At 64.2% G+C, this 67892-nt stretch overlaps 5 protein-coding genes across 8 annotated transcripts in view; 2 read left to right on the top strand and 3 right to left on the bottom strand.

Annotated features, from left to right (window-relative positions):
* Nucleotides 1–2404: 2404 nt before the first annotated feature.
* CPT1B (carnitine palmitoyltransferase 1B) lies at nucleotides 2405–13523 on the bottom strand. Its single transcript, XM_084205896.1, has 19 exons — nucleotides 13398–13523; nucleotides 11981–12143; nucleotides 11771–11910; nucleotides 11165–11336; nucleotides 10363–10464; nucleotides 10145–10282; nucleotides 9667–9744; nucleotides 9466–9573; nucleotides 8784–8868; nucleotides 8509–8704; nucleotides 7591–7776; nucleotides 6925–7030; nucleotides 6049–6165; nucleotides 5555–5719; nucleotides 5120–5254; nucleotides 4191–4343; nucleotides 3253–3366; nucleotides 2916–3008; nucleotides 2405–2578 (listed from the first exon to the last, which is right to left on the bottom strand). Exons 2-19 carry the CDS (start codon nucleotides 12119–12121, stop codon nucleotides 2489–2491), a joined length of 2319 nt encoding a protein of 772 aa, XP_084062022.1. The 5' UTR covers nucleotides 12122–12143; nucleotides 13398–13523; the 3' UTR covers nucleotides 2405–2488.
* Nucleotides 13524–15243: 1720 nt separating this feature from the next.
* Nucleotides 15244–23861, bottom strand: CHKB (choline kinase beta). 4 transcript variants are annotated; one of them, XM_084206893.1, is made up of 11 exons: nucleotides 23686–23861; nucleotides 22444–22552; nucleotides 20877–20990; nucleotides 20676–20809; nucleotides 18970–19074; nucleotides 18266–18324; nucleotides 18064–18148; nucleotides 17051–17159; nucleotides 16414–16520; nucleotides 15865–15897; nucleotides 15244–15530 (listed from the first exon to the last, which is right to left on the bottom strand). In XM_084206893.1, exons 1-11 carry the CDS (start codon nucleotides 23835–23837, stop codon nucleotides 15353–15355), a joined length of 1185 nt encoding a protein of 394 aa, XP_084063019.1. In that variant the 5' UTR covers nucleotides 23838–23861; the 3' UTR covers nucleotides 15244–15352. The 4 variants fall into 4 exon arrangements, with proteins under 4 accessions (XP_084063019.1, XP_084063017.1, XP_084063020.1 ...); XM_084206894.1 differs by having other exon boundaries at nucleotides 15362–15530; nucleotides 15865–15946; XM_084206891.1 differs by having other exon boundaries at nucleotides 18266–19074.
* A 131-nt stretch (nucleotides 23862–23992) lies between these two features.
* Nucleotides 23993–26364, top strand: LOC311154202 (uncharacterized protein; the record flags this gene model as incomplete). The annotated part of the gene is made up of 4 exons (XM_084206475.1): nucleotides 23993–24301; nucleotides 24387–24488; nucleotides 25304–25429; nucleotides 25511–26364. 4 exons carry the CDS (start codon nucleotides 23993–23995, stop codon nucleotides 25691–25693), a joined length of 720 nt encoding a protein of 239 aa, XP_084062601.1. The 3' UTR covers nucleotides 25694–26364.
* Nucleotides 26365–31421: 5057 nt separating this feature from the next.
* On the top strand, nucleotides 31422–56994 carry MAPK8IP2 (mitogen-activated protein kinase 8 interacting protein 2; the record flags this gene model as incomplete). Its single annotated transcript, XM_084206105.1, has 12 exons — nucleotides 31422–31486; nucleotides 37301–37406; nucleotides 37646–37888; nucleotides 39851–39953; nucleotides 40948–43149; nucleotides 43888–43963; nucleotides 45533–45705; nucleotides 51763–51872; nucleotides 53707–53826; nucleotides 54884–54954; nucleotides 55357–55455; nucleotides 56687–56994. 12 exons carry the CDS (start codon nucleotides 31422–31424, stop codon nucleotides 56757–56759), a joined length of 3441 nt encoding a protein of 1146 aa, XP_084062231.1. The 3' UTR covers nucleotides 56760–56994.
* A 7395-nt stretch (nucleotides 56995–64389) lies between these two features.
* The window catches only part of SHANK3 (SH3 and multiple ankyrin repeat domains 3), a 147771-nt gene continuing 144268 nt past the window's right edge, over nucleotides 64390–67892 (bottom strand). Inside the window, exon 23 of the mRNA XM_084206476.1 lies at nucleotides 64390–67740. Coding sequence (XP_084062602.1) covers nucleotides 67194–67740 — 547 coding nt within the window. The 3' untranslated portion in view covers nucleotides 64390–67193. The remainder of the gene's footprint in view (nucleotides 67741–67892) is intronic.

Below are 67892 nucleotides of genomic sequence, written 5' to 3' on the forward strand. Positions count from 1 at the left end.
CCCAGGAAGGTGGCGGGACCCATCCTCAGCCTTCCTGCAATGGGGGAGCTGCAGGGGCAGGGGGGCGGCCAGGGACCCACTGCTGCCCCAGCGCCCACCCCTGCAGCACCCACCCACCACCACCCCCAGGACCCCCAGTGCATTCACCCCAGGACCCCCCCCGGTGCCCCCAGCACCTCCCCCAGCACTCGCAGGACCCCCCCAGCAGCCCCAGCCCCCTGGCACCACCAGGACCCCTCCCCAGCACCTCCCCCAGCACCCCCAGGACACCTCCAGCACCCCCAGAATCTCCCCCCAACACCCCCAGGACCCCTTTCCAGCACCCCCAGCCCCCTGGCACCCCCATGACCCCTCTCCAGCCCCCCCAGCCCCCTGGCACCCGCAGGACCCCTCCCCAGCAGCTCCCCCCGGACCCCCGCAGCCGCCGGCACCTCACGCTCCCGCGGCGCCCCGGCTGAGCGGGACGGGGACACCCCGAGCCCTTTATGGGCCCGAGCGGGGGTGGGGTGCGGGGGGCCGGGCCGGGAGCACCCGCTCGTGGAGCCGCTGGCACCGCATCAAAGGCGCGGGTGACGCCGGCACCCCCCGGGCCGCTCCCCGGGGCACCCCCGGGCCGCGCTGGGGGCACCGCGGGGCCCGCTGGTGTCCCTGGGGCCACCGGGACAGCACCCGGGGGTCCCTGGCGGGCTCTGGGGTCACCCCTCGGGGAGTGGGGGTCACCCACCGGCGTGGGGGCTCGGGCTGGGCCAGGGGCACAGCTCCGTGTGACCCCCCAGCACGGGCACGGGCACGGAGGGGACACAGGAGGGGACAGGGGCCATCCCCGGGGGTGCCCCCCGCCCCCAGTGGGGACAGGGGGGTGAAGGTGCCGGGGGTGCCGGGCTGGGGTGCGGTCACATGAGCGATCTGATAAGGGATCTGATAAGGGAGGGGGAGCGGGCGCGGCTGCGGCGGACACGGACCAAGGGACACAGACCGAGGGACAGACAGAGGGACACGGAGCGAGAGACAGACTGAGGGACAGACAGAGAGACACGGACTGAGGGACACAGACAGAGGGACAGACAGAGGGACACGGACGGCCACTCGCGATCCGGGGTCCCCAAGGCACCAGGACAGTCCAGCGCCAGCTCCGAGCCCCCCCGGCCGTGGGGGCTCCGGGGAGGACACAGCCCCAGCGTGGGGACAGCGGGCACCCCAGTATAGGGCCGGGGTGCGGGGTGTCACCCCGATATGGGATCGGGATAATGGGTGTCACCCCGATATGGGCTCGGGGTGCGGGATGTGACCCCGATATGGGATCAGGGTGCGGGGTGTCACCCCGATATGGGATCAGGGTGCGGGATGTGACCCCGATATGGGATCAGGGTGCGGGATGTGACCCCGATATGGGATCAGGGTGCGGGGTGTCACCCCGATATGGGCTCGGGGTGCAGGACGCAGCCCCGGTGCCGGGGGTGACAGTGACCCCACGGGACGCTCCCCAGGCGGGGGGATGCCCGCGGAGGCGGGGTCTCTGTCCCCGTCTCCCAGAGGGGTCTTTGTCCCTGTTCCCGATCTGACCCCTCTCCCGGGGGATCTCTGTCCCTGTCCCCGGCATGGCCCTTCTCCAGGGATGTACCCCGTCCCTGTGCCCGCTCTGTCCCCTCTGACGGGTGGCCCCTGGTCCCCCGGCCCCTCTCCCCGGGTTGTCCTCGGTCCCTGTCCCCGTCCTGTCCCCTCTCCCGGGGTGTCCCCGGTCCCCGTGCCCGGGCTGGCCCCTCGCCCGCCGGTGGCTCCGGGCTGGCGGCGCCGGGCGGCTGCGGGCGGTGGCGGCGGGGAGGGGACGGTGCCAGCGCGGTGCCACCCGGGGCGCGGCGACCCCCATGCCGGACACGGGCCAGGGGCTCTGCGCAGGGCCCGTCCGTGCCGCCGTGCCCCGCTGCGCACCGCCGTCACCGGGACGGGGATGGGCACGGGGCCGGGGCGGATCCCCGGGACGGGGACGGGCACGGGGACGGGGACAGAGCACGGGGATGGGAGCGGATCCGGGCATGGGCGCCGAGCACCAGGACAGGCACGGATCACCGGGATGGGGACGGGCACGAGTACGGGTACGGGGATGGGCAGGGATCACCGGGATGAGCACGGATCAGCGGGATGGGCACGGATCACCGGGATGGGCACGGATCACCGGGATGGGCACGGGCACGGATCGCTGGGACAAGCACGGGCATGGCTACAGGCACGGGTCACCGGGATGGGGCTGGGTATGGATCACCGGGGTCACCGCCCCAGGGGTGGCCCTTGGGATGCCTTCACCAGCCCTGGCCAGGGCCCACCGGGCCCCCCCGAGGACACCCGGTGGATCCAGCCCTGGCACCCCACGGACGCCCCCGGGGTCCCACGCCGTGGCACAGCGGGGTCACACCAAGAGCCTTTATTGGGAGCGGGTCTAGGGCAGCGACCCCCGGCCCCCCCAAGCCCGGGAGCCCCGCGCCCTCCCCGGTCACTTCCCGGCCGCGGCGGGCGGTTTGTCGAAGAGCGCCGCGATGTCCAGCATGGCCTGGCGGATGTTGCGGCCGAAACGCTGCGAGTCCTGCGGGCAGCACCCCTCAGAGCCCGCCCGGACCCCGGGGGGGCACCCGGACCCACCCAGGGTGGGACCTGAACGCCCAAAGGGAGACCCGAACCCCCCATGCCCACCCTGGGGCACCCCGGAGCTGTGGGACCCCCAGCACCAGAGTGGGGGTGACTGGGATGTGGGGAGGGTCCCGGAGGAGGGGGCTGGGATGGGGTGGGGGTTCCATAGGAAGGGGGTCAGGATGCAGCAGGGTCAAGGTCAGGGTCAGGGGCTGTCCCAGACCCACAGGTGACCCCACGGAGAGCGACTGCAGCTCTGGGAGAGCCCCCACGCACCCCCATGCCCCCCTCACCGTCTCAGGGCTGGAGAATTTACTGGATATGTGGAAGGTGATGAGATTCTCCCCGGCGATGATGTAGGACACCCCATAACCATCGTCTGCCACCTGTGGGGGGGACAAGGGGCCATGGGGGCACCTGGGGGCACCTGGGACCCACCTGGGGCACCCGCCCGGCCTGTGGGCTTGGGCTGAAGCCACCCGGGTCACCCATGTGGGGCTGGGGGCTCCCGGTGTGGGGCACCCCCTGCCCGAGCTCCCGGGGGGGGACGCAGTACAGAGCCCACAGCCACCCCCGCACCCGTGTGCCCCCTCCCGGTGCCCCCTCCCGGTGCCCCCTCCCGGTGCTCACGGGGCCGAAGCCGCCGCCGGTGGAGACGTGGTCGGGGAATTTTTCGAGGTCGAACATCTTGAGCTGCTGCTGCGGGGTCTGGCTGGTGGAGAGGCGCCAGGGCTCCGACAGCACCTGTGGGGCCACTCGCTGCACCCCGGGGCACCCCGCTGCGCCCCGGGGCACCCCACTGTGCCCCATGGCACCCCGCTGCGCCCCGGGGCACCCCACTGCGCCCCGGGGCACCCCACTGCACCCCGGGGCACCCCACTGTGCCCCATGGCACCCCGCTGCGCCCCGGGGCACCCCAGCCCCAGAGCGGGACTCCCCGTGCAGTGACCCCAGGGTGGGTGGCAGTGCCCCCCGTACCCCGCTGTGCCCTCCCGTGCCCCCCGTGCCCCCCCGGTGCCACTCTGTGCCCGCCGTGTCCCACCGCGGCTCCGCCTGTGCTCCCCCCTGTCCCTGCCCGTCCCCCTCGTGTCACCCCGTGTCCCTCAGTGCCACGTGTGCTGCTCCACGAGTGCTCCCAGCTGTCCCGTGTCACCCCCGTGCTCCCCCCCTCGTGTCCCCGCCTGTCCCTCTAGTGTCCCTCAGTGCCACCCTCGTGTGCTGCTCCCACACTGCCCCCTCGTGTCCCTGTCCCGCGTCCCTGTCCCGTGTCCCCCCCCGTCCCTGTCCCGTGTCCCCCTCGTCTCCCCCCCGTGTCCCTGTCCCGTGTCCCCCCCTGTCCCTGTCCCGTGTCCCTGTCCCGTGTTCCCCCCGTGTCCCCTCGTGTCCCTCCCTGTTCCGTGTCCCTGTCCCGTGTCCCCTCGTGTCCCGTGTCCCTGTCCCGTGTCCCCCCGTGTCCCCCCGTGTCCCTGTCCCGTGTCCCCCCCGTGTCCCTGTCCCGTGTCTCTGTCCCGTGTCCCCTCGTGTCCCTCCCTGTCCCGTGTCCCTGTCCCGCGTCCCCCCGCGCGGACCTTGGCCAGGAAGGGGCTCTGCGTGTTCAGGTATCGCGACATCAGGTAGAGGCAGAAGAGGTGGCGGTCGATGCCGGCGCCGGTCATGGCGAGGCGATAGAGCTGCTGGTGCTTCTCGGCCGCCGCCTTGAACAGCTGCTGCCGCTCCGAGCGCTGGGGGCCGAGGTGGACCCCAAATTAACTAACACCCCAAACTGACTGACACCCCAAACTGACTGAGACCCCAAACTGACTGACACCCCAAACTGACTGACACCCCAAATTAACTGAGACCCCAAACCTGCACCCCAAATTAACTGACACCCCGAACTGACTGACACCCCAAATTGACTGAGACCCCAAATTAACTGACACCCCAAATTGACTGACACCCCAAATTAACTGACACCCCAAACCTGCACCCCAAATTAACTGACACCCCAAACTGACTGACACCCCAAACTGACTGACACCCCAAATTAACTGACACCCCAAATTAAACACCCCAGACCTGCACCCCAAACTGAACCCAAACCTGCACCCCAGCACAGCCCCAGATCCGCACCTTGAGCAGACACTGCCCCTCCAAGTGCTGGGGGATCTGGGGGGGCCTGGACTCCAAACAGAACCCCAGCACACCCCCAAACCTGCATCCGGAACTGAACTCAAACCTGCACCCCAAACCTGTCCCCCAAATGTGCACCTTGAGCACTCCTGCTGCCCCTCTGCGTGCTGGGGAGGGCTTGGGGGGCTGCAGCCCAAACTGCAGCCCCCGAGGGACAGGAACCTCTGCGAGGGATGGGACCCCCGGGAGGGATGGGACCCCCAGGAGGGATGGGACCCCCGGGAGGGACGGGGACCCCCAGGAGGGACGGGGACAGCCCCGAGTGGCGGGGAATGCCCGCAGGGTGAGGAGCACTCCGGGGCCGGCTCCGTGCCGGGGCACTCACGCTGCGCAGGTTGTCGGCCATGCTGCGCACGAAGGCCGTGGACTCGGAGGTGCAGGAGCGCACGGTCTCGGTGCGGCCCTCGCGGAACAGCCGCGTCATGGAGGCCTCGTAGGTCAGGCAGAAGGAGCCCTTGTCCTGCGGGGATGGCGGCGTGGGGACGCGGCATGGGCCTGGCTCGTCCTGCTGCCTGGCGCTGTCACACCCCGCCTCGTGCTGGCCACAGCCCCGCCCTGGGCCCTGTACACGCCCCGTCCTTCCCTGGTCGTGTGCCATCCCATCCCATCCTGCGCCATCCCACCCCATCCCATCCCATCCCATCCCATCCCATCCCATCCCATCCCATCCCATCCCATCCCATCCCATCCCATCCCATCCCACCCCATCCCATCCCGTTATCCCGTTATCCCCTCCCCAGGTCCCGTTCCCGGCCCTCACGCGGAAGTGTGCCAGCTGCAGGGCGATCTGGATGAAGGCGTCGGGGCTGGTGCGGCAGCGCTTGATGAGCCCCTTGCCGAAGGTGGAGAACGGGAAGCAGCAGAAATCCACGTCCTCGGCCAGCGCCTGCGCCACCTTCAGCGACGCCTCGATGGCCGCCACCCCCTGGGGACACGGCACGGCATGGCGCGGCACGGCACGGCATGGCACCCTCACCTGTACCTGTACCCAACCCGAGCCACCCCCAGCCTTGATGGCCGCCACCCCCTGAGGACATGGCCCGGCCTGGCACGGCATGGCATGGCACGGCACGGCACGGCACAGCACCCTCACCTGTGCCCACCCCCGAGCCACCCGCAGCAATCCCTCCATGGCCGCCACCCCCTGGGGACACGGCACGGCATGGCACGGCACAGCGTTCACCTGTGTGCTCACCCTGCCCTGTGGCTGTCCCCGCCCTGTCCCTGTCCCCCCGTGTCCCCCCTGTCACCCACCTCGGGGGGGATGTCCCACTGCAGGCGCTGGGGGGGGGCCAGCTGCCACCTGGGGTCCCCCTTGCAGTGCCCCCCCTCCGTGTAGCCCAGCTGGAACTTGTCCGTGCCCAGCATGAACTGGGGGGGACAGGGGGGGTTGAGGAGAGGGCAACAGCCCCCGGCCCCCCAAAACCCCCGGCCCCCCAAAACCCCCGGCCCCACAACCCCATAACTCCCAGAGCCCCCGTTCCAGGATCTGCCCAGGCCCCAAATCCCCGGGACCCTCCACCCCCCAACCCATGACCGCCCCAACCCCGAATTCCCAAGACCCCTGATCGCCCAATTCTGTGCCCCCAGACCCCCAATTCCTTGGCCCCCAACCCTTCAGCTCCCCAAACCCCCAAGCCACCTGACCCCCCAGTTCCATGACCTCCCACACCCCCCTGACCACCCCCAGCCTCCCCGAGCCCCTCTGTCCCCCAAACCTCCCACCACCCCAACTCCCTGAGTCCCCCAGCCCCCCAATTCCAAGCCCTCAGGACCCCCCCCCAGCCCCCCAGAATCCCGGCCCTCGCCCCACAGCCCCGGGCAGAACCCCCACACCTTCCCCCCATCCCTGCCCCCAAACGAGGGTCCTCAGCCTTGGGGGGCCTGGCAGGGGTCCCCAGCTGAGGGTCCCCAGTCTGGGGGTGCCTGGCGGGGGTCCCCAGCCCTTGGGGCACCCCATGGGGTCCCCAACTGAGGGTCCCCATCAGGGGGTCCCCAGCCCCGCATCCCCAGCCCTGGGGGTGCCCCACTGGGGGTGTCCCCGCCCCACCGGGGGTGTCCCCACCCGGGGGTGTCCCCGCCCCACCGGGGGTGTCCCCGCCCCACCGGGGGTGTCCCCAGGCCCGGTACCTCCCAGAGGTGCCCGATGATGGGGGCGTCGGCCCAGGAGTGCTCGGCGTTGGCCCCGATCTTGCCGTTCTTGTAGACCACCAGCGTGAAGGACTTGTCGAACCAGCTGGGGGCGGCACGGGGGGGTTGGGGGTGTTTGGGGGGCACTTGGGGGCAGAGGGTACCAGGAGGGAGAGGGCAGGGGGCAATGGAGGGGGGCGAGAGCAAGAGGGGGATTTGGGAGAAGGCAGGGGAGGGTGGGGAGTTTGAAGGGGCAGAGGGGGCGTTTGGGGGGTCTGGGAGGGTTTTGGGGTGCCCACAGGTGGTGGGAGCAGCAGGGTGGGGTGCTGGGGGTCTGCGTGGGGGTCTGGGAATGGGTCTGGGATTGTAGGATGGGGGTGCTGAGGGTACCGGGGGGAGGTTTGGGGTCCCAGCAGGATTTTGGGGCGCCCATCGGTCACAGCAGTGCAGCAGAGACTTGGGTGATGGGGTCTGGGGGGGCTGAGGATGATGGGGGGTTGTTCAAAGGGGTTGGGGGGGGTCCTGGGCGAGTTTTTGGGGGTGCTCACTAGTCACAGCAGTGTCCATGCAGGAGGGACTGGGCAGGGTGGGGATTTGGGGTGTCTGTGGGTGTCTGTGGGTACCGGGGGCAGGTTTTGGGCTCCGGGGGTGCTCTGGCTCACGCACCGGTCGTAGCAGCGGCCGTGCAGCAGGGACTTGGCGTAGGCGTCCATGCAGCCGGGCCGGGCGGGCTCCTGGCCGTGCTCCTCCTCGTCCAGCGTCAGGAAGAAGGCGGCGCGCTCGATGGCGTCCAGGGACGCCTTGTTGGGGCCGCGGCTGAAGAACCGCGCCCGCGCCTCGGCCCACGGCACCCTGGGCAGCGCCGGTCAGCGCGGGGCGCCCCGCACCCAGACCCCGCACCCCGACCCCGACCCCGAACCCCGACCCCGCACCCCGACCCCGCACCCCGCACCCCACCCCGGGTGGCCCCGCGGCCATCGAGGACCCCTCCGAGCCCCCCACCCCGGGGGTGTCCCCTGTCCCTGTGCGGGACCGGGGACAGGGGAAGGGGATGGGGACAGGACGCCCTGGTGGCACAGGGTTCCCAACGCTGCCCGCGTTCCCGGTGTCCCCGGTGTGCCCATCGTTCCCGGAGTTCCAGGAGCCCATTATGCCCAGCCCCCCCAGTATTCCCAGTATGGCCATTGCTCCCAGTGCTCCCAGTGTTCCTGGAGCTCCCAAGTGCCCGGTGTTTCCAGTATGCCCATTATTCCCGGAGTTCCCAGAGTTTCCAGGTGCCCAGTGTCCCCATTGTTCCCATTAGTCCCATTATTTCCTGTGTTCCCAGGTGCCCAGCATGCCCAATATCGCCCTTATTCCCAAAATTCCCGGAGTTCCTGGTATTTCCAGGTGCCCAGTGCCTCCAGTATCCCCAGTACCCCCATTACTCCCAGTGTTCCTGAGGTTCCCAATGTTCCCGGAGTTCCCAGGTGCCCAGCATCCCCATTATTCCCGTTATTCCCGCAGCTCCCAGATCCCCAGTACGCCCAACACCCCCGTTATTCCCGGGGCTCCCTCATTTCCGTCATTCCCAGCGCCGCGCACCTTTCCCCGGCGGTGAGCGCCGCCAGCCGCTCCTCCCCGGGCTGGGGGGGCGAGGGATCCTCCAGGATCCTCTGGAATTGCATCTCCAGGTCGGCGGGCGGCAGCACCTGCCCCCCGTAGTACAGCCACACCTTGTAGTAGCGGCCCTTGTGGTACACGGCCAGGTGTTTGCTGTCCGTCAGGTGCAGCAGCGTGTCTGGGGGGGCACGGGGGGGTCAGGGCGGCGGGGACCCCCGGCACGGCCCCCCCGGGCGGTGCCGCCCCCCGGCCCGTACCCGTCTCCTTTCCCGGGATGCGGGTGGTGTTGAACATCCGCTCCGACTGGTACGAGCACATGGGCACCACGCCCAGGGCCATCATCTGGGGGCGACACGGGTCAGGGGGGCTCGGGGGGGGGGCTGTGTCCCCAACTCTGCCGCTGCCACCCCCGCTCCGCGCCCCCCGCCAGCCTCGTGTGACACCGCCCCGCTTCTGTCCCACGGAGAGCTCCCTGCTCTCCCCGGATCCCCAAATCCAGGGAAGCTCCCTCACCCCCACGGGACCCCCCAAACCCCTCAGTTCCACCGGACTCCCAGCCCCCCCAGCCCCATGGGACCCTCTGGAGCCCCCAGACCCACGGGACCCTCTGGAGCCCCCAGACCCACGGGACCCTCCCAGTCCCTCCAGTCCCATGGTTCTCCCCCAGCCTTCCCAGTCCCCTTGGCCCCCCAGCCCCACGGGACACCCCCGGAGCCCCCAGCCCCTTTGGGCCCCCCCAGCCTTCCCAGTCCCTTTGGCCCCCCCAGCCCCACGGGACACCCCCGGAGCCCCCCAGCCCCTTTGGGCCCCGCCAGTCCCCCCTCACCGGGGGACCCCCCCCCAGTCCAGCTGCTGCCGGTACAACAGGACCACGCCGACCCCCTCTCCCCGGGGTCCCCCAGCCCCGTGGGACCCCCCCAAGCCCCCGGGGCCCCTCACCGGGGGGATCTCGCCCCGGTCCAGCCGCCGCCGGTAGAGCAGCATGGAGTGCACCACGTTGGCCGCCCGCGCAGCCTGGACGGGGCTGGGGGTCACGTACAGGAAATCCTGGGGACAAGGGACACGGCGCGTGGTGTCGCGGGTGGTGTCGGGGGTCCCCGGGGGGGTTTGGGGGTCCCCCAGCCCCCCACCATCCCTTACCATGGCGTAGTAGTTGCTGTTGACCATGATGGGGCTGCGGCCGCGCAGGTAAACGTACTCCTCCCACCAGTCACTGACCTGAACGGGGAGTGGGGACGGGGACAGGGACAGGGATAAGGGCGAGGGGACGGGACAAGGGTAAGGGGACAGGAACGGGGATGGGGACAGGGAGAGGAATGGGAACAGGAATGGGGGCAGGGAGAGGGGACAGGGACAAGGGTTAGGAGGCAGGGACAAGGACAGGAGACAGGGGAAGGAACAGGGATGGGGAGAGGTGAAAGGGACAGAGATAGGGATGGGGACAAGAAACAGGGACAGAAACAGGGGACAGTGACGGGGGACACGATCCTCTGCCCTCACTGCTCCCCCAGGACCCCCAGTAGATCCCAAATCCCTCCTCATGCTGCCGGGAGGGGACACCAGTTCCGGGGTCACCACCCCAAAGGCCGCGGGGTCCCCCGCGTGTCCCCACGCTCACATAGTTGGTCGTCCACCAGGACTTGAGGCGCAGGAACCGCTGGAGCCGCGGCGCCGTCTTCTCCTGGAACTCCTTGGCCAGCGCCTCCATCTCCCGGTATTTGTCATCGTCCAGGAGCGGCCGCACCGACTCCAGGTACTGCGGGAGGGGACACGGTGACCCCCGCCCCTGCCCCTGCCGGGCCCCCCTCGGTCCCCCGCCCCGCGGGGGTGGCGTACCCGGGCGATGGTGGCTTTCACGGGGGGCACGGGCAGCTTGGGAAGGGAGCTCTGGAAGCTGTAGAGGAGGGGCTTGCGGATGGACATGATCTTCACCGCCGCCTGCGGCAGCAGCGGCAGCGGGAGCAGGAGGAGGGGTGCGGTGAGGATCCACGGCTCCCACAGCTCCCAAAAATCTCCAAGGCACCCACGGCTCCCGAAAAACCCACGGCTACCAAAACCCCCACGGCTCCCAGAGCTTCAACAGCTCCCGCAGCACCCAAAGCTCCCACAGCGTCCGTGGCTGCCACAGCATCCAAAACTCCCACAACACCAGTTCCCAAAACACCCAAAGCTCCCACAGCATCCCTGGCTGCCCCAGCGCCCAAAGCTCCCACAGCACCCAAAACTCCCAGTGCCCAAAACACCCAAAGCTCCCACAGCATCCGTGGCTGCCACAGCATCCAAAACTCCCAGTGCCCAGAACACCCACGGCTCTCACAGCTCCCACATCTCCCCTGGCTCCAACAGCTCCCCGAGTTCCCACAACCCCACGGCATCCACGGCACCCAAAGCCCCCACATCTCCCACATCTCCCGCAGTTCCCAAAGCTTCCACAGCTCCCACACTTCCCAAAACCCCCACGGCACCCAATGCTCCCAAAGCTCCCACATCTCCCGCAGCTCCCAGAGCTCCCACATCTCCCACACTTCCCAAAACTCCCACACTTCCCACATCTCCCTCAGCCCCCACATCTCCCACAGCCCCCACATCTCCCACAGCCCCCACATCTCCCACATCTCCCGGCGCGGGTGCCGCTCACAATCCAGAGGCGGGTGCTGCGGCTCATGCGCCCGTGGGGCTCGAACATCCAGCCGTGGTAGGAGAGCAGCAGGCGGAGCAGCCTCCGGAAGAGCAGCACGGCCGCCAGCCAGGCCCCCGTGGAGAACACCACGGTGCTGACCACGGTCTGCGCCTGGGGGGTCAGCGCCTCGCTGGGGACACGCGGGGAACGCGGCCTCAGGGGTGGGGACGGCACGGGTGGCATCCCTGGGAGTGGCCCCAGACGGGGCTGTGCCCCCGGTGGCGCTCCCAGGGAATGTCCCCAGGTGGGGCAGTGCCTGTGGAGTGGGACCCGCGGGGATGTCCCTACGTGGGCTCCCTTGAGGGACACCCCAAATGGAGACGTCACAGGCCTCCTGCACCTTCTGGGGGTCGGGGTCGCTCTGTGGGACAGGGCTGTGCCCTGGGTGGGACCCCTCGAGGGACATCCCCCGATGGGGTGGGCATGTGCGGGGTGGCGGGTCCCCACGGCCACGCTGGGTCCGGGGTCTCTCCCCGGGACACGGCAGGGGGCCCGTGCGGGTTGTCCCCGCCACGGGAGGTGACGGCCGGCCCGTCCCGGTGCCCGGGCCGTGTCCCGGCTCACCTGCGGGGCAGCCAGTGCTGGATGCGGGCGATGAGCCCCAGGGACGGATCCACCTGGCAGTAGCAGGAGCCGGCGGTGGCCATCACCACCACCATCCAGCTGGAGGGCGACGCGGGGTACACGCCGGTCAGGAAGCTGTTCTGTGGGCACAGCGGGGTCACGGGGGCACGGGCGGCTGGCACGGGAGGGGACGCGGGCGGCCGAGCCCACCTTGGCGCGGACCAAGCGCTTTTTCCACGAGTGGACGACGGCCAGGTAGAGCTGGCGCACGGCCTCGCGGCTCAGGTGGAAGCCCAAGCCCTCCGGGGTGACCGTGAACTGGAAGGCCACGGCCTGGTGAGCTTCCGCCATCCTGGGGACCGGCCGGTGACACCTGCGGGGGGACACGGGGCGATGGGCGCGGGCGCGGCCGCCCCGGCACGGGACCTGGGGGCGGAGGGGGGGCGCGGCGCAGGGACGGAGCGGGCAGCGGTGCCCTCCCGGTGTCCCGGGGCGGTGCCGGCCCGGCGGAGGCCCGCGGGAGCCCCCGGGCCGCGTCACGGCGGTGTCACGGCGGCGTCACGTGGCGCTGGCCCGGTGCCCACTGAGGGAAGGGTCAGCGCTGTCACCGCCGCCAGCGCGGCCCCGGAGGGGACATCGGGGAGGACAGCCCGGCCCCTGCCGGCCGGACCCCAGCACCCGCCCCCCCACGTGGCACACGCTGTCCCCCGCCCCGTGGCCCCCGCCCCGTGTCCCCTGCGGGAGCGCGGCAGGGGCGGCACGGACGCGGCCGGGGGGGGCCAGGGGCGCCACCAAGTCCCTGTGTCACCACGGGGGGCCCTGGAGACCCCCCCCATCTCTGGGACCCCCGGTGTGGGCACAGCCAGGGCTGAGCCCGGGGCGTCGGGGGTGACCCCCCTGCCCCCAACGCGGGGACCTTTCCCACGGTGGCCTCGGGCTGAGGGTGACAGCCACGACCCATCACAGCGCGGCTGCTGTGCCCTCTGCACCTCGTGGTGTCACCACCCTGCACCCCACGGCACCCCACCGAGTCACCTGGCCTGGCACGGCACCGGTGGCACCGATGGCACCCCTCGGCACGGCCGGGCCTGGCACGGCACACCTGGGCATTAAACCCCATCCCAGCGCTGCGGGGCGCGGTGGCGCTGCCGCTGTCCGGCTCTGTGCCACCGCCCGGTGCCACCCGCAGGGCACCGGGGCACGGCCCTGCCCGCCCTGCCCCGCAGGCCGTGCCCCCGCGCGTCCCCGCGGTGGGTGGCACCGGGGACACTCCCGCGGTGTCCCCCCGCCCGCCCGCCCCGCCCAAGGTCACCGCGGCTCCGGGGCCGGGATGCGCAGCCCCGGGGCGGCCCCGCCGCGCCCCCGCCCGTCCCCGAGGCCCCCGTGGGGCCGGGCCCCGCTCCGGGACCCCCGAAGGTGACAGGGGACGCCGCGAGGGGATCCGCGGAGGGGATCCCCGGCCACGCGGGGGTCTCTCCCCGCGGACACGCGTGGGAGCCGGCGCCGGGCGCGACGCCGCGGGAGTGACCGGGGGTTGCCGGTACCGCGGGCCCCCCCGCGCTGCCGCCGCCCCCGCGGGATCCCCGCGCGTGGGCCCCGAGCGCGCCCTCTCCCCGGGGCCCGGTACCTGCGTGGGCAGCGCGGGGGCCGCGGCTCCGCGGGACGGCGGCTCCTGCGGCCGCGGCAGCCGCCAACCGGTAACCGGACACCGGCCGGGGCCGGGCGGGCCCCGAGCGGCGGCGGGGCCGCTCCGCCCCCGGGGGGACCGCGACGCCCGGGGGGACCCCGACAGACCGGGACGGGGACCGCGACAGCGCGGGGGGACCCGGATCCCGGGACACGGACCGGTGTCCCGCGGGAAAGCGACATCCCGGGAATGCGACAGGAATCCCCGGCCGGGGGACAGCGACGTGTCGGGACAAGGACCCCGACGTCCCCGGGGGTCCCCGCGCCGGGACAGGAATGGACTTCCCCGGGACAGAACGGGCATCCCCGGGGATGGGGAGTCATCAACGGCCCGGGCCACGGAGCGTCCCCCCGGGGGGACAGCGGGGACACCGACATCCCGGGGGGATCCACGTCCCGTGACAGGGACACATCCCGGGACAAGGACCCGCACCCGGGACAGGGACCGGGGACAGGGACCTGCGTCCCGGGACAGGGACACACTCAGGGGACGGGGACACATCACGGGACAGGGAGCCGGGACAGGGAGCCGGGACAGGGAGCCGGGACAGGAGCACACGCGGGGACAGGGACTCCCGTCCTGGGACAGTGACCGGCATCAGGGACGGGGACAGGGACACGCATCCTGGGGACAGGGACAGCGGCTCTGCCACGGGGTCCGGGGGCTCTGCGTGTCCGTGCCCGGGACAGTGGCGCTGTCCCTGTCCCTGTGCTCCGCCTGCCACCTGCCCCGTGCCCTGCCTGTCACCTGCCTGGCACCTGCTTGTCACCTGCCCGACCTCTGGCCCCTGTCCCTGCTGCCACCTGCCCGTCACCCCGAGTGTCACCTCCCTGTCCCCTGCCCATTCCCTGCCCTCTGTCCCGGCTGTCACCTGGCTGCGACCTTCTTGTCCCCTGCCCGGTGTCCTGCTTGTCACCTGCCTGTCCCCTGCCCCCACCCTGAGGGGACACGGGGAGGGGTCTCCAGCGCCCGGGACCCCCACCCCAAAGAGCCCCCCCCATGTCACCCCCCCATGTCACCCCCCCGTGTCCCTTGTCCCCCCCCCGGCCCCTCCCCCCCTCTGGCGATTGGGGGTCCCGGGGGGGCGGATTTGGGGAGGGGGCAGAAGGAGCGGTCGGGAATTTGGGGGCGGGTTTGGGGAAGGCGCGATCGGGAGGCGGGATTTGGGAAGGGGGAATTTGGGGGGGTTGGATTTGGGGCGGGGGGAACTTGAGGGGGTGGGATTTAGGGCGGGATTTGGGATGGGATTTGGGGAGGGGGAATTTGGGGGGGTGGGATTTGGGGCGGGGGGAACTTGAGGGGGTGGAATTTAGGGCGGGATTTGGGGTGGGATTTGGGGTGGGGGAATTTGGGGGGGTTGGATTTGGGGCGGGGGGAACTTGAGGGGGTGGGATTTAGGGCGGGATTCCGGGGTGGGATTTGCGGAGCGGAGGATTTGAGGGGGTGGGATTAGGGAAGGGGGAATTTGGGGCGGGATTAGGGAAGGGGGGATTTGAGGGGGTGGGATTTGGGGCGGGATTTGGGGAGGGGGAATTTGAAGGGGCGGGATTTGGGGCGGGATTTGGGGCGGGACTGGGGAAGGCGGACTCGAGCGCCGGCCCCAGCGCGGCTTTATTGGTCTGAGTTTTACATTCTGCCGTCGGAACGGGGGGCCCGGGAGCTCCCCCGGCCCCAGAGGTGCGGGCGGGGGGCGCGGGGGGCACTGAGGTACAAACGGGGGTCCCCCACCCCCTCTGCCGCACCCCAAGCCCCCCCAAACCACCCCAAACCCCCGTTACTGGCCAGGAGTGCGGATCTGGGGGTCCCCGCAGCCCCCACCCCGAATCCCACCCTTCGGGGGGGGGGGTCCCACCCACCTTTGCTGCCGAGTCCCGGGGTGCGGGGGGTCCCGGGGCTCAGCCCCCAGACCGTTGTGTGCCCCCCAAACCGTCAGGGCCCCCCCAAACCGTTACAAACCCCCCCAACCGTCCCAACGCCCCCCAAAGCCGGGGGCGGGGCAGGATTTGGGGGATCCCCTCAGGAGCAGCGAGCCTTGTGCTGGAAATAGGCCTGGAAACGGCTCTGGGCGTAATCCTGGGGAAAAAGGGGGAGAAGGGGTTAAAAAGGGGGAAAAATGGGATAAAGGGGGGGAAGAAGGGGGAGAAAAGGGGGGAAAGAGGAAAATGGGGGGGAAAAGGGAGAAGAGGAAAGAGGGAGGAAAGGGCAGGGAAGGAGGGAAAAGGGGAAAAAGGGAGAAAATTGGGAAAAAGGGGGAGGAAATGGGGGGCAAATCGGGGAAAGAGGGAAGAAAGGGGAAAAGGGAAAAAAGCGGGGAGAAATGGGGGGAGAGATGAGGGGAGGGAGGGGAGAGAGAGGGGAAAGGGGGTGAGAGGGGTGTCCAGGGGGGTGGGGAGCCCCCGGAGCTCACCAGGTACCCGAAGTGGATCGTGGAGATCTTGGCCTGCACCACGGACCAGAGCCCCCAGAAGAAGTGTGAGGCCAGGGTGAAGCTGGGGGAAAAGGGGGTGAGACCCCAAACCCCCCCCGGGCACCCCAAAAACACCCACGGGTATGGGGGGTGGGGCAGGGTGGGTACAGGGAGCCCAAAAATGGCACAGAGACCCCAAATGGGGGCACAGGGAACCCTAAAAGGGGCGCAGAGAACCCAAATACAGGTACAGAGACCCCAAAAGTGGAACAGAGCCCCAAACAGAGGTACAAAGCACCCCAAAAATCCCACGGAGGACCCCCATGGTGGCACAGTGACGCCCCCAAAGTGGCACAGAGACCCCAAATGAGGGCACAGAGACCCCAAATCTTGGCAAAATGGACCCCAAAAGTGTCACGGAGACCCCAAACAGAGGTATAAAGACCCCCCAAAATCACACAGAGGACCCCAAAAGCGGCACAGAGGACCCCAAAAGCGGCACAGAGCCCCCCACGAGCACCCCCCGGTCCCGCAGAGCCCCGCCGGTACCGCTCGATCTCCCGCAGCATCTCCTCCTCCAGGCGCGCCTGCTCCTCCCGCGGGGCCCGCCCGGCGCCGTCCGAGCGCGCCGCCAGGTAATGCCGGATGAAATGGAGCTGCGGAGGGCCGGGGGGCTGGCAGCGGCCGCGACCCCAAAGGGACACCCCGGGCCCCGAGGGACACCCCGGGACACCCAAAGGGACACCCCAGGGACACCCCCGGCCCTAAGGGACACCCCCGGGACACCCAAAGGGACACCCCGGGACACCCAAAGGGACACCCCGGGACACCCAAAGGGACACCCCGGGACACCCAAAGGGACACCCCAGGGACCCCCGGCCCCGAGGGACACTGCAGGGGACCCCTGGACCCCAAAGAACCTCCCCAACCCCAAGGGACCTCCCTGACCCCAAAGAACCTCCCCGACCCCAAGGGACCTCCCCGACCCCAAGGGACCCCCGAGCACTCGGACCGGCAGTGCCGGGTGAAATGGAGCTGGGGGGTGGGGACGGGCTGGGAGTGGGGCCGGGACCTCAGAGGGACCCCAAAGGCAGCCCCTGGCCCCAAGGGACACCCTCAGCCCCAAGGGACCCCTCCAAGGGACTCATCCTCCCCCAGGGCCCCCCGAGGGTCCCCAGCCCCCGACCTGCTGCTGGCGGCTGGGGTAGTGCTCGGGGTGTGCCTGGAAGCAGGGCCAGCCCTCGTGGCTGTAGCTGTACACCCACTCGCAGAAGTGATTGCCCAGGTCAAAGCCCCTGCAACGGGGGGGTCACACAGTGCCGGCCCCACTGCCACCCCAAAGCCAGGGGGGAACCAGCACCGACCCCACTGCCACCCCAAACCCACTGCGGGATCAGCACCGACCCCACTGCCACCCCAAATTCAGGGGGAGACCAGCACCGACCCCACTGCCACCCCAAACCCACTGGGAATCAGCACCGACCCCACTGCCACCCTAAACCCTCTGAGGGACCAGCACCGACCCCACTGCCACCCCAAACCCACTGCGGGATCAGCACTGACCCCACTGCCACCCCAAAGCCACTGCGGGATCAGCACCGGCCCCACTGCTACCCCAAACCCACTGGGGGATCAGCACCGACCCCACTGCCACCCCAAACCCACTGCGGGATCAGCACCGACCCCACTGCCACCCCAAACCCACTGGGGGATCAGCACCGACCCCACTGCCACCCCAAACCTGGCGGGAGCCTGGAGAGGGAACCCCAAACCCCACTAGGAGCCTGCAGAGGGGACTAAAGCCCTAAATCCCACCGGGATCACGGAGTGGGGACAGGGCGACCCCAAATCCCACCGGGATCATGGAGCAGAGAGGTGAAACCCCAAATCCCAGCGGGACCATGGAACGTGAGCGGGAAGCCCCCAAATCCCAGTGGGGTCACGGAGCGTGGGGAACCCCGTGGGGACCCCAAATCCCCACAGGGAGCTCCGAAAGCTCCCAGGGACCCCCTAAAACCTCCCTAAAAAACGAGCAGGGACTCAGGAGAGGGAGGCCCTCAATCCCACCGTGGAATAGGAGCGGGAAGCCCCGAATCCCAGTGGGATCACGGAGTGTGAGGGACCCCCAGGGACCCCCCAGGGATCCCCCAGCCCCCCAGGGACCCCCCAGACCCCCCAGCCCCGGAGCCCACGGCCCACCGGTAGTTGTAGCTGCTGTACTCGAAGTCGATGAGCATGAGCCGGTCCGAGGAGGCCTCGCGCCCCGCCAGCAGCAGGATGTTCCCTGGAGTGGGGTTTGGGGGATTTGTGGGGTTTGGGGCATTTATGGGGTTTGGGGGATTTGTGGGGTTTGGGGCATTTGTGGGGTTCTGGGGGATTGGGGGGGTTGGGGGACACTCACCCTCCTGCACGTCGTTGTGGCAGAAGACCACCGGGGACGGGGTGGCCTCCAGCAGGTCCCTGAGGGGCGAGAGGGGCTCAGAGGGGACACGGGGAGGGGCTGGGGACAGGGGGACAGCCCGGGGACATGGGGACACACCAGGGGTACGGGGACATGGGGACAGCCCGAGGACACGGAGGGATCCCGGGATATGGGGACATGGGGGCACAGGGACTTTGGGGACAAGGGGGACACCTGGCATACAAGGACATTGGGGACACAGGGATCCAGGGAAATGGGGACATGGGGATGCCAGGGGTGCAGGGACATGGGGACAGCCAGGGACATGGAGATGGTCCAAGAAAATGGGGACATGGGGATACGGGGGACACCAGGGACACCCCAAGAATATGGGGGACACAGGGACACTGGGGACAGGGCAGATGCAGGGATGTGGGACACAGGGGACATGGGGACACAGAGAAACAAAAGGTGTGGGTGACACGGGTACGGAGGGGACACCAGGGACAGGGGGGACATGGGGGACACCAGGGATAGGAGGACAAAGGGGACACGAGGGACACACTGGGGGACCTGAGATAGAGGGGACAGAGGGGAGGACAGAACCACGGACACGGCGGCCCCGCAGGATGCCTGCCATGGGACACGGCGGGGCGGGGCAGGGGACAGGGGACAGGGGAGGGACAGGCGGGGGTGGCAGTGACCTGAGGCTCCTCATCTCCTGCTCCAGGTTGTAGCCCCGCAGCTGCTGCAGCTGCTGCCGCTGCGCCGGCTCGGAGAAGGTCAGCTCCGAGATCTGCTGCAGGTACCTGGGGACAGGGGGGACACCAGGGACAGTGGGGACACCGAGCACAGAACCCCCAGAGCTCCCTGCCCTGCCCCGGCCACCCCAGGGCCGCCCCAAGGCCACCCAGCGTCCCCTCCGTGTCCCACGGGCCCCTCTGGAAGCAGCCAGGAGACCCCCGGGGTCTGGGCCTGCTGGGATTTGGGGTCCCCACTCCCTGACCCCAGTGGGATTTGGGGAACCCCCTCACAAGTCCACAATCCTGCTGGGATTTGGGGTCCCCACTCCCTGCTCCCAGTGGGATTTGGGGAATCCCCTCACAAGTTCACAATCCTGCTGAGATTTGGGGTCCCCACTCCCTGACCCCAGTGGGATTTGGGGAATCCCCTCACAAGTCCACAATCCTGCTGGGATTTGGGGTCCCCACTCCCTGATCCCAGTGGGATTTGGGGAATCCCCTCACAAGTTCACAATCCTGTTGGGATTTGGAGCTCTCCCACCCCTTTCTGTCTTCCCAATGGGATTTTGGGGCCCCCACTTGCTGCTCTCAGTAGGATTTGGGTCCCCATTCCCCACTCTCAGTGGGATTTGGAGCTCTCCCACCCCATTCCCTGCTCTCAGTGGGATTTGGGTCCCCATTCTCTGCTCCCAGTAGGATTTTGGGTCCCCACACCTGCTCCTACTAAGATTTGGGTCCTCACTCCGTGATTCCAGTGGGTTTTGGGTCCCCACTCCCTGCTCCCAGGGGGATTGGAGCTGTCCCACCCCACTCTCTGTAGGATTTGTGCCCCCACTTCTCACTCCAAGTAGCATTTTGGTCCCCATTCCCAGTAGGATTTTGGGTCCCCTCATCCAATTCCCTGTTCCCAGTGGGGTTTTGTGTTCCTCCCTCTCCGTTCCCAGTGGGATCAGGTCCCCTCACCCCATTCCCGTTCTCAGTGGGGTTTTGGTCCCCCCTACCCATTCCCAGTGGGGTTTGGGTCCCCTCACCCCGTTCCCTGTTCCCAGTGGGGTTTTGTGTTCCCCCCTCCCCATTCCCAGAGGGATCAGGTCCCCTCACCCCCTCCCCATTCCCAGTGGGATCAGGCCCCCTCACCCCCTCCCCATTCCCAGCGGGATCAGGCCCCTCACCCCCTCCCCATTCCCAGTGGGATCAGGCCCCCTCACCCCCTCCCCATTCCCAGCGGGATCAGGCCCCTCACCCCCTCCCCTCTCCCAGTGGGATCAGGCCCCTCACCCCCTCCCCATTCCCGGTGGGATCCCCTCACTCCTCCATGGTCCCAGTGGGGTTTGTGTCCCCTCACCCCATTCCCCATTCCCAGTGGGGTTTTGGTCCCCCCTCCCCGTTCCCAGTGGGATCCCCTCACCCCTCCATGGTCCCAGGGGGGTTTGTGTCCCCTCACCCCCTCCCCGTTCCCAGTGGGGTTTTGGTCCCCCCTCCCCGTTCCTGGTGGATCCCCTCACCCCTCCATGGTCCCAGGGGGGTTTGTGTCCCCTCACCCCATTCCCCGTTCCCAGTGGGATTTTGTGCCCTCCCCGTTCCCGGTGGATCCCCTCACCCCTCCATGGTCCCAGGGGGGTTTGTGTCCCCTCACCCCATTCCCCGTTCCCGGTGGATCCCCTCACCCCTCCATGGTCCCAAAGAGCCACTTGGGCTCCTTGTTGAAGGGCATGGCCATGCCGTGGAAGCGCGCCATGGTGGCGGCGATCTCGGCCGACACGCGCGGGTCCCGCAGCTCCTCGGTGCGCAGCCGCCGGCTCTGGGGGGGCACGGGGGGTTGGGGGGGCCCGAGGGGGCCCGGGGGGCGCGGGGGTCCCCGATCCTACCGGCAGGTACTGCTCCAGGCGGCCCTGCGGGAACACCCCGAAGAGGCGCGGCCCCAGCGCGCGCTCGGCCAGGATGGCGAACATGACGCTCTCGAGCACCAGCGAGTCCACGCCCTGCGGGGGGACAGGGGACCCCAAAACGGGCCACCAATGGGGACACCAACCTGGGACAGCAAACCGGGACCCCCAAACACGGGACCTCAAACTGGGACACAAAAAACATGGGACACCAAATGGGATCCCCAAACACGGGACCCCAAACTGGGACACAAAAACCACGGGACAGCAAACAGGGATCCCCAAAAACGGGGCCACCAATGGGGACACCAAACTGGGACACCAAACCGGGACCCCCAAAAACGGGACCCCAAACTGGGACACAAAAAACACAGGACAGCAAACAGGGATCCCCAAAAACGGGACCCCAAATAGGGAGACAAAAAACACAGGACAGCAAACAGGGATCCCCAAAAACGGGAGCCCAAACTGGGACATAAAAAACATGGGACACCAAATGGGGACCCCCAAACATGGGACCCCAAACTGGGACAGCAAACGGGGACCCCCAAAAACAGGACCCCAAACTGGGACACAAAAACCACAGGACACCAAAGTGGGATCCCCAAAAATGGACCCCAAACTGGGACACCAAAACGGGATCCCCAAAAATGGGACCCCAAACTGGGACACAAAAAAACATGGGACACCAAACAAGGATCCCCAAAAACAGGACCCCAAATCGGGACACCAAACTGGGACACCAAACAGGGATCCCCAAAAACAGGACCCCAAACTGGGACACAAAAAAACACAGGACACCAAAGTGGGATCCCAAAAACGGGAGCGCAAATAGGAAATCCAAAAACGGGACCCCCAAATCAGGACACCAAATAGGGATCCCCAAGTCGAGACCCCAAAAATGACATCACAAAGAGGGGCCCCAAATACGGGACCCCAGAAAGGGACCCCAAAACAGCACCCTCAAAACCAGGACCCCAAAACCAGGATCCCCATATGGTTACCCCAAACTGGAACTCCAACACCAGCACCCCAAAAACGGGTCCCCAACCGAGCAGCCCCCACACTGGCACCCCAAACAAAGGTACCCCAAAAACGGGATCTCAAACCCAGCACCCCAATGAGCCTCAGAACCCCAAACCCCAGCACCCCCACCCCAAAGAGAGGGCACCCGGAAACCCTAATCCCGGGGGGTCCCTTGGGGCTCCCACGGGGTTTGGGTCTCGAGGGGTTCCTTTGGACTTTGGGGTGTCACTGTCCCCCCACCTGCAGGATGGCCCCAATACCCCCCAGCCCAGTGGGAAGGCACCCCAAAACCCTAATCCCAGGGGGTCCCGGGGGCTCCCTTGGGGTCCTCATGGCTTTGGGGTCCCGGGTGTCCCCACGGGGTGTGGCTGTCCCCCCACCTGCAGGACGGGCCCAGAACCCCCAACCCCAGCACCCCCTACCCAGCAGGATCCCCGATCCCGGGGGGTTCCCCCGGGGTCCCCACGGGGTCTGGGGTCCCCACGGGGTGTGGGGTCCCCACGGGGTGTGGCTGTGCCCTCACCTGCAGGATGGCCCCGTAGACACGCAGCAGCACCTGCCGGGGCTCGTCCCCCACGCTCTGCACGTGCTCGGGCAGCGCGCACTTGTACAGCAGGTTACTGAGCCCCCCGCTGTGGGACAGGGACATCGGGGACATTGGGGACACTGACACACCCCGGGCAGTGCACTTGTACAGCAGGTTACTGAGCCCCCCGCTGTGGGACAGGGACATCGGGGACATTGGGGACATCGGGGACATGAGGGGACACTGACCCACCCGGGCAGCACTTGTACAGCAGGTTACTGAGCCCCCCGCTGTGGGACAGGGACATCGGGGACATTGGGGACATTGGGGACACTGGCACACCCCGGGCAGCGCGCACTGGTACAGCAGGTTACTGAGGCCCCCGCTGTGGGACAGGGACATTGGGGACAGTGGATGGGGACACTGGGAAGGGGACAGGGAGACTGGGGACAATGGATGGGGACACTGGGAAGGGGACAGGGACACTGGGGACAGTGGATGGGGACACTGGGAGAGGCACTGGGGTGCGGGTCCAGAGGGAAACTGGGGGCAACTGGGAGAGGGACCGGGACACAGTCCGTGGGGACAACCGGGGGTAAATGCGCGACAGGGATGCTGGTCTGGGGGGTGACCGGGAGGGGACACTGGGACACCGCTCCGGGGGACAACCGGGGCCACTGGGAGGGACACTGGGACAAGGGTCGGGGAAGGGACCGCGACACTACTCCGGAGGGCAATTGGGGACACCGGTCCGAGGGGCACTGGGCTACCGGTCACGGGGGCAGCTAGGGGACACCGGGGACAGGGACAACGCTCCGGGGGTAACCGGGGCCACTGAGAGGGGACAGGGAGGGGACAGGGACACCGCCCCAGGGGACAAGCGGGGCCGCTGTGAGGGGACAGGGACACCGCTCCAGGGGCCAAGCGGGGCTGCTGTGAGGGGACAGGGAGGGGACAGGGACACCGCTCCAGGGGCCAAGCGGGGCCGCTGTGAGGGGACAGGAAAACCGCTCCAGGGACAAGCGGGGCTGCTGTGAGGGGACAGGGAGGGGACAGGGACACCGCTCCAGGGACAAGCGGGGCTGCTGTGAGGGGACAGGGAGGGGACAGGGACACCGCTCCAGGGACAAGCGGGGCTGCTGTGAGGGGACGCTGCGAGGGACGCTTCCCTAAACCCCGGGACGAGACCACCGCGGAGAGGGCGGGGGGGAGACGCCTCTCGCCCGTTCCGCTTCCTACCCGATGGGCCAGATGCCGAACTCGTCCGGGCCGATGAGCTTCCAGGAGCCGGCCAGAAACTCGCGGCACCAGGCGTAGGCCTGCAGGCGGGTGGCGGCGGGGACATCGTCGTCCCCGCTGCTGCTGCCCCGGCCCCCCGCCGCCGCCGCCATGGTCGCCCCTGCCCCGTCCCGTTCGGCCAGGGCAGGACCCGGACAGCCTCTAACCAATAACAACGCGACTAGTTGATTGACGGTTGGGCTAACCAATAGAAAGACGGCTTGGGGAGGTGGCGCGTGCGCGGCAGCCAATGGGCGTGCTCGGCGGGATGCGGCGGAACGTGGAGGTGAAGGCGCGGCTGAGGGCGCGGGAGGAAGCGCTGAGGGCGGCCCTCAGGCTGCTGGGGCTGGGCCCGGGCGGCCAGGTGTGCCCGGGGTGCCCTGGGGCCGGGCAGGGAGCGCCCCAGGTGTGCCCCGGGGCCGGGCAGGGAGCGCCCCAGGTGTGCCCCGGGGCCGGGCCTGGCACAGGTGAGGGGCAGGGATCGCCCCAGGTGTGCCCCGGGGCCGGGCAGGTGCTGCTCCAGACCGACACGTTCTTCCGGGTGCCGCGGGGGCGGCTCAAGCTGCGCCAGACACAGGTGAGGGCTGGCTGCAGGGGCTTGGCCCTGGCCCTGTGCTCACCTGTCCCTGTCCTCACCTGTCCCCACCTGTGGCTGTCCCCAGGACGGCCGGGGGCAGCTAATTTTCTACGAGCGCCCCGACAGCGCCGGCCCCAAACTGTCCAGGTTCACCATCACCCCCACGGCCGACCCCGAGGGGCTGCAGGTGAGCGGGGCTGGGGGCGACCTGAGTGCCCTGTGCCACCTTGTCACCCCTGTGCCTTCCCTGTCACCCGCTGTGCCACCCCTGTCACGCCCTGTGCCTCCCCTGTCACCCTCTGTGCCCACAGGCAGTGCTGTCCCAGTCCCTGGGCTCTGTGGGATCCCTGTCACCCCTGTCACCCCCTGTCACCCCCTGTCACCCCGTGTCCCCAGGCAGTGCTGTCCCAGTCCCTGGGCTCTGTGGGATCCCTGTCACCCCCTGTCACCCCCTGTCACCCCGTGTCCCCAGGCGGTGTGTTCCCTGTGGGATCCCTGGGCTCTGTGGGATCCCTGTCACCCCCTGTCCCCCCTGTCACCCCTGTCACCCCGTGTCCCCAGGCGGTGCTGTCCCAGTCCCTGGGCTCTGTGGGATCCCTGTCACCCCTGTCACCCCCTGTCCCCGTGTCCCCAGGTGGTGCTGTCCCAGTCCCTGGGCTCTGTGGGGTCCCTGTCACCCCCTGTCCCCCCTGTCACCCCTGTCACCCCGTGTCCCCAGGCGGTGCTGTCCCAGTCCCTGGGCTCTGTGGGATCCCTGTCACCCCTGTCACCCCGTCACCCTCTGTGTCCCCAGGCGGTGCTGTCCCAGTCCCTGGGCTCTGTGGGATCCCTGTCACCCCTGTCACCCCGTCACCCTCTGTGTCCCCAGGTGGTGCTGTCCCAGTCCCTGGGCTCTGTGGGATCCCTGTCAGCCCCTGTCACCCCCTGTCCCCAGGCGGTGCTGTGCCAGTCCCTGGGCTCTGTGGGATCCCTGTCAGCCCCTGTCACCCTCTGTGTCCCCAGGCGGTGCTGTCCCAGTCCCTGGGCGTGCTGGGCACGGTGAGGAAGGAGCGGCTCCTGTTCCTGCTAGGCCAGACCCGGCTGCACCTGGACCGGGTGCAGGGGCTCGGGGACTTCCTGGAGCTGGAGGTGAGGGGACACGGGGGGGGTGGCACCCTGGGTGGCCCCGGGTGGCCCCGGGTGGCCCCGGGTGACCGCGGGTGGCCGCAGGTGGTGCTGCGGCCGGAGCAGAGCGAGGAGGACGGGCAGCGCCTGGCGCAGGAGCTGCTGCGGGAATTCGGGATCGGGGAGCAGGACCTCATCTCTGGGGCCTACCTGGATCTGCTGCTGGCACAGGGGGACAACGGGGACACCCCCCTGAGCCAGCCCCTGAATCATGGACAGCAGGGCTGAGGGCAGCGGGACCTGGGGGCTGTGCCCACCCTATAAACACCCTGTGCCTTGTCCCACCCCATGGACAACCTGTGCCCACCCCATGGACACCCTGTGCCCACCCCATAAACACCCTGTGCCTTGTCCCACCCCATAGACACCCTGTGCCCACCCTATAAACACCCTGTGCCCACCCTATAAACCCCCTGTGCCTTGTCCCACCCCATGGACAACCTGTGCCCACCCCATAAACACCCTGTGCCTTGTCCCACCCCATAGACACCCTGTGCCCACCCTATAAACACCCTGTGCCCACCCTATAAACCCCCTGTGCCTTGTCCCACCCCATGGACAACCTGTGCCCACCCCATGGACACCCTGTGCCCACCCTATAAACATCCTGTGCCCACCCTATAAACACCCTCTGCCTTGTCCCACCCCATAGACACCCTGTGCCTTGTCCCACCCCATGGACACCCTGTGCTCTCATGGACACCTTGTGCTCACCCCATAAACACCCTACACCCCCATGGACACCCTAAACCCCTCCACAGACACCCTGTACCTTGTCCCACCCCATAAACACCCTGTCCCACCCCACAGACACCCCCAGCCCCATAATGCCCCCCAGAAACCCCAGACCCACCCCACAGATACCCTGTACCTTGTCCCACCCCACGGACGCCCCCAGCCCCAAGCCCCCCCTAGAAACCCCACCCTGTCCCCCCGTGGCCACCATGTCCCCCCGCCCAGGGTCACCAATAAACTCGGGCCTGCCCCGTGTCCGTGTCCAGCGCTGCCCGTTCCTGGTGGTCCCCTCAGGCCACCCTGTCCCCCCCCCGTGTGACATTCCCGGGCTCAGGGGTGGCAGCGATGCCCGGCCTCGATCCCGGATTATGTCCGGAGCCTCGGGAAGTGCCGGGGGGGCCGGGGGTGACAGATGGGTGACGGGGGGGTGGCATCTGTGCCAGCTGCTGCTGCTGCTGCTGCCACCCTGGCCTGCCCGGGGGGGGAATTGAGGCTGGAAAATCCCCTGGGATCCAGCGGGGCCAGGCCACCCCTCTGTGTCCCCAAGTGTCACATCTGCAGGTCTGGAAACCCCTTGCGGGGTTGGCGATCCCAAACCTTTTCTGGAGTTTTCCCAAATTTTCCAGAGGTGGCCCTGGTGAGGCCCCATCTGGAATCCTGGAGAGCCCTGGAGGGGCTGGAATGGGGCCAGGGAAGGGAACAGGGCTGGGAAAGGCTGGAAGACTCTGGAGGGGTTTGGGATTTGGGCTGGAAAACTCCAGAGGGATTGGGGAGGGGCTGGAAAACTCCAGAGAGATTTGTGATTTGAGCTGGAAAACTCCGGAGGGGTTTGGGATTTGGGCTGGAAAACTCCAGAGGGACTTGGAAAAACTCTGGAGGGGTTTAGGATTTGAACTGGAAAACACCGGAGGGATTTGGGAAAGGTCTGGAAAACTCCAGAGGAACTGGGGAGGGGGCTGGAAAACTCCAGTTGGATTTGGGATTTGAGCTGGAAAACTCCAGAGGGATTTGGGCTGGAAAACTCCAGTTGGATTTGGGATTTGGGCTGGAAAACTCCAGAAGGATTTGGACTGGCAAACTCCAGTTGGATTTGGGATTTGAGCTGGAAAACTCCAGAGGGATTTGGGCTGGAAAACTCCAGTTGGATTTGGGATTTGGGCTGGAAAACTCCAGAGGGATTTGGGCTGGAAAACTCCAGAGGGATTTGAGCTGGAAAACTCCAGGGGGGTTTGGGATTTGGGCTGGCAAACTCCAGTTGGATTTGGGATTTGGGCTCAGCCTGGAGCAGAGGCAGCTCCGGGGCTCCTTCGGGACGGGCTCTGGCTCATCCCGGGATTTCTCAGGGAAGCTTCTGGAAGCCCTGGGCCGGCCCCGGGGCTCCCTCATTCCCGAGGGATTTCCCTTTGCTTCCCAGATTTCCATCGGGCCTGGGCTGGGCTCGGGGTTGGGCCGTGCCGGGCGCTCCCAGATCCGGCATTTCCCGGCTTTGCCTTTCCCTCTTCCAAAGGGAAATTCCTTTTTTATGTGGAATCTCAGCTCCAGCTGCTCCAGCTGCTGCTCCAGGAGCTGATGTTCCATGTTCAGGTGGGAAGTGGTGGGGCTTGGATGTGGAGAGGGGCCGGGATTTGGGGATTTGGGAATGAGGAGATCCCACAGCTCCATGGGAAGGACTCAGCTGGAAGTAAGAGGGAAAGGGGAAGACTTGGGATAAGGAGGGTGGGAAGAGTTGAAGGGATGGATTTTCCTCAGGCTGCATTGTCCCAGCAGGAATTTCTCCCACTTTTCAGAGCTCCTGAAGGTCCGGGTGGATCCTCTGGATCCATTCTGGGAGCTGAAGGTTTGGAATCAGCCCAGGGTGGAATTCACGGATCCTGGGAATGGAAACGCTTGGAAAACTTCCTGAACTGTGCCCGTGGGATCTCCTGGATCCCGGGGGATCCTCGGGATGGGCTGGGCGGCCCTTCCCAGGCAGACCGTGCCAGGATTGGGGAATTGTGGAATCCTTGCCCATGGAATGCCGGCAGTGCCTCGGGAAGGGCCCCCGAGCCCCCCTGGGCTGGGCAGGGGCTGCCAGGGATGGGTGCAGGGAGAGCCCGGGAAAAGTGGGATGTGCCGGGGCTGGGGGCCAGGGCAGCTCTGCTGGGATCGGGGCAGGGATCGGGAATGTCCTTCTGGGCCTGCCCAGCTCCTGCCAGGAGCCAGCGGGGATCGGGATCTGCTGCAGGGAATGAGCCCTGGGAAAAGAGGGAGCGGCTCAGCCCGGGCCGGGGCAGGCTCAGCTCCCAGATTTGGGATGGTTTTCCATGGAAAGGGGTCAGGCCTTGGCAGGGGCTGCCCAGGGAGCTTTGGAGTGCCATCCCTGCGGGTGTCCAAGGAATTCCTGGAGGTGGCACTCGGGGCTCTGGTGGGGATCGGGCCCAGCTTGGACTCGGTGACCTTGGAATTCTTTCCCAGCCTCAGTAATCTGGGAATTCTGTGCTCATGCCCCCATGAGAATTGCCAGCACATCCTGGCTAACCAGGGAATGAGCCCTGGGAAAAGAGGGAGCAGCCTCAGCTGGGCCAACGGGGATATTTGGGATCATTTTTCCATGGAAAGGGGTCAGGCCTTGGCAGGGCCAGAGGAATCCGGAACATCTGGAGCGGGATCCCAAAGGAGCATCGAGCCCAGCTTATCCTTGGAAATCCTTTGAAGTCCCTTAAAGCCACAGTTCCCGCTGGGAGTTTGGGAATTCCTGGGCTTGGGAAGATCCTTCTCAGTTTTTAGGGAATGTTTTCCCCATGGAATGGGGGTCAGACACCCCAGAGAGAGCTGCTGGAACCCCAAATCCCAGCTGGGGTGGGGCCATATCCCAAAACCCCAAAGGAACGAAGATGGGAATGGGAATGTTGGGATTGAGATGGGAATGGGAATGTTGGGGTGGAAACTAGGAATGTTGGGATGAAGATGGGAAAGTTGGGATGGAAACTGGGAATGATGGGATGGATGGGAATGTTGGAGTGAAAACTGGGATTGGAAATGTTGGGATTGAGATGGGAATATTGGGGGGAGTAGGATTGGGAATGTTGGGGTGAAGATGGGAGTGGGAAAGGGGTGAAAACTGGGAATGTTGGGTTGGAAGCTGGGAAGGGGCATGGCTGGAGGGATGGATGGATGGATGGATGGATGGATGGATGGATGGATGGATGGATGGATGGATGGATGGATGGATGGGAATGTTGGGAAGGCTTGGAATGGGGGTGTTGGGATGGATGGGAATTTCAGGAGGGGGCAGAGGCAGGAGTGGGTCATGGGGAGGGGTTGGGGTGCCCTGGATGTCCCCTGGGCCCTGTGGTGGCACTAAAGTGGCCTCAGCCTGACTTGGGGACATGGGGGGCACTGAGGGAATGGGGGACACGGGGGTGGTACTGAGGGAATTAGGGGGACACGGGGGGACACTGAGGGACCCCACACCCCACGGGTGGCAGTGCGGGGGTCCCACTGCCCGCCCCCCAAACTGGGACCGTCCCTGCTGTCCCCTCCCCGCTCCCTGCCCGTCCCTCCGGCCACCCGCGGCGGCCGCTGTCCGGTCCCGGTGTCAGCACCAGGGACAGCTCCGCTCGCGGGCCCTGCGCGGCTCCCGGCGCCGCTGCGACCCTACAGAGCGACCCTATACAGCGCCCCATAGGGCCCGACCCCTATAGAGCCATGACCCCCTTAGCGACCCCCGGTCCCTATAGACCCCCGATCCCCTGTGCTCTGCTCCGAGCCCCCACACGGCTCCTGTCCCCTCTTACCCGCCCCACAGACCCCCTAGCCCCTTATGGATCCCTCAGCACCCCTACAGAGCTTCGGGATCCCCTATAGACCCCCCGATCCCCTATAGCCCCTCTGCCCCCCATACAGCCCCTGTTCCCCCCTAGCGCGTTCAGCACCGCGGACAGCTCCGCCCCGGCCCTGTCACCGCCCCTACAGAGCCCCGCGCCCCCCATGGACCCCCGGCCCACCCTGTAAACCGCCCTGCCCCCCTACAGACCCCCCGACCACCCTGCCCCCCTACAGACCCCCCGACCACCCTGTAAACCGCCCTGCCCCCCTACAGAACCCCGGACCACCCTGCCTTATTACAGAACCCCTGACCTCCTCACAGACCCCCCGACCACCCTGTAAACCGCCCTGCCCCCCTACAGACCCCCCGACCACCCTGCCCCCCTACAGATCCCCGACCACCCTGTAAACCGCCATGCCCCGCTACAGACCCCCCGACCACCCTTTAAACCGCCATGCCCACTACAGATCCCCCGACCCCCCTGCCCTGCCCCACTACAGAACCCCGACCACCCTGCCCTGCCCCCCTACAGACCCCCTGAACCCCCTATAGACCCCCTGACCACGCTATAAACCCTCTGGCCCCACTACAGACCCTCGACCCCCCTACAGACCCCCTGCCCCCACTATAAAACCCCTGATGTCCTATAGACCCTCTGGCCTCCTACTGACCCCCTGTCCCTAAAGATCCCTCTGTTCCCCCCCGTTCCGACCCCTTCCTGCCCCTCCCCATCCCAGCTCTCCCTCCTGATCCCACCCGATCCCAAAGCCCCTTCCCTTCCCTTCCCTTCCCTTCCCTTCCCTTCCCTTCCCTTCCCTTCCCTTCCCTTCCCTTCCCTTCCCTTCCCTTCCCTTCCCTTCCCTTCCCTTCCCTTCCCTTCCCTTCCCTTCCCTTCCCTTCCCTTCCCTTCCCTTCCCTTCCCTTCCCTTCCCTTCCCTTCCCTTCCCTTCCCTTCCCTTCCCTCAGGAGATTCTCCCCCCGCCCACCCAGGACCACTCCCCATTCCCTCCCTATCCCACCCCCATTCCCATAACTCCCCCAATCCCATCCCACACCCCCAGACCCCTCCTTCTCGAGACCCCCTGGCCCGCCCCTCATCCCACCCCATCCGATCCCACCCCACCCCATAACCCCCTCCCCTTCCCCCTCCCCTTCCCCCTCCCGCCGCCCCCGCCCCTCCCGGCTCCTCCCTCTCCCCCCGCGGCTCCCGCAGCTCCTCCCGCCCCTCTCCCCCGTTTTCCCGCAGCTCCTCCTCCCTCTCCCCCCGTTCCCGCAGCTCCTCCCGCCCCCCGTCCCCCCCGTCCCGCGGCTCCTCCCGCCCCCCGCCGCTCCCCCGCCGCTCCCGCAGCTCCTCCCGCCGCTCCCCCCCCGCTCCCGCAGCTCCGCAGTCCGGCGCAGCCCCGGCCGGAGAAAATGGCGGATCGCGCCGAGATGTTCTCGCTCTCCACCTTCCACTCGCTCTCCCCGCCCGGCTGCCGGTGAGCGGGGGGCGCGGGGGATGCGCGGGGGGATGCGGGGTCGCGCTGCCCTTCCCCTCCCTCCGTCCCGCCCTTGCACCGGGCCCGCGCCCCGGGCCCCCCCGCCGCTCCCCCCGCCCGTTCGTTCACCTTGGGATGCGGGACCGGGGGGCTCCTCCCGCCCCTGCCCCGCCGCGGCCCTTCCCGGCATTAACGGCGCAGCCGCCGCGGCCATCCGGCCCCCGGAGCGCCGCGGCCGCTCCCTGCGGGCGGGGGGCGCGGGGGTCCCTCCGTCCCCTTCCCCTGGCCGCGGCTCGGAGCCCCGCCGGCCGCCGGGGCCGCCGCATCCCGGGGCCGCTGCGGGAGGAGTCGCCGCCGCCTCTTTGTCTCTCCCGAGGCGCCGCAGCGGCCCCGGGATGGGGACGGGGACGGGGATGGGGGGGCCGGTCCCGGGAGCGGGGGGGGGGGGGGGGGCGGGGGCTCAGCGCCCCCCGAGGCTCGGGGCGGTCTGGGGGATGCCGGGGGGATTCCGGGGGGTTCCCGCAGCCGGGACGCCGCACCGGGGCCCCGGGATCGGTCACCTTCCCGCAGGCCCGCCGGGGGTCCCGCGGGGAGGGGACGCGGCGGGGCCCGCCCCGCGCCTGACCTTGGCTGGGTGCGGGGTGCGGGGTCGGGGTGCGGGGCCGTGGGTCGGGGCGCGGGCCGCGGGCCGGGCTGGCGCACTGCGGGGCCGAGACGCCAGGCAGCGGAATGGGAAGGGCAGGAGGCGGCGGTGAGGGGCACCTGGAGGGCCCCGGGGATGCGGGAGCTGCGGAGAGAGGAGCAGGGGACAGCGGGGCCGCGGGACGTGCCCTTGGGTGGCTGTGGCTGTGCTGGGCAGGGCTCCCCTTCTCTGGAGTGTCCCCGTCCCCAGGATGTCCCCGTCCCTGAGCATCCCCGTCGCCAGGATGTCCCCTTCTCTGAGCATCCCCATCCCCAGGATGTCCCTGTCCCCAGGATGTCCCTGTCCCCGGGCTGTCCCCTTCCCGGGCCGCAGCGCAGCAGGACCCCGGGGTGTCCCTGCCCGCGGTGGCGCAGGGAGGGGACGCCACGGCCTCGCTGGGGCTGCTCGGGCCCGGGCCGGGCCCTGGGGCAGCCGGGCCCAGTCCGGGGAGCAGGAGCTGTGCCCGGAGCCATCCCCAAACCCGGGGCCTCTCCCTGGGGCTGCTGTGGCTGCGCTCTGGTCTCCCCGAACATGCCGAGATTAGCCGGGAATGGTGACGGAGAGCCCGAACCCGGCTGTGCCTTCCCTAAGGAGCCGCGGGCAGGGGTGCCCAGCCCGGCTTGGGGCAGCCGGTGGGGTGGGACCCCCTGGCCGGAGAGGAGAGGCCGGAATGGGCTGGGAATGCTCCCTCGATGTGGGAGTGAATGCCCGATGTGGAATGCTCCCTTGATGTGGGAATGCTCGATGAGGGAATTCCAGGCGCGCACGCACCCGGGCCTTGGGATGGCTCCCGCCTCCCGCTCGGGCCGTGGCAGCCCCAGGTGCCAGTCAGGAGCCCCCGGTCCCCAATTTGGGGTGACCACAGGGCCAGAGCCGGCTCTGGGAGCGGGCGGGGGTCCCCTCCCGGGCCACTGTGGGGGTCCCTGCCCGGGCCGCTGTGGGGGTCCCTGCCCGGGCCGCTATGGGGGTGCCCTCCCGGCCGCTGTGGGGGTCCCTGCCCGGCGCTCGGAGCCGCCCCCCGGGCGGTGCGCAGGGAGCGGGGCTGCCAGGGATGAGGAAATTCCGCCCGCCCGGGGCCTGCTCTGCCGGCAGCGCTCCCCGGGGAGCCCGGCCCTGGCAGCGCTGGCACCGCCGTGGCCCCTGCCCAGCCCTCCCGGCCCCGTGTCCCCCGCCAGGTGACGCTGGGCCCCTTTGGGGTCCCCTCCGGCCCATCCCGGCTCTGGGTGGTGGCACTGGGATCACTGGGATGCTGTAGGAGCGGGGGTCCTGCAGGTTCCAGCCCTTCCCGATCCCCTCTGCGTCTGCGGGGCTGGGTGAGACCCCCTGGCCTTGTCCCCACCCTCGGCTCCACTCCTGTCCCTCGGTGCCAGCTGGCTTCGGGAGTGTCCCCAAGGTGGGACGGGCACTGTCCTTGTTCCTGCTGCTCATCCCCGGCACTGTGTGCCTGCACCCATGGCCAGGGCGCTGCCTTTGGCCCCAGCCTGGTCCCCAGGGATCCCATCGGGGAGATCGTGGGACTGGATGGGCTCTCACTGCTGGTTCCACCCCGTCACAGTGTCCCCATCCCACTGCGTCATTCCCATCCCATCACAGTGTCCCCATCCCACTGCGTCATTCCCATCCCACCACAGTGTCCCCATCCCACTGCAGCATTCCTATCCCATCCCATCCCATCCCATCCCATCCCATCCCATCCCATCCCATCCCATCCCATCCCATCCCATCCCATGGATCCCATCCCATGGATCCCATCCCATGGATCCCATCCCATCCCATCCCATCCCATCCCATCCCATCCCATCCCATCCCATCCCATCCCATGGATCCCATCCCATCCCATCCCATCCCATCCCATCCCATCCCATCCCATCCCATCCCATCCCATCCCATCCCATCCCATCCCATCCCATCCCATGGATCCCATCCCATGCCATCCCATCCCATCCCATCCCATGTCCCCCAGCCAGGAGCAGGAGTTTCTCCCCCAGTGAGGGGGTGCAGGGGTGCAGGAGGGGACCCCGAGGTCCCCACCCTGGGAGGACTCAGCCCTGCTGTCCCTGTCCCCCTGTGTGCCCACAGGACCCCCTAAGACCCCAGGGACAGCAGAGGGTCCCGGGGTTCATCCTGCAGGGGGGCAGCCCCTGATATTCCGTGGGGTTGGGGGATGGTTTTGCACCCCGTAAGGCTCTGCACCCCAACATCCTGGGCTCTGCACCCCAAGGGCTCTGCTCCCCATAGGGCTCTGCTCCCTGACATCCTGGGATCTGCATCCCAACATCCCAGGACTCTGGTCCCCAACACCCCTGGGCTCTGCACCCCAAAAGGCTCTGCTCCCTGACACCCCAAGACTCTGCTTCTCAGCGTTCTGGGGCTCTGCTCCCCAACAAATCAGGTCTCTGTGCCCCAAAGGGCTCTGCCCCCCAAAATCCTGTGCTGTGCACCCCAACACCTCAGGGTTCTGCTCCCTGACATCCTGGGATTCTGCACCCCAAAATCCCAGGGCTCTGTTCCCCAATAGCCCAGGCTCTGGTCCCTATAACCCTACAGGAACTGTGCCTTAAGACCTGCACCCCAATATCCCAAAAGGTTCTGCACACCAAAAACTTTCTGCACCCCAACACCCCAGAACCCTTTGAAATCCCAAAGGGTTCTGAACCCCAAGGGTTCTGCACCTCCACATCCCATAGCTCGGCACCCCAAAGGCTTCTGAACCCCAAAATTTCTGTTCCCCTACACGCCAGGGCTCTGCACCCCGAAGGAGTTTCCATCCCAGCACCCCAGGGCTCTGCACCCCAAAAGGCTGCGCTCCCCAGCCCCCCGGGACCCTTCACCCCACAGCCCCAGGGCTCCCCGGTCCCGCGCGGCCTTTGGGGTCCCGCTCAGCCCCGTTCCCGCCGCAGCCCCGGCCCCGGCTCCGTTTCTGCCACTTTTGCCCCAAATCTGCGCGGATTCGGTGCGGCCGTGCCCTACTTCTGGGAATTATGGGATTAGGGGAATCTTCCTGCCGGGGAATCGGGAGCGGCTGCACCGCGGGGGGGGACAGGGGACAGCCCTGGGCCCCCTTTGGGGTCTGACCCTGCTGCCACACTGCGGGCTGAGCCCCTGCACCCCCCCGAGCCCACCCGGGTGTCCCCAACCCCATGGAGGGTGGGCACAGGGTCCCACTGGCTGCCACATCCCCCTGGGGACCAGCTGGGAGTCCTACATGTCCCCAGCCCCATGGAAAAAGGGTTCTGCTGGCACCTGGGTGCTGCCACACCCCCCTGGGGACAAGCTGGGGGTCCTGGGTGTCCCCAACCCCATGGAAGGTGGCAGAGGGTCCCATTGGCACCTGGCTGCTGTCACACACCCCTGGGAATGGTCCTGCGTGTCCCCAACCCCATGGAGGGTGACCAGAGGGTCCCAGTGGCACCCAGGCTGTACCTCCCACCTCACCGAGCCCCCCCGGACCCCCAGTTTCTGTTTTCTGGCCCCAAACCCTGCCGGGATTTCGGGATTTCGGGATTTCTCTCCATTCCGTTGTTCCGCAGGAGCCGCTGGTTTCCATGGCACCCCCGTTCCCTGGGAATGCGCTCAGGGCCCCCGGGGTGTCACAGCCCGCGTCCCCTCTGTCACCCCCAGCCGTGCCGCTGTGACCCCCCGGTGACCCCCCAGCAGCACAGGTCACCCCAAGCTTGGTGACCGTCCCCTCCCCACCTCGGCTCCGGGGATTCTGCCGGGCCGGGAATTTGGGACATGCGGTGGCCTCCGCACCTCCGCCCAGCCGGGTGCCACCACGTGGTGACAGCCGTGGGTGACATGTGCCCGTGGCTGTCCTGTGCCAGCACCCAGGGGTGACAGGGTTTGGTGCCACATCCATATGGCACCCAGAGGTGACAGGGCTGTGGTGGTATGTCCCTGTGTTATGGTGCCATGTCCCTGTGGTTGTGCCATGCTGGCAGGATTATGGTGACATGTCCATGTGGCACCGGTGGTGACAGGGTTGTGGTGCCATGTCCCTGTGTTTCTGCTGTGCCAGCACCCAGGGGTGACAGGGTTTGGTGCCATGTCCATGTGTCACCAGGGGTGACAGGGGTGTGGTGACACGTCCCTGTGGTTGTTCCATGCTGGCACCAAAGGCTGGCAGGATTATGGTGACATGTCCATGTGGCACCGGTGGTGACAGGGTTGTGGTGCCATGTCCCTGTGGTTCTCCTGTGCCAGCACCTCGGGGTGACATGGCTGTGGTGCCATGTCCATCTGGCACCCAGTCGGGACAGGATTTGGTGACATGTCCTTGTGGTTTGGTGACATGTCCCTGTTGTTGTCCTGTGCTGGCACTAAGGAGTGAGAGGGTTATGGTGACATGTCCATGTGGCACCCAGAGGTGACAGGGTTTGGTGACATGTCCATGTGGCACCCAGAGGTGACAGGGTTTGGTGCCATGTCCATGTGGCACCCAGGGGGGACAGGGTTATGGCGATACCACAGGTGACAGGGTTGTAGTGACATGTCCTTGTGGTTCTCTCGTGTTGGCACACGGGGTGGCAGGGTTTGGTGCCATGTCCCTGTGTTATGGTCACATGTCCCTCTGGCTGTCCTGTGCCAGCACCCAGGGATGACAGGGTTATGGTGCCGTGTCTGTGTGGCACCAGAGGTGACAGTGTCCATGTGCCATGTCTGTGTGGCACCCAGGGGAGACACTCATGGTGCCATGTCTGTGTGGCACCAGAGGTGACAGTGCTGTAGTGCCATGTCTGTGTGGCACCCAGGGGTGACAGGGTTATGGTGCTGTGTCTGTGGGGCACCAGAGGTGACAGTGTCCATGTGCCATGTCCGTGTAGCACCAGAGGTGACAGTGCTGTAGTGCCATGTCTGTGTGGCACCCAGGGGTGACACTCATGGTGCCATGTCTGTGTGGCACTAGAGCTGATAGGGTCCTGGTGCCCTGTCCCTGGTGCTCCCATGCTGAGAGTGTCACCCGTACACAGACGGATGTCCCCATGGTGCCCCTTTGCTCTCACGGTGCCATGAGGGCCTGGCCGGGCTGTCCCTGAGCTGTGTCCCCTCTGTCCCCATGGTGCCCCTTTGCTCTCCCGGTGCCCTGAGGGCCTGGCTGGGCTGTCCCTGAGCTGTGTCCCCTCTGTCCCCAGGCCCCCCCAGGACATCAGCCTGGAGGAGTTTGATGACGAGGACCTGTCGGAGATCACGGACGACTGCGGCATCGGCCTCAACTACGACTCGGACCACTATGAGAAGGTGCAGGAGCCTGGTGGCCCTTGGGGACACCGCGGGGGCTGTGGGGACACCGGGCTGCCACAACTCACCACAGCGGTGGCCTCGGTGGCTCTGTGGGTGCTGAGGCAAAGGGGACGAGCCGGGGGGTCCCTTGTCCCCTTTAGGACGCCCCAGAGGGGACTGGGGACGCTGCCACCCCTCGGTGGCAGGGAGGGTGGCCCGCGGCTGTCCCCGCGTCCCTGACACGGTGCCACCCGCAGGACTGCCTGGTGCTGGAGCGCGGGGAGCAGCCGCACCCCGTGTGCACCTTCCAGGACGACTTCCAGGAGTTCGAGATGATCGACGACAACGACGACGACGACGACGAGGAAGAGGAGGAGGAGGAAGGCAACGAGCTGGAGGCGCCGCCGTCGCCCTCGGCCTCGCCCATCCCCTCGCCCGCCCTGGAGGAGACGCAGAAGCACCGCCCCACCACCCTCAACCTGACGGCCCCGGGCACCCAGGTGAGGCCGGGCTGGCCGCAGGTGTCCCCTTCCCCCGGGGTCTGTGTCCCCATCCTCCCCGGGGTCTGTGTCCCCACCCCCCCCGGGGGTCACTGTCCCCTCACCCTGCGGTCACTGTCCCCTCCCTCCCGGGGTTCTCCGTCCCCGGTGCCCACCCCCACGCCGTGTCCCCCCTTTTGCCGGGCTCGGGGCTCCCCCGTGGGTGTCCCCCCGAGCCGTGTCGCCGCAGGGATGTCCCCGTGTCGCGGCGCACGCGCCGCCGCAGTGTGTGGGAAGCGGCGTGCGGAGCGGCTGCAGCCGCCGGCGTTGCCAGGGAACCGCGGGCCCTCGGGAATTTCGGGGCCCCCCCTTTTCCCGGGAGGGCACCGCGCGCTGCCGGCCTGGGGGGGCTCCGGGGGGTGGCGGTCACGGCGAGGGGACCGAGCTCGGCCAGGCCGGGTCCCCGCGTGGCTCCGTCATCTCTTGGAGGGGCGGGTGGGGGCCCTGGATCTGCCCCATCGAGGGGGCCCGGGAGGAGGCGACATCCTGGTCCTTGGGCCCTGTGTCCCTGTGTCCCCCTGCAGCCATCCCTGTGTCCCCCAAACCCATCCCTGTGTCCCTATCCCCTGTCCCTGTCTTTAACCCTTCCACCACCCTTCACCCGTCCTCCCACAACGTGTCCCTCATCCCTGTCCCCTCCAGCGCCTGTATCCATCCCCTTCATCACCCATTCCCGTCCTCTCCCATCCCTGTCCCCCTCAAGTGTCTGTCCCTGTCCCCCAGCCTTGTCCACCCCAGTACCCGTCCCATCCTCCCATCCCACCCCCAGCACCTCCTCCCGTACCCCCCTCCCTGTCCCCCCAGTGCCCTTCCCTGGGGATGTTCCCTTATCCTTGTCCCCCATCCCTGTCCCCTCCTGCACCCATTCTCATCCCTGTGCCATCCCCATCCCCCATTCCCACATCCCCCATTCCCCCATTCCCCATTCCCCCATTCCCCATTCCCACATCCCCCATTCCCTCATCCCTGTCCCCTCGGTGCCCACCCCAACCCCTGTCAGGGCACCCCGATGGTGCCCGGTGGCCCCGGCCGCGTTCCCTAATCCCTGCTCCCGCCGGGATGGACCGGGATCTGCCGGGATTAGCGCTGCCCGCGCTTCCCGGCGGGACTAATCCCGCTGCAGCTGTCGGCGCGACATTCCCGAACATCCCGGGCGTTCCACACACCCCTGCGGGGTGGGGCCGTGCTCCTGGTCCCACACGGGTGTCCCGCGGTCAGCGCCGCTGCTGGCTTTGTCCCCGGGGTGGGCATCGTGCCACCCGTGCCGTGCCGTGCCATGTCATGCCCGGCCCCTGGCGCGGCTCTGGCCGGGCAGGGGATGCAGGGATGCGGCGGCCCTAATCCGGATAAACCCGCTCACGTGGCGCGGGGGCTGCCAGGCACCTCCGAGCCCTCCCTGCGACACCCCCAGAACCTGCCTCCCATCCCTACCCCCAGCACCCCTCCCGTACCCCCATCCCCGTCCCCCCGAGCGCCCATTCCCATCCCTGTCCCCCCAGGGCCCATCCCCGGGGATGTCCCGCCATCCCTGTCCCCCCCAGCACCCATCCCTGTCCCCGTCCTGCACCCATCCCTGTCCCCCTCCTGCACCCATCCCTGTCCCCCTCCTGCACCCATCCCTGTCCCCCCCAGCACCCATCCCTGTCCCCTCCTGCACCCATCCCTGTCTCTCCCAGCACCCATTCCCTGTCCCACCCACCACCCATTCCCATCCCTGTCCCCTCCTGCACCCATCCCTGTCTCTCCCAGCACCCATTCCTATCCCTGTCCCCGCTAGGACCCATTCCACATCCCCCATTCCCACATCCCCCACATCCCCTTCCCCCATTCCCATCCCCACCCCGGTGTCCCCCCGGAGTCCCCGAGCGCTCCCCGGGGGCGGGGGTCCCCACTGAGCCCCCCCCGGCTCCGCTGTCCCCGCAGGATTCCCTGAACAACAACGGCGGCTTCGCCCCGCCCGCGCCGCGCCCCAGCTGGCAGGACGCGCTGCTGCACTCCTCCTCCTCCTCCTCTTCCTCACACACCGGTGAGCGCGGGCTGCCACGGTGCCGGGGTGACAGCGGGCTGTGACAGCGGGGCTGTGTCAGTGGGGCTGTGACAGTGGTGGGGTGGCAGCGGGGCTGTGACAGTGGGACTGTGACAATGCAGGTGTGACAGTGGGGCTGTGACAGTGGTGGGGTGACAGCGGGGCTGTGACAGCGGGGCTGTGACAATGCAGGTGTGACAGCGGGGCTGTGACAGCGGGGCTGTGACAATGAAGGTGTGACATTTGGGCTGTGACAGTGGACTGTGACAGTGGGCATGTGGCAGTGGGGCTGTGCCAACGCAAGTGTGCCAATGGGGCTGTGACAATGCAGGTGTGACGATGGGGCTGTGCCAATGGGTTGTGACAGTGGGGATGTGACAATGCAGGTGTGACATTTGGGCTGTGACAGTGGGGCTGTGCCAACGTGGGTGTGAAAATGCAGGTGTGACAATGGGGTTGTGACAGTGGGGTTGTGACAGTGGGGCTGTGACAATGCAGGTGTGACATTTGGGCTGTGACAGTGGGGTTCTGACAATGGGGCTGTGCCAACGCGGGTGTGACAATGCAGGTGTGCCAATGCGGGTGTGACAGTAGGGCTGTGCCAATGCAGGTGTGATGATGGGGCTGTGACAGTGGGGCTGTGCCAATGGGCTGTGACAGTGGGGCTGTGCCAATGCAGGTGTGATGATGGGGCTGTGACAGTGGGGCTGTGCCAATGGGCTGTGACAGTGGGGCTGTGACAATGCAGGTGTGATGATGGGGCTGTGTCAGTGGGGCTGTGCCAATGGGCTGTGACAGTGGGGCTGTGACAATGCAGGTGTGATGATGGGGCTGTGACAGTGGGGCTGTGACAGTGGGGCTGTGACAATGCAGGTGTGATGATGGGGCTGTGTCAGTGGGGCTGTGGCAGTGGGGCTGTGCCTACGCGGCGGTGCTGCCGGCTCCCGCAGCCGCCCCGCGGGGTGACGCCGGCTCCGTGTCGCCCTCCCCGCAGGACACTCGTCCCCCCACGCCTGCATCCTGGACGGACCCTGCCTGGAGAGCCCGCCGGGCCCCGGGGGGGCTCCCCCCTCGCTGCCGCCCTCCCCCCTGGACTCGCAAGGCAACAGCCCCGAGTCCCTGGCACATGGTAACCCATCGCCCCCGAGAGCCGCGCCCGATTTTAACATGAACCTCATCTCCGCTGCGCTCCGAGCTCCGCTCTCCCCGCCGCGCCCCCGCCAGCCGCCCCCGCCTCACCCCTGTCTCTCTCCAACAGGGCCCGCGGCTCCCCCCGGCGCCCCCGAGGCCGCCCCCCCGCCCCAGGCCGCCCCCCAGGCCCCCACGCAGCCCCAGGGCGGCGGCAGCCCGGGGTCCCCCCGCCCGCAGCCGCAGCCGCGGCCCCCCCGGCCGGAGCGGGACGGGGCTCCCGCGGAGCCGCTCAGCTCCGACGGGGAGGGCGCCCAGTCCGGCCGGGCCGCCAGCGTGCGCGGCCACCCCTCGGGCTCCTCGGAGACCACCTCGCCCTCCTCGGACCCGGGCATCGAGGCCGACCTCACGAGCCGCACGGCCAAGCCCTTCCTGCCCGGCGGGCGGCGCGGGGACGAGCTGAGCTCGCCCGGCTCTGACTCGGACGTGGACGGGGAGCTCGAGGCGGCTTTCGCCGGCGGGCGCCTGGTCAGCAACATGATCTCGTCCATCTCGGAGACCGAGCTGGACCTCAGCAGCGACAGCAGCAGCGGCCGCTCGTCCCACCTGACCAACTCCATCGAGGAGGCCAGCTCGCCCGGCTCCGAGGGCGAGCTGGAGCCCGAGCTGGAGGCGCCCGGCCTGCTGGGCATCAAGGACTCGCTGCTGCTGGACAAGGGCAAGGAGGACGAGGAGGAGCCGGCCGAGAGGGGCCCGCCGGAGCGCGGCGTGCTCAGGAGGGAGAGCCTGGCCGAGCTGAAGATGGACGCCTACTACGACAGCCTGGACCCGGCCGACGGCCCCGCGCCCGAGGGCCAGACCGACGTGTCCAGCGCCAGCCCCCTGGACCTGAAGATCGACCCCGACCACAGCCTGGAGAGCATCCGCCGCTCCTTCTACCTGCCCGTGGGGCCCAAGCTGATGCCCGAGGCGGACGAAGAGGACAACAGCGAGTACGACTCCGACTCGGAGTCGGAGCCCGACCTGAGCGAGGACTCGGACTCGCCGTGGCTGCTCAGCAACCTGGTGAACAAGATGATCTCGGAGGGCTCCTACCCCATCAAGTGCCCGGACGAGTGCTTCCAGAACAGCCACTCGCTGTGCGACACCATCTCGCCCGCCTCCGACCTGGAGCCCGAGATCCTGAGCGAGGCGCTGGACGAGGAGCCGGGCCCGCGGGACTCGCCGGCGGCGCTGGCGGACGCGGCGGCGGCGGGGGCGCGGTGCCAGCGCGGCGCCATCGAGCTGGTGGACATGGAGACGCTGCGCAGCTCCCTGGCCGAGGCCGAGCACGCGGCCGCGGAGCCGCCGCCGGAGCCGCCGGCCGAGGAGCCGGGGCCCTTCCTGTTCCTCAGCAACCCCACCAACGACACCATCGCGCCCGTGTGCCCCGGCCGCCCCGTCGCCCTCGGCCGCCTGGACGCCTCCGAGGTCCTGGCCACCCTGGGCTGCCGCCCGGCGTCGCTCCCGCGGGTGTCCCCCGGCGCCGAGCCCGCCGTCGCCGGCGGGGACCGCCGCCCCGCCAGCCCCCGGCGCTGGGCCCTCGACGGGGACCTGGACTCGGGCGTGCTGGAGGCCGACTCCATGATCGACGACGTCCGGTTAGCGCCCGACGCCGACCCCGCCGCGCTGGACGTGTCCACGGCCAAGACCAACCGCGGCTTCGCCATGGCCTTGGAGGAGGCCGAGCCGCCCTTGGTGGCCCCGCGCCGGGGCAGCCCGGCCGGGGAGGCGCCGGTGCCGCCGGAGCCGCCGGCGCTGGACGAGTCGCTGGCCTACGACTCGGTCAAGTACACGCTGGTGGTGGACGAGCACACGCAGCTGGAGCTGGTCAGCCTGCGGCGCTGCACGTCCGTGCTCAGCGACGACAGCGACATCCTGAGGGCCTGCGACGACGAGGTGGCCTTCGGGGACGGGCTGGTGGCCCCCGACGCGCGCAGCTCCTCCGAGGACTCGTCCCCCGAGGCCGACCTGCAGTTCTCCAAGAAGTTCCTCAACGTCTTCGTCAACAGCACCTCGCGCTCCTCCAGTAAGTGGCGGTGTCATGTCGTGGCGTGTCGTGACACGTTGTGACCTGTCACGGTGTCCTGGGCTGGTCTGGGTGACCTTGGCGCACCGGCTGCCCTCCGTGTCCTGCCCCAGCCATTTCCGTGTACCCTGCTGTGGCACGTCACGACATGTCATGGCATGTCCCAATATGTCACGGGATGTCGGGACTTGTGCCATGCTGTCCTGGCTCCTCTCACACCAGCTGCCCTCCCTGTCCTGTCCTTGGCACCATTCCCGTGTGCCATGTCATGTCACGATATGTCACGATACCTCTGGGATGTCACGGCACGTTGTGACATGTCACGGGAGACAGGGCAGCTCACGGTGACCACAGGGGTCCCCAGCCCCGCTCCACAGGGGTCCCCAGCCCCGCCCTGCTCTCAGGTGGGACCCCCAGGAGGGCTCTGACCCCACGAGTGCCCCTCAGGAACATGGGCAGGGGTGTCCCCGTGGGGGTGGCAGCTGTCCCGTGTCCCCGTGGGGGTGGCAGCTCTCCCCTGTCCCCATGGGGGTGGCAGCTCTCCCCTGTCCCATGGGGGTGGCAGCTGTCCCGTGTCCCCGTGGGGGTGAGAGCTGTCCTGTGTCCCCGTGGGGGTGGCTGCTGTCCCGTGTCCCTGTGGCGGTGGCAGCTGTCCCATGTCCCCGTGGGGGTGGCAGCTGTCCCCTGTCCCATGGGGGTGGCAGCTGTCCCCTGTCCCTGTCACCGCTGTCCCTGCAGGCACAGAGTCCTTCGGGCTGTTCTCCTGCATGGTGAACGGCGAGGAGCGGGAGCAGACCCACCGCGCCGTCTTCAGGTGAGGCCACCCCAGGTGACACCCAAGGGACCCGAGCCCCCGCCAGGGACACCCCAGTGCCACCCCAGGGCCCCCTGCCGCTGCTGGGGGGCTTCCCTGGGCTCTGGGGGTGGCGTGTCCCCCAGGGCAGGCACCCCACAGCTGCCACAGGGGTGTGGTTTTGGGGGTGACAACAACATCGGGGTGGGGTCTGAGCACGGGGGGTGAGGAGGGGATAAGGGGGACAGGGCTGGGGGTTTGGGGGTGCCCAGGAGGGGAAGGGAGTGTGGGTCTGGGTTTGGGGGTTGCCCAGGGGGTCCGGGGTGTGGGTCTGGGTTTGGGGGTGCCCAGGAGGGGAAGGGGTGTGGGTCTGGGTTTGGGGGTGCCCAGAGGGGAGGGGGTGTGGGTCTGGGTTTGGGGGTGCCCAGGGGGTGTGGGGGGGTGTGGGTCTGGGTTTGGGGTGCCCAGGGGGTCCGGGGTGTGGGTCTGGGTTTGGGGTGCCCAGGGGGTCCGGGGGGTAGCAGGGTGGATTTTTGGTGAATGGCTGAGGGCAGTGCCTTTGGGGGTGATGGGAAGATGAGTGCAGCGGCTTTGGGGCTGACCACAAGGGCAGGGTAGGGAATTTGGGGGGTGATGGTGATCCGAGGGGTGCTGAGCCGTGGCTGTGGGGCTGACCAGGAGCTCAGGGCAGTGAATTTGGGGCTGACCAGGAGGGCAGAGCTGTGGCTTTGGGCTGACCACAAGATCAGGGCAGTGCCTTTGAGCTCACCAGGAGCTCAGGGCACTGAGTTTGGGCTGACCAGGAGCTCAGGGCAGTGGCTTTGGGCTGACCAGGAGGGCAGGGCAGTGGCTTTGGGATGACCAGGACATCGTGGCAGTGGCTTTGGGGCTGCCCAGGAGCTCAGGGCAGTGGCTTTGGGATGACCAGGAGCTCAGGGCAGTGGCTTTGGGGCTGCCCAGGAGCTCGGGGCAGTGGCTTTGGGATGACCAGGAGCTCAGGGCAGTGGCTTTGGGGCTGCCCAGGAGCTCGGGGCAGTGGTTTGGGGCTCACCAGGAGCTCAGGGCAGTGAGTTTGGGATCACCAGGAGCTCAGGGCAGTGGTTTGGGGCTCACCAGGAGCTCAGGGCAGTGGCTTTGAGCTGCCCAGGAGCTCAGGGCAGTGGCTTTGGGCTGACCAGGACATCGTGGCAGTGGCTTTGGGATGACCAGGACATGGTGGCAGTGGCTTTGGGGCTGCCCAGGAGCTCAGGGCAGTGGCTTTGGGGCTGCCCAGGACATTGTGGCAGTGGCTTTGGGGCTGCCCAGGAGCTCAGGGCAGTGGTTTGGGGCTCACCAGGAGCTCAGGGCAGTGAGTTTGGGCTGCCCAGGACATGGTGGCAGTGAGTTTGGGATCACCAGGAGCTCAGGGCAGTGGCTTTGAGCTGCCCAGGACATGGTGGCAGTGGCTTTGGGGCTGCCCAGGACATGGTGGCAGTGGCTTTGGGGCTGCCCAGGACATGGTGGCAGTGGCTTTGGGGCTGACCAGGACATGGTGGCAGTGGCTTTGGGGCTGCCCACGTCCCCACGCCGTGCCCCCGCGCGTCCCCCCAGGTTCATCCCGCGCCACGAGGACGAGCTGGAGCTGGACGTGGACGACCCCATCCTGGTGGAGCTGGAGGAGGACGATTACTGGTACCGGGGCTACAACATGCGCACGGGCGAGCGCGGCATCTTCCCCGCCTTCTACGCCCACGAGGTGGTGGGGCAGGCCCGCGACGCCGTCGGTACGAGCGGGACCCGGCCGGGGAGGGGACCGGGGGCTCTGGGGGAACCGGCGTTAACATATTTAATGTTTCATGGGGGATAAAAGCGGCGGGGGCCGGCCGGAGCTGGGTCACACTGCTTTGTTATAACAGTTTCTCTTTTTCTAGATTTCTTCTTCTATACTTATTTCTATAGTTATTTTTCTATATTTATTTCCATATTTATCTCTAGATTTATTTCTATTATTTATTTATTTATTTTTATATTTATTTTTCTATATTTATCTCTAGATTTATTTCTATTACTTATTTATTATTTCTATATTTATTTTTATTATTTATATATTTAATTTTCTATATTGATTTTCTTTCTTTCTTTATTGTTCTATATTTATTTATCTATATTTATTTTTCTATATTTATTTCCATATTTACTCTATATTTATTTCTATTATTTATTTCTATACTTATTTATTTATTTATTTTATTTCCTTATTTATTTCTTGATATTGATTTTCTTTCTATATTGTTTTTCCTGGATATATTTTTCTGTATTTATTTCTATATTTATTTCTGTATTTATTTTTATTATTTCCGTATTTCTTTTTCTATATATTGATTTTCTTTCTATTTTTCTTTTTCTATATTTATTTTTCTATATTTAATTTTCTGTATTTATCTCTATATTTATTTCTGTTATTTCCACATTTTTTCTATATGGATTTTCTTTCTATATTTATTTTTTCTATATTTATTTCTACATTTATTTCTTGTATTTCTATATTCATTTTTTGATATTGATTTTCTTTCTGTATTGATTTTTCCAGATATATTTGTCTGTATTTATTTCTATTTTTATTTCTATATTTATTTTTATTATTTCAATATTAATTTTTCTATATAGATTTTCTTTCTATATTTAATTTTCTATATTTATTTCTATATTTATCTCCATATTTATCTCTATATTTATTTCGATTATTTCCATATTTATTTTTCTACATCAGTTTTCTTTCTATATTGATCTTCTACATTATCTTTATTTATTCCATATTAACTTCTGCATTATTTATTTCTATACAATATACAAATGATATATTATTTATATTGCATTGATTGCATACCTATTTATGAGGATTATACATATTTAAACGTTTCTTTGAGTTCTTTTACATCCTCTGGGAATTCCTGAGTTTGGTCCCAGCCCAGGAGTGAATATTTGATTTTTGGGAGTGGAGAATGGCATTTTCCCCACGTTTGTGCCATTTTCCCCCAATGTGGGTGTCCTTTCCTCACCACAAACGGGCAGTGGAAGGGTCAGGGGCAGAAATCTCCTTTGCACCCTTTTTCCAAGTTATCTGTGTGGTTTTTTAATGTAATTTCATCACACAGAGAGGTTTAGTTATGGCTACAAACTCATCCGAGATGTTCTCGCTGTGTTCAGTGAGGTACAAAAATGAGAGCATCAGTTATTATCAGTTATTATCAGTTATTATCAGTTACTATCAGTTACTATCAGTTATTATCATTTATAATCAGTTACTATCAATTACTATCAGTTATTATTAGTTACTATCCATAACTATCAGTTATTGTCAGTTATTATCAGTTACTATCAGTTATTATCACTTACTATCAGTTATTATCAGTTACTGTCAGTTACTATCAGTTACTTTCAGTTACTGTCAGTTACTATCAGTTACTATCTGTTACTATCAGTTATTATCAGTTATTATCAGTTATTATCAGTTATTATCAGTTATTATCAGTTACTATCAGTTACTATCAGTTACTATCAGTTACTATCAGTTACTATCAGTTACTATCAGTTACTATCAGTTATTATCAGTTACTGTCAGTTACTGTCAGTTACTATCAGTTTTTATCAGTTACTATCAGTTACTATCAGTTATTATCAGTTACTATCAGTTATTATCACTTACTATCAGTTATTATCAGTTATTTTTAGTTATTATCAGTTATTATCAGTTATTATCAGTTACTATCAGTTATTATCAGTTACTATCAGTTACTATCAGTTACTATCACTTACTATCAGTTATTATGAGTTACTATCAGTTCTTATCAGTTATTATCAGTTACTGTCAGTTTTTATCAGTTACTATCAGTTACTATCAGTTACTATCAGTTACTATCAGTTACTATCAGTTACTATCAGTTATTATCAGTTATTATCAGTTATTTTCAGTTATTTTCAGTTATTATCAGTTATTACCAGTTACTAGCCGTTACTGTCAGTTACTATCCATTACTATCAGTTATTATCAGTTACTATCAGTTATTATCAGTTATTATCAGTTACTGTCAGTTACTATCAGTTACTATGAGTTACTATCAGTTATTATCAGTTACTATCAGTTACTATCAGTTACTATCAGTTATTATCAGTTACTGTCAGTTACTATCAGTTACTGTCAGTTACTGTCAGTTACTGTCAGTTACTATCAGTTACTATCAGTTATTATCAGTTATTATCAGTTACTTTGAGTTACTCTCAGTTATTATTTCATAGCTACAATTGCTGCTGTAAAGTGAATTTCATAACACACTGCACGTAGCTTCTCTATTAATATATTGCACAACCAAAATTAATCATTATTACATTTTAAATTAATCTATCTATATATTTATCTATAATTTATTATTTTAAACAATAATATATATTTATCACACCAAAATATACAATCTACTCAGAGAGTAGGATATTGACCACAAAAGGCTGGCAAATTATATCACATTATAGCAAAAGTAGTTAAAAAGAGGTTTAATTCTTTATTATATTTAAAAAGAGATTACAGATTTTAATTATATTAAAGTAATTTGCAAAAGTTAATATAAAATAACTAATTAATTAGAAAATATAGAAAATATATAATAATATAGAAATATAATCTACATTAAATATATAAATAATGTATGAATAATAAATAGTGTATAAATAATATAAAAGATATGGATATAGAAATAATATATAAGTTATATAGAATATTAATAGATAATATATAATATGTAAATAAATAATATATGAGTTAATATAGAATTAATAATCGATAAAGTTAATATAGAATAAATAATATATATGATTTAAAAAGAGATTACAAACTACTAAATTAAAATAATTTTCAAAAGTTAATATAGGATAAATAATATCTTAAAATACATAAATTATAATAATTAATAGTATAAAATATAATAGATATAAAATACAAATAATATGTGAATGATAAAGAATATGTAAATATGATATATTTATATATAAATATATAAAGAATATAGAATTTCTATTTAATATACAAATAAAAATGCATACGTTAATATAGAATAAATAATCTATATGATTTAAACAGAGATTACAAACTATGCTAAATTAAAATAATTTTCAAAAGTTAATATAGGATAAATTTATATATATATATAAATAAATAAGACATAAATTTAATACATATAAATATAAATAATATATAAAGAAGAAAGAATATGTAAATACTATATAAAATATATAAATAATATATAATTGATATATAATATAAAATAATGTATAAATTAATGTAGAATAAATAATCTATAAAGTTAAAATAGAATAAATAATTTATTAACATATATATAAATAATAATATATAAATCTAATAGATATAAATAATGTAAAAGAATAAATAATATGTAAATACTATGTAAAATATAGAAATATATAAATAATTCGTAATTTAATAAATAAATTAAATAATTTAACATAAATTATATAAAACTTAAATAAATAAATAAATAAATAAATAAAGTTAATGTAGTATAAATAATCTATATGATTTAAGCAGAGATCACAAACGCCACTCAATTACAATAATTAGCAAAGTTAATGCAGAATGGAGCAATGCAGGGACCTCCATGGCCCCCTGGGCAGCTGGGCCCGCTGCTGGCTCGAGGGCAGGGGCAGGGGCAGTGACACCGACAGGGACAGTGACACCGACAGTGACAGGGACGGCCCTGCTGGCCCTGGGCTGGGCACGGTGTGTCTGGCCAGGCGCAGGCAGGACGGGAGCTGATGGCAGCAGGACAGGAGCCAGCAGAGCGCCCTGGTGGCCAGGGAGGCTGGTGGCACCTGGCCCGTGTCAGGGACGGGGCAGCAGGAGCAGGGAGGGCCCTGTGCCCCGCCCTGGCACTGCTGGGGTCACACCTCGAGGGCTGTGCCCAGCTCTGGGACACCGAGCACGGCCAGAGGGGCCAGCGAGGCTGGAGAGGGGCTGGGAACACAAACCCTGAGAGGAGCCCTGAGGGAGCTGGGCGTGCTCAGCCTGCAGGAAAGGAGACTCAGGGCTGCCCCCAGCCCTCCCTGCAGCTCCTGAAAGGTGCCTGTGCCCAGCTGGGCTCGGGCTCTTTCTCCAGCAGCACTGACACAGCCAGAGCACACAGCCCCAAGCTGCGCCCAGGGAAATTCAGGCTGGAGAGCAGGAAAAAGCTTTTCCAGCAAGGGGGATAAAGTTCTGCAGTGGCTGCAGGGGAGGTGCTGCAGTCACCATCCCTGGGTGTGTTTAACAAGCCTGGATGTGGCACTGCCTGCCAGGCTCTGCCTGAGGGGCTGGGCTGAACCCCATGGCCTTGAAGGTCTCTCCCAGCCCAGGATTCTGTGATTGTTTAAGATTGTGTGTGATTCCATGTGATTCCAAGTGATTGTGTGAATTCTGTGAATTCTGTGTGATCCTGTGATTCTGTGTGATTCTGTGATTGTGTGATTCTGTGCCTGTGTGATTCTGTATGATTGTGATTGTGTGATTCCCTGATTGTGTGATTCCGTGACTGTGTGTGATCCTGCGATTCTCTGATTCTGTGATTCTGTGTGATTCTGTGATTGTGTGATTCCGCAATTACCTGATTCTGTGTGATTCCGTGATTCTGTGATTCCCTGATTGTGTGATTCCGTGATTCTGTGTGATTCCCTGGTTCTGTATGATTGTGTGATTCTGTGTGATTAAGTGATTCTGTGTGATTCCCCGATTCCATGATTCTGTGATTCCCTGATTATGTGTGATTGTGTGATTCCATGGTTCCCTGATTCTGTGTGATTCTGTGATTGTGTGATTCCATGATTCCCTGATTCTGTGATTCCCTGATTCTGTGACTGTGTGATTCCATGATTCCCTGATTGTGTGATTCCGTGATTCTGTGATTGTGTGATTCTATGATTCTGTGATTCTGTGATTCTGTGATTCTATGATTCCGTGATTGTGTGATTGTGAGATTCCCAGATTCTGCGTGATTCCCTGATTGCGTGATTCCCTGATTGTGTGATTGTGATTGCCTGATTCGGTGTGATTCTGTGATTGTGTGATTGTGAGATTCCCAGATTTGGTGTGATTCCATGATTCTGTGATTCCCTGATTGTGTGATTCCGTGATTCCATGATTGTGTGATTCCCCGATTCCCTGATTCTGTGTGATTCCCTGCTTCTGTGATTGTGTGATTCCGTGATTCCCTGATTGTGATTCCCTGATTCTGTGTAATTGTGAGATTCCTAGATTCGGTGTGATTCCATGATTACATGATTCTGTGATTGTGTGATTCCGTGATTGTGTGATTGTGATTCCCTGATTCTGTGTGATTGTGAGATTCCCAGATTCTGTGTGATTGTGAGATTCCCAGATTCGGTGTGATTCCGTGATTCCCTGATTGTGTGATTGTGATTCCCCGATTCTGTGTGATTGTGAGATTCCCAGATTCGGTGTGATTCCGTGATTCCCTGATTCCGTGATTCCGTGACCCTGTGATTCCCTGATTGCGATCCCCGATGCCCCGACCCCGTGTGGCCCTGTGATTCCCTGATTGTGTGATTGTGATTCCCCGATTCTGTGTGATTGTGAGATTCCCAGATTCAGTGTGATTCCGTGATTGTGTGATTGTGATTCCCCGATTCTGTGTGATTGTGAGATTCCCAGATTCGGTGTGATTCCGTGACCCCGTGATTCCGTGATTCCCTGATTGTGATCCCCGATCCCCCGACCCCATGGCCCCTGGCCCGTCCCGGGTCCCGCGGCGCTGACGCCGCCGCCCTGTGCTGCCCGGCAGGCCTGAAGCGGAACCCGTGCTGGGTGGAGCGGTTCAACGTGCAGTTCCTGGGCTCCGTGGAGGTCCCGTACCACCAGGGCAACGGCATCCTCTGCGCCGCCATGCAGAAGGTGAGCGCCGAGCGCCGCGGGGCTGCTCGGGGCGGGCAATCCCACTTTTCATGGCACAGCTCGCGGGGCACAGCGCTATCAGAGGGGGATTATTGGGGTGTACTCACTATGGCTTGTGTCACAGTTCATATCACTACTTTAAATGTATTAGCAATTATAATGTGAATTATACTATGGTTAGATTAGAAATCTTACAAGTATTATATTACATTATATTATCATTATTAAATAATATTATAATTATTCTTTATATAATAATTACAATTATATAGATATAGAATATTACAACATGAAATATATTATCAATTATAATATGAATCATAGTTATAACTCTTACAAATATTATATTATATTATATTATATTATATTATATTATATTATATTATATTATATTATATTATATTATATTATATTATATTATATTAGTCAGATCCAATTATAATTAATAGCACGCTCACCCTCAGTTCATTGGTATTTTGCATATCAAATTCCCTTTATTTTCACTCCGTTTCCACACCTTTTCTCCTGATTCTCATGTAACAGATCTCTTGCTATTACAGGTGCGGCCTGTTTTTTACCCAGGCACAAATAATTTGTTATTAACTGATTGTGAAGCAATCTTGAGAATGAAAAGCCAGATAATAATAATAATAATAATAATAATAATAATAATAATAATAATAATAATAATAATAATAATAATAATAATAATAACAATAACAATAAGTCAGTTAAAAAATCCGTTAATAATATGAAAAGTCTAATAATAATAATAATAATAATAATAATAATAATAATAATAATAATAATAATAATAATAATAGTAATGTGAAAAGTCAGTTAATAATATGAAAATTCAGTTAATAATATGAAAATTCAGTTATTAATATGAAGTCTGTTAATATGAAAAGATAATAGTAATAATAGTAATAGTAATAGTAATAATATAGCAGCGATTATGAGACTCCCTTCCATCATGTCCGATGAATGTTTGATGGTTTTCCCTTTCCCGGTTTTTTTACCTTTCCCGGTTTTCCCTTTCCTGATTTTCCCTTTCCCGATTGTCCCTTTCCTGGTTCTCACTTTCCCGGTTTTTCCTTTCCCGTTTTTTTTCCCTTTCCCGGTTTTCCCTTTCCTGATTTTCCCTTTCCCGTTTTTTTTCCCTTTCCCGGTTTTCCCTTTCCTGGTTTTCCCTTTCCCGGTTTTCCCTTTCCCGATTTTCCCTTTCCCGGTTCTCCCTTTCCCGATTTTCCCTTTCCCGGTTCTCCCTTTCCCGATTTTCCCTTTCCCGGTTCTCCCTTTCCCGATTGTCCCTTTCCCGATTTTCCCTTTCCCGGTTCTCCCTTTCCCGGTTCTCCCTTTCCCGTTTTTTTTCCCTTTCCCGGCTTTTTTCCCTTTCCCGGTTTTTTTCCCTTTCCCGTTTTTTTTCCCTTTCCCGGTTTCCCGGTTTTCCCTTTCCCGGTTTCCCGATTCTCCCTTTCCCGGTTTTCCCTTTCCCGGTTTTTCTCCCTTTCCCGATTTTCCCTTTCCCAATCGTTCCTTTCCCGGTTTTCCCTTTCCCGATTGTCTCTTTCCCGATTGTCCCTTTCCCGATTTTTTTCCCTTTCCCGGTTTTCCCTTTCCCGGTTTTTTTCCCGGTTTCCCGGTTCCCCCTCTCCCGGTTCTCCCGGTTTCCCGGTTGTCTCTTTCCCGGCTTTTTCCCTGTCCCGGTTCTCCCTGTCCCGGTTCTCCCTGTCCCGGTTCTCCCTCTCCCGGTTGTCTCTCTCCCGATTGTCCCGTTCCCGGTTCTCCCTTTCCCGGTTTTTTCCCTGTCCCGGTTTCCCCGCCGTCGCAGATCGCCACCACCCGGAAGCTGACGGTGCACCTGCGGCCCCCGGCCAGCTGTGACCTGGAGGTGACACTGCAGGGCATCAAACTCATCCTGACCGTCACCGAGTACAGCCCCGAGCACGAGGTGCGGCCCGGGACACCGGGGGGGACACCAGGGGGGACAGCGGGGACAGCGGGGGACAGCGGGGACAGTGGGGGACAGCGGGGGACAGCGGGGACAGCGGGACGGGGGGGACACCGGGGGACAGCGGGGACAGCGGGGCGGGGGGGACAGTGGGGACAGCGGGGGACAGCGGGGACAGCGGGGGGACAGCGGGGGATAGCGGGGACAGCGGGGGACAGCAGGGGACACTGGGGGACAGGGTCTGGGTTTGGGGGGGACAGGGGTCTGGGTTTGGGGGGGTCACCGTGGGGACAGGGGCTGGGTTGGAGGGGACACCAGGGGACAGGGGCTGGGTTTGGGGGGCAGGGGCTGGGTTTGGGGGGGACACAGGGGGGACAGGGGCTGGGTTTGGGAGGCAGGAGGGGACAGGGGCTAGGGCTGGGGGACACCAGGGGACAGGAGTCTGGGTCTGGGGGGACAGGAAGGGAGAGGGGCTGGGTTTGGGGGACATGGAGGGGACAGGGGCTGGGTTTTGGGGGGACATGGAGGGGGAGGAAAGGGGCCAGGGGGTGAGCACAGGAGGGGCAGGAGAAGGTTTGGGGGTGACCAGAATGGGATGAGGGGTGCAGGGATCTGGGTTTGGGGAGCAGAAAGGAGATTTGGGGGTGACCAGGAGGGGAGAAGTGTTTGGGTCTGGGTCTGGGGGTGACCAGGAGGGGAGGGGCTCAGGGGTGTGGGTTTGGGGGGGCAACAGGGAGGTTTGGGGTGATGGGGAGGTGAGGAATGTGGGGGGGTGATGAGGGGCTCAGATTTGGGGGTGACCACGAGGTCAGGGCTTTGGGGGTCTGAGTTTGGGGGCGAGGAGGTAATGAGGGGCTCAGGGGTCTGGGTTTGGGGGTGATCAGGACAGGAGGAATGTGGGGAGTGGGTTTTGGGGGGGCTCTGGGGTCTGGGGGTGAGTGCAGCAGGTGCAGGGTGTGGAGCTGTGGGTTCGAGGGCCGATGCTGGGGGGGGGGGCACAGATTTTGGGGGGCTCTGGGCCCCCAGACCTGACCCAGCCCCTGCTGTCCCGCCGCAGTTCGAGCGCTGCAGCCACTTCTTCCAGATGAAGAACATCTCCTTCTGTGGGTGCCACCCCCGGAACAGCTGGTGAGCCCCCTGCCCCGGGGGCACCCCGAGGGAGGGACCCCCACCCAGGGAGGGACCCCCACCCTGCCAGGGGCACCCCAAGGGACCCCCGCCCCATCCAGGGGCACCCCAAGGGAACCCCGCCCCATCCAGCTGCACCCCAAGGGACCCCCACCCTACCCAGGAACAACCCAAAGGACCCTCACCCCATCCAGGGGTACCCCAAGTGACCCTCACCCCACGCAAGGACACCCCAAGTGACCCCACCCCACGCAGGGCCACCCACGGTGCCACCCGGAGCCCCCCGCCCGTCCCGCTGCCCCCGGGGTGGCTGTCCCCGGGCTCCGGGGGTGTCCCCTCGCAGAGCCCGCCCGGGGCAGGTTTTGGGGTGCCCCCCTGAGCCCGTGCCCCCCAACCCCGCAGCTATTTCGGGTTCATCACCAAGCACCCGGTGCTGAGCCGCTTCGCCTGCCACGTGTTCGTGTCGCAGGAGTCCATGAGACACGTGGCCGAGTGTGTCGGGTACGGCGCGGGGACACGGCGGGGACACGGGGGGCACGGCGGGGGGTGGGGGGGTGCGGGGGGCACGGGGACACGGGGGGTATGGGGGGCACGGGGGGCACGGGGACACGGGGGGTATGGGGGACACGGGGACACAGGGGACACAGGGGGTATGGGGGGCACGGGGGACACGGTGGCCAGGGCGTGGGGCTGGGGGCATGGGGGGCACAGGGCATTGGGGGGGATGGGGGGTATGGGGACACGGGGGGCACTGGGGACACGAGGGGCACGGGGGGCTTGGGGTGTTGGGGCTGGGGGTTTGGGGGGTCTGGGTGCCAGGGATTGGGGTGCCAGGGAATTGGGGTGCCAGGGATTGGGGTCTGGGTGCCAGGGATTGGGGTGCCAGGGAATTGGGGTGCCAGGGATTGGGGTCTGGGTGCCAGGGATTGGGGTGCCAGGGAATTGGGGTGCCAGGGATTGGGGTCTGGGTGCCAGGGGATTGGGGTGCCAAGGTTTGGGGTCTGGGTGCCAGGGAGATGGGGTGCCAGGGATTGGGGTCTGGGTGCCAGGGATTGGGGGTGCCAGAGAATTGGGGTGCCAGGGATTGGGGTCTGGGTGCCAGGGGATTGGGGTGCCAAGGTTTGGGGTCTGGGTGCCAGGGAGATGGGGTGCCAGGGATTGGGGTCTGGGTGCCAGGGATTGGGGGTGCCAGAGAATTGGGGTGCCAGGGATTGGGGGTGCAGAGGGTCTGAGGGTGCTGGAGTGTCAGGGTGCCAGGGCTTGGGGGATCCGGGGATCTGGGTGTCAGGGGACAGGGGTGACAGGGAATGGGGACTCTGAGGGCCAGGGGATTGGGGTGTGGGTGTTGTGTTGGGGATTGGGGTGCCAGGGATTGGGGTCTGGGTGCAGCGTTATGGGGTGCAGGGGGGTCTGGCAGTGCTGGGGTCATGGGGTGTGGAATTTTGGGGTGCTGAGGGCTGGGCACTGGGGCTCTGGGTGCCAGGGGGCTGGGGGTGCTGTGGGGCTGTGGGTCTGACTGTGCCAGGTTTGGGGGGTCTGGGGGGGGGGGCTGTGGGTCTGACTGTGCCAGGTTTGGGGGTGCTGTGGGGCTGTGGGTCTGGCTGTGCCGGGTTTGGGGGTTTGGGGGGGCTGTGGGGCTGTGGGTCTGGCTGTGCCTGGTTTGGGGGGTCTTGGGGGTGCCTCTCTGTGCCCCCTCCCCTCGCTGACCCCCCTCCCCATCGCTGCCCCCCAGCCGAGCGTTTCAGGAATATTACCAGGAGCACCTGGAGTACGCCTGCCCCACAGAGGACATCTACCTGGAGTAGGGTCCCTGCCACCCCCAGGGACCCGGGGTCACCCCCAGGGACCCGGGGTCACCCCAGGGACTCGGGGTCACCCCCAGGGACTCGGGGTCACCCCAGGGACTCTGTGTGACCCCAGGGACTCTGTGTGACCCCGGGGACTCTCTGTGTGACCCCCAGAGTCTCTGGTCCCCCCGCGCCCCCCCGCACGCCCCCCCCACCTCTCGGGGGTCCGGGGGTCCCCTCGGGGGGTGACACAGCCCAGCGGGGGGGTGACACGGCCCGAGCAGCCCCCCCTGCATGAGCACGGCCAGCCCGGGGGGCAGCGGGCCCGCGGCTTTGGGGGCACGGGGGGGGCATTGGGGGGTCCGGGGGGGTCCGGGGGCAGCTCGGGGGAGGGGGGAGGGGGCATCTCCGCGCACCCCCAAATCCGCGCTGCCCCCCCAAAGGAACGGGGATCCCCCAGAGCTGCCCCCCGCCCCGGGTGTGCTGCCCCTCGTGTCGGTGTCCCCGGCTGTCCCCCCCCCGCCACCGAGCTCGGGCCCCGGGGGGGTCCCGGGGCCGCCCCCTCCTCACTGCTGTGCCTGGTGGTCCCTCGCTTCGGCCCTGTCGCCCAGCGCTATCGTGACTATATCGCCACCCGCTCGATGTCCCGGTATTTATCTGTACTCAGCAGCCAGAGGAGCCCCCGAGCCACTGTGCCACCCCGGCTGTCCCCACGCCGTTGTCACCCACTTGGTCTTTCAATAAAATATATGCTTGGTGTGAGCTGGGGACAGCGCGGGGACAGCGCGGGGACAGCGCGGGGACAGGGCGGGGACAGGGCGGGGACAGCGCGGGGACAGGGTGGGGACAGGGCGGGGACAGGGATAGGACAGGGATGGGGACAGCGCTGGGGACAGGGGTGGGACAGGGCGGGGACAGGGTGGGGACAGGGATGGGACAGGAGTGGGACAGGGGTGGGGACAGGGATGGGGAAAGGGGTGGGACACGGCTGGGGACAGGGTTGGGGACAGTGGTGGGACAGAGCGGGGACAGGGCGGGGACAGCGCTAGGACAGGGCGGGGACAGGGGTGGGACAGTCCTGGGGACATGGGTGGGGAAAGGGCTGAGACGCTGCTGGGACATTGCTGGGACAGGGGTGGGGACACTGCTGGGACAGTGCTGGCACACTGCTCAGGACAGTGCTGGGGACATTGCTGTGACAATTGTTGGGGTCAGTGTTGGGGACAGTGCTGGGACAACGCTGGGGCACTGCTGGGGACAGTGCTGGGGTGGGGGCACTGCTGGGACACTCCTGGTGACATCCAGGGCAGGGTGGGACACCCAGGTGAGCTGGGGACATTCAGGTGAGTTGGGGACGCGCAGACAAGTGGGGACCCCAGCCCCTTCCCTGTCCCTTTGTCCCTCGGCCGTGCCCCCCGAGTGTCCCCCCCTGCCCAGGCTGTGAGTGCCACCCCCTGCCCTGGCCCTGGGGACACCAGGGGACCCGCTGGGGCTGTGACACGAGACAGTGGCTTCGTGCCATTGCTGTGGCACCTGTGGGAGCCAGGGCACCCCAAAGCTCATCCAGGAGCGCCCCAAAATTCACCCGGGGACACCCCAAAACTTATCCAGGCACTCCCCAAATCTCACTCAGGGACACCCCAAAATCCGTCCCACCCAAAATTCATTCACCCCAAAAATTTGAGGGGCGCCTCAAATTTCAGCTGGGAATATCCCAAAATTAAACGGGGGCACTACAAAATTCAGCCAGAGCATCCCAAAATTCAACCGAGAGCACCCCCAAATTCAGCCAGGGACGCCCCAAAACTCACTCGGGGACACCCCAAAATTCAGCCAAGGACACCCCAAAATTCACCCGGGACACCTCAAACTTCAGCCGGGAATACCCCCAAATTCAGCCGGGGACACCCCAAAATTCACCCGGGACACCTCAAATTTCAGCCGCGGAAACCCCAAAATTCAGCCGGGGGCACCCCAAAATTCAGCCAGGGACACCCCAAAACTCATCCAGGACACCCCAAAATTCAGCCGGGACCACCCCAAAAATCATCCAGGAACACCCCAAAACTCATCCAGGACACCCCAAAATTCAACGGGGACACCCCAAAACTCATCCAGGACACCCCAAAACTCATCCAGGACACCCCAAAATTCAATGGGGACACCCCCAAATTCCCCCACGGGGCTCTGTCCCTCGGGGGCTCCCGTTGTCCCCCCCGTGTAGGGCCGGGACCACCGCGGGATCCGAGTGACCACAGGACCAGGCGGAGCTTTCTTATAAATTTATTACATAATAATAATAATAATAATTAATAATAATAATATAATATAAGAAACATAGATCTCTGTGGGGGATGTGTATCACAACGTCAAGGGCGGGAGGCGAATGGCCGCACCTCCGTGACTCCGGAGAAGGAGAAAGCTCCTCCGAAAATCCATACAAAATTAAGGGTGAAGTCAAACTGACCCTGGGAAATTAAAAACGGAACGAAAACCCACAGGTGAGTCCGGCTGGGGGACGGAACCGAGAGTGTGGCGGGGCCGGGCTGTGCACATGCAGCGGGCGTGAGGGCGTGGCACATGCATGGGCAGTGAGGGCGCGGCCGGACGGCGGCCGGACGGACGGACGGACGGACGGCGGCCCCGCCACGGATGGGGCCGGCGGGGCCGCGGCCCCCCGGGAGCGGAGTGACCCCGGGGGGCTCTGCTCTTGTCACATCGGGGGTACGGACGGGCGGATGGAGGGGGGCGATGGCGCCGGGCTGGACAAAGGAAAAATATCGACAACTCGGGGGGAAAAAACCCCTTTGGAAGCGGGGGGAAAAGAAACGGAAAAGTGTCTCCCTTTGTACAGCGGAAAAACCCGAGTGGTGGAGAAGCCATGAGAGGAATCACAGTAACCGCCGCGGCCCGGGGCGGGGGCGGCGAGGCCGGGGGCGGCGCGGCCCGGGGGTGGCGTGGCCGAGCCGCGGTCAAGGGGGCGGCGTGGCCGAGAGGCCAAGCGGTGGTCAAAGGGTCAGCGCGGCCGAGGGGGCGGCTGGCCGAGGGGCTGGCGTGGCCAAGGGATGGTCAAGGGCTTGGCACGGCCAAAGGGTCGGCACGGCCGAGGGGTCGGCGTGGCCAAGGGGTCAACACGGCCGAGGGGTTGGCGTGGCCAAAGGGCCAAGGGGTGGTCGAGGGGTCGGCACGGCCGAGGGGCTGGCGTGGCCGAAGGATTGGCACGGCCAGAGGGCTGAGGCGTGGTCAAGGACTTGGCACAGCCAATGGATTGGCACGGCCGAGGGGTCAGCATGGCCGAGGGTCAGCATGGCTGATGGGCTGGCGTGGCCAAGGGGCCAAGGGGTGGTCGAGGGGTCGGCACGGCCGATGGGTTGGCGTGGCCGAGGGCCAAGGGTGCTTAAAGGGTCAGCACAGCTTAGGGGTCGGTGTGGCCGAGGGGTCGGTGTGGCTGACCAAGGGTTTGGCACAGCCAGTGGCGTGGCATGGCCAAGGGGTCAGTGTGGTCAAGGGGCCAGCCTGGCCAATGGGTTGGCGTGGCCGAGGCAGGGCCGAAGGGTTGGCATGGCCAAAGGGTTGGCGTGGCCCAGGGGTTGGCATGGCCAAAGGGTTGGCGTGGCCCAGGGGTTGGCGTGGCCCAGGGGTTGGCATGGCCGAAGGGTCGGCGTGGCCAAGGGGTCAATGTGGCCAAGGGGTCGGCACAGCCGATGGGTTGGCGTGGCCGAGGGGTCAGTGTGACCCCGGGATTGGCGTGGCCGAGGGGTCAGTGTGACCCCGGGATTGGCGTGGCCGAGGGGTCGGTGTGGCCAAAGGTTTGGCATGGCCGATGTGTTGTTGTGACCGAGGGGTCAGCGTGACCCAGGGGTTGGCAGAGCCGGGGGTGACCGAGGGGTCAGCACGGCCGATGGGTTGGCGTGGCCGAGGGGTCAGTGTGACCCAGGGGTCAGCGTGGCCGAGGGGCCAGGCCGGGGTCAGGGGTCAGCTGGGCTCCCGCTCTGCCTTCTCCCGGATGGCTTTTCCAAAGGCAAGGTGGCCCCGGCTCCGGAGATGTCCGGGGCGGGCGGGCGGCGTGGCCGGAGCGGGGACGGGAGCTGGGGACACCGGGAATGGCTCCGCCCCCGCGGGAAGGGGACGGCAGCGCTTGGGGAACGGCCACGGCACCGGCCCGCGGCCGAGGGGCACCGTGGGGTCCCGCCGGGGACACCGTGACACCGGGTGGGTCACCCTGGCCGCGGGCACGGGGCCACCCGGGGCCGGTGGCACCGCGGGGCACAGGCTGGGGGTGCAGAGGGGGTCCGGGGGGACACGGGGGACACGGAGGGGACACCGGGGGTCTGTGCTGGCAGCTGGAGGGGCCGCCCCGGGCGAAGCCAGTTCGCCCGGGGACCCTGATGGCCTTTTGGAAGTCCCTTGTCCAGCTCTGCCACGTCCCCGTGGCAGCGCAGGGGACAGGGGTGGGCAGGGGACAGGGACGGGCAGGGAACAGGGACGGGAAATGAGGGGGACAGGGATGGGCAGGGCAGGGGACAGGGACGGGAAATGAGGGGGACAGGGACGGGCAGGGCCGGGGACAGGGATGGGAAATGAGGGGGACAGGGATGGGCAGGGCCGCGGACAGAGACGGGCGGGACAGGGGACAGGGATTGGCGGGGCAGGGGACAGAAATGTCGAGGGCGGGGGACAGGGTGAGTGGAGCGGGGCACAAGAATGAGCGGGCGGGGGACAGGGATGGCCTGAGCAGGAGACAGGGATGAGTGGCACAGGGGACAGGAGTGGGCAGGGCTGGGGACAGGAATTAAGGGGACGGCGAACGGGGATGAACGGGACAGGGACGGGTGGCACGGATGCGAGTATGAGTGTGGCAGGCGACAGGGACAAACGGGACAAGGGGACGGGGATGAAGGGAATGGGGATGAGCGGGGCAGGGGACAGGATGAGTGACACAGGAGACAAAGGATGAGAGGGGCTGGGGACAGGGATAAACGAGACAGGGGGACAGGGATGAGTGGGACAGAGGACAAGGATAAACGGGACAGGGATAAACGGGACAGGGGGACAGGGATGAGTGGGACAGAGGACAAGGATAAACGGGACAGGGATAAACGGGACAGGGGGACAGGGATGCCTGGCGCAGGGGACAGGGATAAACGGGCAGGGATAACGGGACAGGGGACAGGGATGAGTGGGACAGAGGACAAGGATAAACGGGACAGGGATAAACGGGACAGGAGACAGGGATGAGTGGGACAGAGGACAAGGATAAACGGGACAGGGATAACGGGACAGGGGGACAGGGATGCCTGGCACAGGGGACAGGGATAAACGGACAGGGATAAACAGGACAGGGGACGGGGACAGCAGGACGAGGAGGCTGCGGGGACACACGGGGCAGCTTGGTGGCAGCCCCGGGCGCTCCCGGGACGGGCAGCGCGGGTGGAAGTCGCCTTCTCTGGCGTGGGGCCTGACTGGGACGAGCCGTGGTGTCCCCGCGGCGCGGGTGACACTCAGTGTTCGCCAACACAGGTACGGCTGCAGCTGCTTCAGCGGGAGCTGGGGGTGCCGGGCGGGCACGGCCGCGGCTCCGCGGGCGCGGAGCGGGCACCGCCATTTCCGCCCTCGGGGGGCGCGGAGGAGGAGGAGGAGGAGGAGGGGAGGGAGAGGAAGGCTCCTCCGAAATGGCGAGAAGGCGCGCAGCTCTCCGGTCCCAGAGCGAGCTTGAGCGGAGCGGTTGCGCTCCGCGGGTTCGGCCTCTCGCGGCGAGAGGCGGCGCGGGCGGGGGTCTCCGTCTCGAGTGGCCCCAAAAAACAGCTGCGGAAGGGGCGGAGACCCGGACACCCGGCGGGACGGCGCCGGGCTGCCCGCGCTCAGGCCACCACCGTCACCTGCCACCCGCGCCCGTGCTGCCGGCGGAGCCCCCGCGCCCGAGGCGACACCGGGGGGCTCCGCGCGGGGGCACCGGGACACCGGAGCCACCCAGGGGACACCGAGAGCGCCGGGGGCTGCCGGGGGCTGCGGGGAACGGGGAGGGAGGGGAAAGGCAGGGACAGGCAGGGACAGGCAGGGACAGGCAGGGAGGGCAGGCAGGGGTGGGTGGTCAGAGCGGTCGGGCAGTGCCAGGCAGGGGTGGCCAAGCAGAGTGGTCAGTGCCAGGCAGGGTGGGCAGTGTCTGGCAGGGTGGTCAGGCAGGGTGGGCAGTGCCAGGCAGTGCCAGGCTGGGGGGTCGGGCAGGGTGGTCAGGGTGGTCAGTGTCAGGCAGGGTGGCCAAGCAGGGTGGTCAGTGCCAGGCTGGGTGGTCAGTGCCAGGCTGGGTGGTCAGGCAGGGTGGGCGGCCAAGCAGAGTGGTCAGTGTGTGGCTGGGTGGTCGGGCAGGGTGGGCAGTGCCAGGCAGGGTGGCCAAGCAGGGTGGTCAGTGTCTGCCAGGCCGGGCAGTGCCAGGCAGGGTGGGCAGTGCCAGGCTGGGTGGTCAGAGTGGTCAGAGTGGTCAGTGTCTGGCAGGGTGGTCGGGCAGGGTGGGCAGTGCCAGGCAGGGTGGCCAGGCAGGGTGGGCAGTGTCTGCCAGGCCGGGCAGTGCCAGGACGTGCCGAGGGCCAGCACCGAGGGGACGGGGGTGGCCCAGCCGGGACCAGCGGTGGCCGTGCAGGGCCGTGGCCAAGCCGAGCGCTCGCGAGGGGCTCCGAGGGGACCCCCGTGTCCCCAAGGCGGGGACAGCCAGGTGCCAGGTGCGGGGTGGCGCGGCCAAAACAGCCACGGGCGCGTCCCCACCGGGATCCCCCAGGTGAGCGGCCCCGGGAAGGAACGGGGAGAGGAATTCCCGGGAATTCCCCAATCCCACAGCTGGGGAAGGAGCCCGCGCCATGGCACCGGGACGGGCCCCGCCCGCCATGCGACATTCCGCCGTGCGACATTCCGGCACGCGACATTCCGGCACGCGACATTCCCACGTGCGACATTCCCGCGTGCGGCATTCCGCCATGCGACATTCCCGCGTGCGACATTCCCGCGTGCGACATTCCCGCGTGCGACATTCCCGGCGGGATGCGGAGCGGCCGGAGCTCCCCGGGAGGTGCGGCGGGGCTCGGGACAGCACCGGGAGGCGGCGGAGGGGCAGGGGGACAGAGGGGACAGAGGGGACAGAGGGGACAGAGGGGACGCGGAGCGGAGAGGGGCGGGGGAGGCACAGGAGGGTGGCACGGGATTGTCTGGGATGGGGTTTAGGGTGGGAGGTGGAATGGGATTTGGGATGGGATTTGGGGTGGGAGCTGCCAGCCCGTCCCTGTGCCCGGAGTGTCCCGGGAATGCGGGACACAGCGGGGACACAGAGCGAGGGTGGCACCGCCCGGGTGAGGGGGGTGGGGATGGAATTGGGGCACGGGTGGGATGGGTTTGGGGGCACAGGTGGGATGGGTTTGGGGGGCACAGGTGGGATGGGTTTGGGGCACAGGTGGGATGGGTTTGGGGGGCACAGGTGGGATGGGTTTGGGGGCACAGGTGGGATGGGTGTGGGGGTACAGTAGGATGGGTTTGGGGCACAGGTGGGATGGGTTTGGGGGGCACAGGTGGGATGGATTTGAGGCACAGGTGGGATGGGTGTGGGGGTACAGTAGGATGGGTTTGGGGGCACAGGTGGGATGGATTTGAGGCACAGGTGGGATGGGTTTGGGGGGCACAGGTGGGATGGGTGTGGGGGCACAGGTGGGATGGGTTTGGGGGGCACAGGTGGGATGGGTTTGGGGGCACAGGTGGGATGGGTTTGGGGCACAGGTGGGATGGGTTTTGGGGCACAGGTAGGATGGGTTTGGGGGCAGGTGGGATGGGTTTTGGGGTCCCGGCGGGCGGGCGCAGGGCGGGGCTGGGTTTAGAGGGCGCGGGAGGGCGGATCGCGGGCAGGTGACCGCGGGCGGGCTGGCACGGGGGGTTTGGGGGGCGGGGGTGACACTTGGTGACACAGCGGGACGGATCTGGGGACACGGGCGCCGGTTTGGAGGGTGGGGACGGGACACTGGCGACGTGGCGGGGACACGGCCGAGGGGCAGGACCTGAGCTGGGCAGGGACACCCGGCGGGCGCGGGTCGGGGAGGGGTCGGGACGCGTCCGGGCTCACCGAGCCCGGCACTCCCGGATGGTTTTTTTTCCAGGGATATTTTTTCCCGGCTCGTTGCCCACCGGGCCCTTCCCCGTTCCTGGTTGGGACAGCGGGATGGCAGCCGGGGACGGGGACAGGCCACGCGCCCCCGGTGGCTTCCGGAGAACGGCGGGTGTCGCCGCGGGGATGAGGGCTGGGGGACAAGGAGGTGGCACCGGGGACCCTCCTGGGGACAGCCCGGTGCCCGGTACAGGGCGTGGGACATCCCGGGGAGGTCCCGGTGCCCCGACACAGGGCGGGGGACATCCCGGGGAGGTCCCGGTGCCCCGACACAGGGCAGGGGACATCCCGGGGAGGTCCCGGTGCCCCGACGTAGGGCGGGGGACATCCTGGGGACACCCCGGGGGAGCTCCGGGCCCTTTTCCCTGGCAAGGTCGGAAAGGTTCGGAGATGTTGAGGGTCAGGACGGAGCTCCCTGTCCTCCCCTCTTAGCACCAGAAGAGTTTTGTTAATGCCTTCCTGGGGGCCTCGGCTTTTGGGACCACCGAGCCCTCCCCTCCCGGCCAGCCGGGCGCGCCCTGGCCGCCCCCGGGGGACACGCGGGTGGCGCTGGGGACACCGCACGGGCGGCGCGACCCCGGCAGCGCCCCCGCGGCCACCGCCAGCCCCGGGACCCCCAAATCGGGGACACGGCCCCCGGGGACCTCCCTGCTGTGTGCCTGGAAGACTCGGTGTGTCCCAAAACGCAAGTTTGTGTTGTTTTGTTTTGTTTTTTGTGTGTGTGTGTGTGTTTGTGATTTCTCTGAATCTTTACAAATCCAGAGCGTCTGAAAGGAGCTGTTTCGGGGGGAATTTTGGGGGTTTTTGTGGTGTGTTTAAAAAGACTTTTTCACATTCATTCAGTCGCTTAAAAACTCCCACGAGCCACGGGCGTCCCGGGAGCGTCTCCTCCAGTCCAGAGATAGGAATCGTTTTAGGAAAATCCTAACAAAAATCAGGTGGCTATAGCTCTGGAGATATAGATATATAGATATTCTCTCTTTCCAAATATAGAGCTGCTTAAAAAGATGCAAAACGAGGGATGAGCAGGATTTTGGGGGGGCCGGAAGGGGTGTGAGGGGCGGGGGGGGAAGGATCCTGTAATTCGTTATCTCGTGGGGCTTATCAGCTGCTCTCTAGATAAATGCACGGAGATTAAATAATTTCCCATCAACGCTTTTCCCCCCTTTGGAAAAAACAAGACCCCAAGCCCAGAGGAAATCAAACCTTTCCCACCCCCCGCCCCCTCCCCTCTAAACTTTGCCAAAGCGTTTTTTTTTTGTTTTTTTGTTTTTTGTTTTTTGCTGCGGGATTCGTCCCCCCCAGCCTCCCGACATTCCCAAACATGCTTCGATCCATGCGCTCCTCGCTCCCTCTCACCCGGCCGGGGCAGCAGCTCAGAGTCCGGGGGGGTCCGCCTGGCGGGGGGGCTCTTCTGGCACGGCCTGGCACGGCTCGGGGTGGCACGGCCGCCGCTGGAGCCTTCCCGGCCCTTCCTTCCTTCCTTCCTTTCTTCCTTCCTTTCTTCCTCCTTTCCTTCATCCTTTCCTTCCTTCCTTTCTCCGGGAGCGCCGCCGGGATGGCCCCGCTGGAGCCGCCGCCTCCGAGCCCGACGGGGACACCTGGGGGGGACCTGGGGCCACCTCCTGGCAGGGACACCTGGGGGGGACCCGGGGCCACCTCCTGGCAGGGACACCTGGGGGGGACCCGGGGCCACCTCCTGGCAGGGACACTTGGGGGGGACCCGGGGCCACCCCCCCGGCTGGGACATCTTGGGGGGACCCGGGGCCACCTCCTGGCAGGGACAATTCTGACCCTGGAGGGGTGTCAGGACCTGGGGCCACCTCTGACCCTGCCGGGGACACCTGGGGGGGTGTCAGGACTCGGGGCCACCTCCCGGCAGGGACACCTGGGACTTGTCAGGCTCTCGGGCCACCTCTGAGCGTGGCGGTGCCACCCCCGCAGGTGCCACCCCGGGAGGTGCCACCCCCGCAGGTGCCACCCGCCTGCTCCGCCCGCGGCTCGGGGGCTCCAGGCCGGGCCCCCCCGAGGTGCCACCGCCGCGGCGCGTCCCTGCGTGTCGCCGGTGCCACCCGGGCGGGGCGCACGGAGCGATTTCCGGGCCAGACTCTCCGGGAGAAGGGGAGCGAGGAGGAATTTCATGCAACATTCCTGGGCCGGAGGCGGCGCGGGGCCGGGGCGGGAGCGGGCGGGAGCCGGGGGGCGGCCCCGCGCCCTCAGTGCAGCGCTCGGAGAAGGAGAAGGAGAATCCGAGTGGGTTTTCTTGGCTTGGGAAATCCGCCCCGCCCTTCCCACGGCGGCTCCGGACGCGGTCAGCTGTCCACCAGCTGCTTGAGCGCCCGCTCGATGTTCATGCGGTGCCCCACGCGGGTCACCCCCAACTCCACGAAGTCCTCCTTGGTCAGGGCGGGCAGGTGCGTGCCCTCGATCTCGTGGTCCTCGAACTTGTCCCGGTGCTCCACCAGGTTGATGCTCTCCAGCCAGTCCCCCACGTCGTACTTGTTCCACAGGTGCAGCGGCTTCTGCATGAAGGGCCGCGGCGGGTGCAGCGTGTGCAGCGGCGGCCCCGGCGACGGCGACGGCGACGGGGAGCGGCTGCGGGCGCTGACGCTGCGGACCACGAAGCGAACTTCCTTGGGCTCGTGGGGGATGGAGAGGCTGGAGGATTTGAGGATGGTGGGGGGCGTCAGGCCGTAGGGCCGGACGGTGCTGAGGGGCTCCGGCCGCTCCAGCGCCGCGGGTTTGACGGGGCTGGGCGTGCGGCGGGTGACGGGGTAGCGGCTGCCGGGCCGCACGGTGAAGGTGGTGCCGGAGCTGCGCTGGGAAATGGTGCTGAGTTCTCCTAAACTACTGAAAAGTCTGCGGAGAGAGCGGGGAGGCGGGGGAGAAAAGAGAGGAGAGGGAAGGGGTGAGGCCGGGTTTGGGAACGGGGACACGAATCCGGCGGGATTGGGGGCGGTGCGGGGTGGGGACGCGGCTCGGGCGGGAGATCCCGGCGGGATGTCCCAAAG

This window comes from Fringilla coelebs (genome assembly GCF_963513975.1).
Source record: "Fringilla coelebs genome assembly, chromosome: 5".
In the NCBI taxonomy this organism is placed as follows: Eukaryota; Metazoa; Chordata; class Aves; order Passeriformes; family Fringillidae; genus Fringilla; species Fringilla coelebs.

Bases quoted from the DNA above. Each gene is read 5' to 3' on its own strand.
- CHKB (XM_084206891.1), bottom strand. From the start codon at position 23,837: ATGGCGGCGGCGGCGGGGGGCCGGGGCAGCAGCAGCGGGGACGACGAT. The intron at 19,075-20,675 runs GTGAGGGGATCC...CCCTGTCCCCAG, and splicing joins CTCTTTGGGACCATGGAGGG to GTACCTGCAGCAGATCTCGG. The intron at 15,531-15,864 runs GTGAGCTCCGGG...CTTTTTCCCCAG, and splicing joins CGATCCACTTCGGGTACCTG to GATTACGCCCAGAGCCGTTT.
- CPT1B (XM_084205896.1), bottom strand. From the start codon at position 12,121: ATGGCGGAAGCTCACCAGGCCGTGGCCTTCCAGTTCACGGTCACCCCG. The intron at 10,465-11,164 runs GTGAGCGGCACC...CTGCTGCCGCAG, and splicing joins GCAGCACCCGCCTCTGGATT to GCGGCGGTGAAGATCATGTC. The intron at 4,344-5,119 runs GTGAGTGCCCCG...CTCGGCCCCCAG, and splicing joins TGGCCGACAACCTGCGCAGC to CGCTCGGAGCGGCAGCAGCT.